This window comes from Aegilops tauschii, chromosome 4, assembly GCF_002575655.3.
Source record: "Aegilops tauschii subsp. strangulata cultivar AL8/78 chromosome 4, Aet v6.0, whole genome shotgun sequence".
Lineage (NCBI taxonomy): Eukaryota > Viridiplantae > Streptophyta > Magnoliopsida > Poales > Poaceae > Aegilops > Aegilops tauschii.
Window position 1 is genome coordinate 10,615,924 of NC_053038.3, and position 68,999 is coordinate 10,684,922.

A 68,999-nucleotide genomic window follows, 5' to 3' on the forward strand; every position below is an offset into this window, starting at 1 on the left:
TTGCCCTACCGATGTTTTTCCTTAAACTGGAAACTACAACTTAACTTGATAGGTGCCGCAGCATCTGTGTTTTCTAGTCATAGAACCTGTCCAAACATTGCAAGTTGTTTAACATGTTGGAATTATCTTAACCGCTTATTGACTGAAATCAGTTCCTTTTTAGGGCATCTCCAAAAAGAACACTCAAACCGCCCGCATACAGTCGGATCGTCTTCTTTAGGGTATTTTCAAAGCGGACTCTCAAACCGTCCGCATACGTCTGGATCGTGCGGTCCGCCAGACGTGTTATAACATCCTACACGAGCATGTATCGATCAGCCGAGCGGTCCGGACGTACTTTTTCCGGACAGCAGACATGTAGGACTCCGACTCCCAGCCCATCAAAAATCTCTCCCAGACACCACGCCTCCATCCTTCCATTTTCTCACGTTGCCTTTTTGTCTCTTGCCTTTGTCATCACTCCACCACCATTGCACACCCCTGTTGGTACTCGACGAGTCCGTCACCTCCAGCTGTACACCCGGGATCCAAGCCGATTCTTCTCTATTGTTGGGACGAGCCTTTCCTCCGACCACCACTCGGGTACCATCCGCTCCTACGCTGCTCACCATGCGCAGCAAGTGTCCGTTGAATTGGCCGAGCTAATTGTTTTGTCCCTTCTTCTTCTTTAAAGCAATGGATTCGGATACAGAGTACATATATGAGCATTATGTCGAGTCATGATATCTTGTGGGAGGTGAAGGCCTTCACCACACTTAAAAAGTTTGTTAAAAGACATCAACGAATCTGGCATCGAGCAACTCATGAGCAACCGAAGGAAAATCTGATCGAGCATTCATGGGCGGTTAAAGAGGGCAATAATATTTGAGTGTAATATTTGAACTTATTTAAGTACAACTACCGCTATATTTGAACATTTGAAATATAAGTCTTATGCTCCTACTCCCTCCGCTCCTAAATATAAGTATTTGTAGTGATTGCAATACGAACTACATACGGATATATATATATATATATATATATATATATATATATATATATATATATATATATATATATATATAGACATTATTTTAAAATGTAGATTCACTCATTTTGCTCCGTGTGTAGTCCGCATTGGAATCTTAAAAAATACTTATATTTAGGGACGGAGTGAGTATTTAGGAACAAAGGGAGTACGGAGTATATATCAATTAATGCGCTACAGTACAAGTTGAGAATGGAATAAAAGCACGCAGCAATCAATCAATCAATCCCGTGCTTATACAACCAACCATTCTTTTGTTCTCCATTTCCAGCTTCCTTTTGATGAGATCAGTACAAGGAAGGCTCAATGCTTCTCACTCTATTTTCTTTTTCCAGCGAAATCATCATCAATCATCAAAACAAAAATCCGAGAAATATGGCACAACCATACCATATTACTAGTACCATATACTAAATCACACACACAAACCCCTTTATTGTCGGCAAGCAAGCAGTTGATCATGGTGCAGCTGATGGGATGAAAATCCTGACAACGATCACTGTGGGTTGCAAATGAGGGCTCTGCCTTGGAAGCACGCGATGAAGACGGGAGGGATGTACCCCGTGATGCTGTTGTAGCAGGTCCAGGCGCTATCTCCAAGGCATCGCAGCAGCTGCTTGCTGATCTCTAGGCCGATGCAGTGCTCCTTGTTGGGCTCCTCCTTATCCTTGGCCAAGCATTCCCTGCCGGCGGCGAGGACGAAGCATGGCGTGAAGGTAGCCTCGTTGGTGACGGCATTCTCGGCGAAGCACCCGAGTGCGACGTTGGCGACGCAGGCCAGGTCTTCGTTGGACGTGCTTTATGCGACACACAGATTATCCTGTGTCAGTACTTATTTTCACGTGCCCTCTCTGAAATGAATGAATTGTAGAAAAGCAGGTACTGACCTTATGCCGACACACAGATTGTCCTGCGTCAGCAGCGCCGGCGCCGGCGCCGGTGTGGTGGAGCCGCCTGCTCCGCATATGAGCAGCACTAGGACAATGAGGGACTGCTTGATGATGGCCATCGGGCTTTGGTTTGTTTGGTTGGTTGAAGAGACTCACTTCCGCATCAGATGAGATGCGTAGATTTATACGAGCTGGGCAGGAGGCAGAGCGTAAAGTTTTAAATTTTCGTGATTGCGACACAAGCCCCAGCTAACAGTAAACAGAATCTCATAGCTAAGATTTCGGCGAAAGGGACACTAGAATAAGCAAGCACAAGGAGGACTTACTAGTTGCGCGCGAGCGTTCCGAGCATTGCTCGGTTTCCGACCGGAAAGCAGGTAACTCAACTTTCCTTATTTTTTTGACGGGGTCTCAACCTTCCTTTTAAGCAGATCTGTGTGACAGAAAAATTAAGGGACGCACCTAAAATCAGTTTTGGTGGCGAGATGAGGAGGATAATAAAAAGATGGATTGGCTCGCATGGTGGACACTTTGCTTCCCTAAAAGTGAGGGAGGTAAGGGCTTTAGAGATTTACATTTTTTTTAGCCTTCCAATGCTTGCCAAGCAATGTTCGAGATTGATACCTAATCCTGATTTGTTCTGCGCAAGAATTTTAAATGCCAAGTACCACCTTAACTATGATCTGCTACAATCTACCCCTAAGAAAGGTTCACCCTTCACGTGGCCACAATATCATGTTTTGTCTTTCATCCTTCAAGCGTGGATATATTTGGAGGATTGGTACAGGGGGAGAGGATCCTATAAAGTTCGGATTGGAAGGTTATTACGCCGAAAATGTTACATCCACGGGCTCCTACGAAGAGAATACTACATAAACTTACTAACTAACTAACTATGCCCCCCGATTTTCATGGGGTGGGCCCCTCCCTTCCCTTAACTCCAATCACATCTTCCAACGTTATTGATTTTTTATTACTCTTATTACCCATCCCACGAGGTTAAACGGTAGTTAGCGATCTAATCAATGCTACTATTATTGGTTTGTGGCACGAAGAGCTCACGAGTTTAATGAGTTTGGCCAAAAAAAGGAGAGGAGAGGAGAGGAGGAGATTGCTAATTTGGGCGCGGTAATCTCTCCTGGCCTCTCAACGCGCGGGTCGATGTATATATAGAGCTAATTAAGCTCCTTCAACCTCACACCGCACCACAATCTCTCCTCCTACGTAGTGTGCAAACCAACCAACGCAAGACAAGAGAAGCAGCAATGGCGGTGCAGCAGTGTACGGTGGCGCTCTTGGTGGCCGTCGCCCTCGTGGCGGGGCCAGCCATCTCGTATGCTGCCGAAGCTAGCTACGCCCCAGCCGGGCCACAGCCCAAGGCCATGACCGAGGAGCAGAAGCTAATTGAGAAGGCCAACAACGCCTTCAAGGCGGCCGTGGCGGCCGCAGCCGCAGCCCCTCCAATGGACAAGGGCAAGATATTCGCGAAGACCTTCACGCAGATCTTTGGCAGCTGGTCTCTTGAGGGGGTCACCGACACGTCCAGCACCAAAGCCATTTTCAACTCCAGGGTCGGCTTCACTCTGGCGTGGGCCTCACAGAAAGCCCAGGGTGCTACCCCAGAGGCCAAGTACGAATCCTTCGTGGCCATGTTCGGCAAGTCCCTTCGCATCATCACCGGCATCCTCGAGGTCCAAGCCGGCGAGGAAGTCAAGGGGCCGATCCCTGCTAGCGAGCTCAAGGCCATCGACCAGATCGACGCCGCCTTCAGCACTGCAGCCACCGCCGCCGAAGCTGCCCCCAAAAAGGACATGTCCACCGTCTTCGACTCCGCCTTCAGCAAGGCCATCAAGGAGACCACGGGCGGTGCATACGAGGGCTACAAGTTTGTCCCCGCCGTCGAGTCCGCCGTCAAGAAAAGCTACGCCACGTTTCTTCCCAGGAATCCCCACGACAAGCGCACGCTCATTGAGTCCTTCCTGAGCGACACCATCGTCTCCATGGCCGCCGTCGTCGCCCCCGCCCCTGCCACTCCCACCGCCACCGCCGCTGCCGGTGGCTACAAAGTCTGAGCTCACCGCATATACTGCACGTAGATATGCATATGCGTACGTGTGTATGTGACTGTGGCAGCCGGCGAGTTTGATCGACAATCAAAATCAATTATTGGTTTTTGTTTCATGCACCGGCGATCGATGACCTCTTAGTTAAGTACTCTCTCCGTTCGGAATTACTCGTCTAAGAAATGAATGTATCCAGATGTATTTTAGTTGTAGATACATTCATTTTTGTGACAAGTAATTCTGAACGGAGGGAGTACATGATAAGCATGGCCATCAGCTAGCATATTCCATTCATTTTCGTATATTACATTCTTGGCCATTCAGTTTTCACCAGCTATTGGAACACTAAATTGTAACCAACCATGCATGTAGAAGATGTCATAATACACATACTTTCTACTTACTGTATTTATATCTCTAAGCTGAGCTGCTTGATTTGTATTCTCTGACAACCTCATGCGTGCTCAAACTGATTCAGTTTAAAACAAGCAGCAGTCGGTTTTATATATATTGCTTTGCTACCATTTGGAATGGTGCAGGTGAAAAGCAAGCAATGCTTTCGTAAGCAAGATAGTGTCAACGAAGATTGCGTGTGTGTCTCTAGGTGTGCGACAGACGCTTTTTCATACTGTCTGATTACCTCATATCATAAGTACTCCCTCTATTCACTCTTATAAGACCTTGAAGACATTTCAGACCATCTGCAAAACAATCCATTTTGAGTTGTCTGAAATGACTTACAATAGTGAATGGAGGGAGTACAACATATTACTACCGGCAGTGCTAGTAAGAAAAAAATCCTAGAGATTTCAATCCTCCAAAATTTCTTCGCAAATCCTTTGAATCAAAGAAGCCATAACCCTTGTTTTCTTCCTATACATGTTATTTGATTCGTAGAGATGCAACCATAATGATTTTTTCTTAGGATTCATCGGTACTAGACGCCAGCGGAAAATTTTCATCCACTCCAACCCCATGTGAAGATTCCTATATGCTCGATCAACCATCCATGCAATCCTGTAGTACCGAAGATGGCATGATATCTTATTTCCGTATTTTCCCTATTCCTATGTTTTAAAAATCCCGCGAATCAGAGAACCTTGGTGGCAACAATGCAAATTGGTTTTTGTACCCGAAATATTACAACAAGTAATTTGTGAGAATTTGAAACAAGAATAATACAAATCCAACTCCGATCCATATCCTCCAAAAATAGTCTTCAATCACTCTTTATCTAAGATAGCCACATATTAAAGAGGAGGTGTTGGGGGTTTTTAGCTTGATGTCATATGCAAACACAAAAAGGAACCAACATAGCGAACTTAAAGGTAAGGTCAAGCACACTTTTTTAGATAAAAGGCGTAAGGAGCGCCCGGCTTTAAATGAATAAAGCCAACAAGGCCAACGTTGTTCAATATAACAAACCAAGTAAAGAATAAACAAAGATTACATGCCATCTCAAAAGGCAAAGGATGTTAAAACAAACTAGAGCCGAAAGGATCGAACACCGAAGACATCAGGCGGTTGTTTTTGTTGACCTAGTGTACTTATTTAATCTTGTTTTGCACCACACCAGCCACCTCGACATCCTTCCTCTTTTCCAAAAGACTCCAATACCCAAAAAACAATGACCATTTGATGTAATCAACAAGTTGATTTAGAAATTTACCCGTCGCAGTCAGTTTATTGTGGCTTCCAAAGAGCCCAGGCTACAGCCGCGGAGGAATGCCATGCAATTCTTTGGTGATGACTGTTGTGGGGTGGCGTGGCACACGGTAGGGGGGGGGGGGAGAGAAGGCGCTAGTGCCGACTAACATGCAAGAGTTGAGGGAGGAGGAGGGGAAGCGGTGGCAGTTTGACCGAGTGAGAAGAGTTGGGGCGAGGAGAGTTTTTTTAGGGTGGGTGAGGAGAGGGTTCCAGCATGGTCCCACCTATCTGAAGAGGCGGGTAGCTAGGCAGGCCCACATGGCTGTAGCACATCCAACAAAGAGGCTCCTAGATTGGAAAAGGGAATTTGGCGCTCATTGTGACAAAATGTTGGATAAATACATAAGGGTTACACATAAGCCAGCCCATGTGCAATTTTTCATTTGCTCATTTCTTTGGGCCTTTTTTCCTTCTTTTTTATTCTTTCTGTTATATTCACAGCATTTTCCTTACGGGTTTTAATGGGTTTTTTACTTTCATTTTTATTCATACTTTTTTCTTCAAATCATCTTTTTTAATAAATCATAAATATTTTACAAAGATTTTTAAAAATCATCAATATTTAGTAAATTATGAATTTCGTTCTAAAATTGATGAACATTTTTAAACTTCGTGATCATTTTATATTCATGCACATTTTAAATTCATCGAGAATATTTTTAATTCGTGAATATTAAATATCATGAAAATTATTTAAAAATTGGTGAACAATCTACATTCATGAATATCTTTAAAATTTGGTGAACATTTTTTAAATGTGTCATATTAGCCCATCACGCATGAAGAAGGTCGTTGCTCAAGAGGTAAGTGAGAATTGGTTATGCGCAGGATGGTGCCTCCACCACCGTCAGGATGGCGACTTCCATGGGCCGGGGACGGCTGGGTTGGAAGGTAGTGGGCCGGAGCCGGCAGCCCAAGGGACTGGGCCGGCAGCCCCCGGGCCGAAGGCGGGAGCTGTCAGGTCGACCGTGATGAAGATGGACTCCGAGTCGGGAGAGGGCTTGATGGAGGGCTTGTGCAGATGCTCGAGGGAGACGCCAGTTGGAATGGCTTGTGATGAAGATGGACTCCGAGTCGGGAGAGGGCTTGATGGAGGGCTTGTGCAGATGCTCGAGGGAGACGCCAGTTGGAATGGCTTGCCGGGTGGAGCGGATCTTGGCGAGCATATCCGCAGCCTCGTTGTCGGCTCGAGGGATGTGGTGGAACTCACAACCCTCGAAGTTGCCGCACATCTGCTGGACCAAGAAGCGGTAGCTGGCCGTGTTGGCGTCCCTGGCATCCCGATTGCAAGAGACCTGCTGCACCACCTGGTCCAAGTTGCAACAAAGGATGTGTCGGATGCCGATCTCCTTGGCCAACCATCCCGTGGACGAGGGTTTCGTATTCCGCCACGTTGTTGGACGCGGGGAAGTGAATCTGCAGCGCATACTGCAGCCGGTCATTCTTGGGGGAATTTAGGACACTGTCGGCTCCCAAGCCAGAGTGCATCTTCAAGTCGTCGAAGTGCATCCGCCACTGTGTCGAGTCGGGAGGCGGCGGTAAGTACTGGGTTTCCTCCAGTCGACGAGGAAATCAGCCAGCGCCTGGGATTTGACAGCCGTGCGAGGCTCGTAGAAAATCGTGTGGGCAGCCAGCTCGACGGCCCACATGGTGACCCTGCCGGTGGCGTCCCGGCGGCCGATGATCTCTCCGAGAGGAGCCATGCTCACCACGGTGTTGAGTGCTCCTAGAAGTACTGCTTCAGCTTGTTGGGGGCCACATACACACCGTAGCATATCTTCTAGTAGTGGGGGTAGTTTTGCTTGGAGAGGGAGAGCACCTCGCTCAGATAGTATGATAGTACACGGGTTGCTAGACCGGCTGCGCCTTGCCTCCTCCGGGCGCTCCACCACTAGCACCACGCTGACCACGCGGGTGGTGGCCGCAATGTACATTAGCATGGGCTCCTTCTCAGCCCGCGCGGCCAGGACAGGTGCGGTGGAGAGCATGCGCTTGAGGTCACAGAAGGCTTCGTCCGCCTGCGGGGTCCAGTCAAATGCGGTCGTCTTCTTCATCAGCTGGTATAGGGGCAAAGCCCTCTCGCCCAACCGGCTGAGAGAGGCCATGCAGTCGGTGAACTTCTGGGCTTCACGCAGTCAAGCTGGCTTGCGCACGCGCTCGATCGCCTTAATCTTCTCGGGGTTGGCCTCGATGCCACGCTCTGAGACAAGGAAACCAAGGAGCTGGCCAGGTGGCACGCCGAACACGTACTTCTCCGGGTTCAGGTTGATCTGGTACTCGCGCAGGTTGTCGAACGTCTCCTTGAGGTTGTCTAGGAGGGTGAGGTGATGCACTAGGGGAAAAAAGGGCTAGCCACAAATTTAGTTGGTGGCGCCTCATTTTCAATCCACGTCATCACTATTTTTTTAATAGTGGTGGCGTTGGCATATTTGGTACGTCACCACTATATCATTACTGGTGGCATGTCACTAAAAAGCTACGCCATTGCTTTTTTTTTGCGGGGTAAAAATCTACGCCATTGCTATTTGGATCCAACAGCCTACCGGGTCGCAAGTTAGTGATGACGTGTAACTTTTTGTCTAAGAGCAAATATGTTGCTATGGATGGTTGATTACAACTTGGAGGACCAATTTTTTTCTCTTCTGAAACACAAGATCAGTTTCTTATTGATTGTATTTGGCTGTATATCTCACTGGTGTTAAGGAGCACTATAGCTCTGGTCACCCAAGACATATGTGATTCTTTGTAAACCAATCGCAACTATAAACTATTTTTTTCCATTTTATTTTGTTTTTCTTAAATGTTGTGCAATTGGATCACTTCATGTATAATTGAACTTTCCATCTCCATTATGCTACAAGTGCAGACCCTCTACTAGTCATTTTTTTTGCTAGATATGTGTTGTTATGCTACAGAAAGGAAAAGCGACTTGGCTATGTGTTGGGGATTTATTTATTCCCAACCTTGCATAATACTCCCACCATAAAGAAATTTTTTTTTTGTGTATTGTTTACTGCGTTACGCTTATATATATATATATATATATATATATATATATATATATATATATATATATATATATATATATATATTTTACGGAGGGAGAATGTGTGTGGGAAATCATGGATTCCCTTATGTGTGTATATCTGTTTCCGACATAGGAGTGTTGGACCATTCATTATTTCCTGGATCTCCAAGAGAATCACATATGTGGGGCTGTTTCTTTTGTGAACCTAAGGACCAGCTTCTTTTGGCTGTTGGTGGTGCTGTTTCTTGTAGCCAAGCCAAGCCAAGCCATCGTGCGCCTGTTTCTTGTGTGAACCATTAATAAGCTAGCCAAGCCATGCATCGTGGGGCTGTTTCTTGTGTGAACCAAAATTCCAAGAATAGCTTGCATCGTCTATCTATCTATCTATAGAAAGGACCGGACCGGACCGGTCGACCTCAGTCTCCTCCATGTTCCTTTGCTCTAGTGAGCGAGCGAAACCTTTTTGCCCAAACCAGTTGAGCAATCCATGACTGACGCGGCCGTGTGACGTGCCAAGCATCCATCTTCATACCCCTGACTCGTATCAATGGCATGTGCTTTGTGCGCTCCATTTGATCTTAATTTGCCATCGTGGTCTTGCCCTCTTCACTGCTGGCCAATGCAGTGCACATGCATGGCGCTGGTATGATCCAGTCGAGAAGCGCAAGGACACTGACACCACCCACGGCCATCTTCGGTCCGCTGCTGGCTATTTCCTTGTGTTTTGCCCATCAGTTCATCCCGATCTTGTCTGCAGCCTCCGATCCCTGCCCTAGAGAACCTCGTCGACATACGCCGGCCTAGCCCTTTGATCTTCGAACCCCAAGTTTAATCTTGGATCTTGTTTTCTTTCAGTAGATTAGATGGGTTAGTTGGTTTTTTGATTAGATTATAGATTAATTACACTCATCTTTTGCTCGTTAGTTATACCATAATGAGATATATTCTCTTTGTGTTCCCATCGAGAATGATGAGGGTGTAAAAATCCTTGTTCCCAAATAGTTCCGGTTGAATCGAAACATGGATGTATGTTCTTGCCAAGGTCTGTGTTGCTCCCTTTTAGTTTTCGCACTTGCCCTACCGATGTTTTTCCTTAAACTGGAAACTACAACTTAAATTGATAGGTGCCGCAGCATCTGTGTTTTCTAGTCATAGAACCTGTCCAAACATTGCAAGTTGCTTAACATGTTGGAATTATCTTAACCGCTTATTGACTGAAATCAGTTCCTTTTTAGGGCATCTCCAAAAAGAACACTCAAACCGCCCGCATACAGTCGGATCGTCTTCTTTAGGGTATTTTCAAAGCGGACTCTCAAACCGTCCGCATACGTCTGGATCGTGCGGTCCGCCAGACGTGTTATAACATCCTACACTAGCATGTATCGATCAGCCGAGCGGTCCGGACGTACTTTTTCCGGACAGCAGACATGTAGGACTCCGACTCCCAGCCCATCAAAAATCTCTCCCAGACACCACGCCTCCATCCTTCCATTTTCTCACATTGCCTTTTTGTCTCTTGCCTTTGTCATCACTCCACCACCATTGCACACCCCTGTTGGTACTCGACGAGTCCGTCACCTCCAGCTGTACACCCGGGATCCAAGCCGATTCTTCTCTATTGTTGGGACGAGCCTTTCCTCCGACCACCACTCGGGTACCATCCGCTCCTACGCTGCTCACCATGCGCAGCAAGTGTCCGTTGAATTGGCCGAGCTAATTGTTTTGTCCCTTCTTCTTCTTTAAAGCAATGGATTCGGATACAGAGTACATATATGAGCATTATGTCGAGTCATGATATCTTGTGGGAGGTGAAGGCCTTCACCACACTTAAAAAGTTTGTTAAAAGACATCAACGAATCTGGCATCGAGCAACTCATGAGCAACCGAAGGAAAATCTGATCGAGCATTCATGGGCGGTTAAAGAGGGCAATAATATTTGAGTGTAATATTTGAACTTATTTAAGTACAACTACCGCTATATTTGAACATTTGAAATATAAGTCTTATGCTCCTACTCCCTCCGCTCCTAAATATAAGTATTTGTAGTGATTGCATATATATATATATATATATATATATATATATATATATATATATATATATATAGACATTATTTTAAAATGTAGATTCACTCATTTTGCTCCGTGTGTAGTCCGCATTGGAATCTTAAAAAATACTTATATTTAGGGACGGAGTGAGTATTTAGGAACAAAGGGAGTACGGAGTATATATCAATTAATGCGCTACAGTACAAGTTGAGAATGGAATAAAAGCACGCAGCAATCAATCAATCAATCCCGTGCTTATACAACCAACCATTCTTTTGTTCTCCATTTCCAGCTTCCTTTTGATGAGATCAGTACAAGGAAGGCTCAATGCTTCTCACTCTATTTTCTTTTTCCAGCGAAATCATCATCAATCATCAAAACAAAAATCCGAGAAATATGGCACAACCATACCATATTACTAGTACCATATACTAAATCACACACACAAACCCCTTTATTGTCGGCAAGCAAGCAGTTGATCATGGTGCAGCTGATGGGATGAAAATCCTGACAACGATCACTGTGGGTTGCAAATGAGGGCTCTGCCTTGGAAGCACGCGATGAAGACGGGAGGGATGTACCCCGTGATGCTGTTGTAGCAGGTCCAGGCGCTATCTCCAAGGCATCGCAGCAGCTGCTTGCTGATCTCTAGGCCGATGCAGTGCTCCTTGTTGGGCTCCTCCTTATCCTTGGCCAAGCATTCCCTGCCGGCGGCGAGGACGAAGCATGGCGTGAAGGTAGCCTCGTTGGTGACGGCATTCTCGGCGAAGCACCCGAGTGCGACGTTGGCGACGCAGGCCAGGTCTTCGTTGGACGTGCTTTATGCGACACACAGATTATCCTGTGTCAGTACTTATTTTCACGTGCCCTCTCTGAAATGAATGAATTGTAGAAAAGCAGGTACTGACCTTATGCCGACACACAGATTGTCCTGCGTCAGCAGCGCCGGCGCCGGCGCCGGTGTGGTGGAGCCGCCTGCTCCGCATATGAGCAGCACTAGGACAATGAGGGACTGCTTGATGATGGCCATCGGGCTTTGGTTTGTTTGGTTGGTTGAAGAGACTCACTTCCGCATCAGATGAGATGCGTAGATTTATACGAGCTGGGCAGGAGGCAGAGCGTAAAGTTTTAAATTTTCGTGATTGCGACACAAGCCCCAGCTAACAGTAAACAGAATCTCATAGCTAAGATTTCGGCGAAAGGGACACTAGAATAAGCAAGCACAAGGAGGACTTACTAGTTGCGCGCGAGCGTTCCGAGCATTGCTCGGTTTCCGACCGGAAAGCAGGTAACTCAACTTTCCTTATTTTTTTGACGGGGTCTCAACCTTCCTTTTAAGCAGATCTGTGTGACAGAAAAATTAAGGGACGCACCTAAAATCAGTTTTGGTGGCGAGATGAGGAGGATAATAAAAAGATGGATTGGCTCGCATGGTGGACACTTTGCTTCCCTAAAAGTGAGGGAGGTAAGGGCTTTAGAGATTTACATTTTTTTTAGCCTTCCAATGCTTGCCAAGCAATGTTCGAGATTGATACCTAATCCTGATTTGTTCTGCGCAAGAATTTTAAATGCCAAGTACCACCTTAACTATGATCTGCTACAATCTACCCCTAAGAAAGGTTCACCCTTCACGTGGCCACAATATCATGTTTTGTCTTTCATCCTTCAAGCGTGGATATATTTGGAGGATTGGTACAGGGGGAGAGGATCCTATAAAGTTCGGATTGGAAGGTTATTACGCCGAAAATGTTACATCCACGGGCTCCTACGAAGAGAATACTACATAAACTTACTAACTAACTAACTATGCCCCCCGATTTTCATGGGGTGGGCCCCTCCCTTCCCTTAACTCCAATCACATCTTCCAACGTTATTGATTTTTTATTACTCTTATTACCCATCCCACGAGGTTAAACGGTAGTTAGCGATCTAATCAATGCTACTATTATTGGTTTGTGGCACGAAGAGCTCACGAGTTTAATGAGTTTGGCCAAAAAAAGGAGAGGAGAGGAGAGGAGGAGATTGCTAATTTGGGCGCGGTAATCTCTCCTGGCCTCTCAACGCGCGGGTCGATGTATATATAGAGCTAATTAAGCTCCTTCAACCTCACACCGCACCACAATCTCTCCTCCTACGTAGTGTGCAAACCAACCAACGCAAGACAAGAGAAGCAGCAATGGCGGTGCAGCAGTGTACGGTGGCGCTCTTGGTGGCCGTCGCCCTCGTGGCGGGGCCAGCCATCTCGTACGCTGCCGAAGCTAGCTACGCCCCAGCCGGGCCACAGCCCAAGGCCATGACCGAGGAGCAGAAGCTAATTGAGAAGGCCAACAACGCCTTCAAGGCGGCCGTGGCGGCCGCAGCCGCAGCCCCTCCAATGGACAAGGGCAAGATATTCGCGAAGACCTTCACGCAGATCTTTGGCAGCTGGTCTCTTGAGGGGGTCACCGACACGTCCAGCACCAAAGCCATTTTCAACTCCAGGGTCGGCTTCACTCTGGCGTGGGCCTCACAGAAAGCCCAGGGTGCTACCCCAGAGGCCAAGTACGAATCCTTCGTGGCCATGTTCGGCAAGTCCCTTCGCATCATCACCGGCATCCTCGAGGTCCAAGCCGGCGAGGAAGTCAAGGGGCCGATCCCTGCTAGCGAGCTCAAGGCCATCGACCAGATCGACGCCGCCTTCAGCACTGCAGCCACCGCCGCCGAAGCTGCCCCCAAAAAGGACATGTCCACCGTCTTCGACTCCGCCTTCAGCAAGGCCATCAAGGAGACCACGGGCGGTGCATACGAGGGCTACAAGTTTGTCCCCGCCGTCGAGTCCGCCGTCAAGAAAAGCTACGCCACGTTTCTTCCCAGGAATCCCCACGACAAGCGCACGCTCATTGAGTCCTTCCTGAGCGACACCATCGTCTCCATGGCCGCCGTCGTCGCCCCCGCCCCTGCCACTCCCACCGCCACCGCCGCTGCCGGTGGCTACAAAGTCTGAGCTCACCGCATATACTGCACGTAGATATGCATATGCGTACGTGTGTATGTGACTGTGGCAGCCGGCGAGTTTGATCGACAATCAAAATCAATTATTGGTTTTTGTTTCATGCACCGGCGATCGATGACCTCTTAGTTAAGTACTCTCTCCGTTCGGAATTACTCGTCTAAGAAATGAATGTATCCAGATGTATTTTAGTTGTAGATACATTCATTTTTGTGACAAGTAATTCTGAACGGAGGGAGTACATGATAAGCATGGCCATCAGCTAGCATATTCCATTCATTTTCGTATATTACATTCTTGGCCATTCAGTTTTCACCAGCTATTGGAACACTAAATTGTAACCAACCATGCATGTAGAAGATGTCATAATACACATACTTTCTACTTACTGTATTTATATCTCTAAGCTGAGCTGCTTGATTTGTATTCTCTGACAACCTCATGCGTGCTCAAACTGATTCAGTTTAAAACAAGCAGCAGTCGGTTTTATATATATTGCTTTGCTACCATTTGGAATGGTGCAGGTGAAAAGCAAGCAATGCTTTCGTAAGCAAGATAGTGTCAACGAAGATTGCGTGTGTGTCTCTAGGTGTGCGACAGACGCTTTTTCATACTGTCTGATTACCTCATATCATAAGTACTCCCTCTATTCACTCTTATAAGACCTTGAAGACATTTCAGACCATCTGCAAAACAATCCATTTTGAGTTGTCTGAAATGACTTACAATAGTGAATGGAGGGAGTACAACATATTACTACCGGCAGTGCTAGTAAGAAAAAATCCTAGAGATTTCAATCCTCCAAAAATTTCTTCGCAAATCCTTTGAATCAAAGAAGCCATAACCCTAGTTTTCTTCCTATACATGTTATTTGATTCGTAGAGATGCAACCATAATGATTTTTTCTTAGGATTCATCTGTACTAGACGCCAGCGGAAAATTTTCATCCACTCCAACCCCATGTGAAGATTCCTATATGCTCGATCAAACATCCATGCAATCCTGTAGTACCGAAGATGGCATGATATCTTATTTCCGTATTTTCCCTATTCCTATGTTTTAAAAATCCCGCGAATCAGAGAACCTTGGTGGCAACAATGCAAATTGGTTTTTGTACCCGAAATATTACAACAAGTAATTTGTGAGAATTTGAAACAAGAATAATACAAATCCAACTCCGATCCATATCCTCCAAAAATAGTCTTCAATCACTCTTTATCTAAGATAGCCACATATTAAAGAGGAGGTGTAGGGGGTTTTTAGCTTGATGTCATATGCAAACACAAAAAGGAACCAACATAGCGAACTTAAAGGTAAGGTCAAGCACACTTTTTTAGATAAAAGGCGTAAGGAGCGCCCGGCTTTAAATGAATAAAGCCAACAAGGCCAACGTTGTTCAATATAACAAACCAAGTAAAGAATAAACAAAGATTACATGCCATCTCAAAAGGCAAAGGATGTTAAAACAAACTAGAGCCGAAAGGATCGAACACCGAAGACATCAGGCGGTTGTTTTTGTTGACCTAGTGTACTTATTTAATCTTGTTTTGCACCACACCAGCCACCTCGACATCCTTCCTCTTTTCCAAAAGACTCCAATACCCAAAAAACAATGACCATTTGATGTAATCAACAAGTTGATTTAGAAATTTACCCGTCGCAGTCAGTTTATTGTGGCTTCCAAAGAGCCCAGGCTACAGCCGCGGAGGAATGCCATGCAATTCTTTGGTGATGACTGTTGTGGGGTGGCGTGGCACACGGTAGGGGGGGGGGGGGAGAGAAGGCGCTAGTGCCGACTAACATGCAAGAGTTGAGGGAGGAGGAGGGGAAGCGGTGGCAGTTTGACCGAGTGAGAAGAGTTGGGGCGAGGAGAGTTTTTTTAGGGTGGGTGAGGAGAGGGTTCCAGCATGGTCCCACCTATCTGAAGAGGCGGGTAGCTAGGCAGGCCCACATGGCTGCAGCACATCCAACAAAGAGGCTCCTAGATTGGAAAAGGGAATTTGGCGCTCATTGTGACAAAATGTTGGATAAATACATAAGGGTTACACATAAGCCAGCCCATGTGCAATTTTTCATTTGCTCATTTCTTTGGGCCTTTTTTCCTTCTTTTTTATTCTTTCTGTTATATTCATAGCCTTTTCCTTACGGGTTTTAATGGGTTTTTTACTTTCATTTTTATTCATACTTTTTTCTTCAAATCATCTTTTTTAATAAATCATAAATATTTTACAAAGATTTTTAAAAATCATCAATATTTAGTAAATTATGAATTTCGTTCTAAAATTGATGAACATTTTTAAACTTCGTGATCATTTTATATTCATGCACATTTTAAATTCATCGAGAATATTTTTAATTCGTGAATATTAAATATCATGAAAATTATTTAAAAATTGGTGAACAATCTACATTCATGAATATCTTTAAAATTTGGTGAACATTTTTTAAATGTGTCATATTAGCCCATCACGCATGAAGAAGGTCGCCGCTCAAGAGGTAAGTGAGAATTGGTTATGCGCAGGATGGTGCCTCCACCACCGTCAGGATGGCGACTTCCATGGGCCGGGGACGGCTGGGTTGGAAGGTGGTGGGCCGGAGCCGGCAGCCCAAGGGACTGGGCCGGCAGCCCCCGGGCCGAAGGCGGGAGCTGTCAGGTCGACCGTGATGAAGATGGACTCCGAGTCGGGAGAGGGCTTGATGGAGGGCTTGTGCAGATGCTCGAGGGAGACGCCAGTTGGAATGGCTTGTGATGAAGATGGACTCCGAGTCGGGAGAGGGCTTGATGGAGGGCTTGTGCAGATGCTCGAGGGAGACGCCAGTTGGAATGGCTTGCCGGGTGGAGCGGATCTTGGCGAGCATATCCGCAGCCTCGTTGTCGGCTCGAGGGATGTGGTGGAACTCACAACCCTCGAAGTTGCCGCACATCTGCTGGACCAAGAAGCGGTAGCTGGCCGTGTTGGCGTCCCTGGCATCCCGATTGCAAGAGACCTGCTGCACCACCTGGTCCAAGTTGCAACAAAGGATGTGTCGGATGCCGATCTCCTTGGCCAACCATCCCGTGGACGAGGGTTTCGTATTCCGCCACGTTGTTGGACGCGGGGAAGTGAATCTGCAGCGCATACTGCAGCCGGTCATTCTTGGGGGAATTTAGGACAATGTCGGCTCCCAAGCCAGAGGGCATCTTCAAGTCGTCGAAGTGCATCCGCCACTGTGTCGAGTCGGGAGGCGGCGGTAAGTACTGGGTTTCCTCCAGTCGACGAGGAAATCAGCCAGCGCCTGGGATTTGACAGCCGTGCGAGGCTCGTAGAAAATCGTGTGGGCAGCCAGCTCGACGGCCCACATGGTGACCCTGCCGGTGGCGTCCCGGCGGCCGATGATCTCTCCGAGAGGAGCCATGCTCACCACGGTGTTGAGTGCTCCTAGAAGTACTGCTTCAGCTTGTTGGGGGCCACATACACACCGTAGCATATCTTCTAGTAGTGGGGGTAGTTTTGCTTGAAGAGGGAGAGCACCTCGCTCAGATAGTATGGTAGTACACGGGTTGCTAGACCGGCTGCGCCTTGCCTCCTCCGGGCGCTCCACCACTAGCACCACGCTGACCACGCGGGTGGTGGCCGCTGTACATTAGCATGGGCTCCTTCTCGGCCCGCGCGGCCAGGACAGGTGCGGTGGAGAGCATGCGCTTGAGGTCACAGAAGGCTTCGTCCGCCTGCGGGGTCCCGTCAAATGCGGTCGTCTTCTTCATCAGCTGGTACAGGGGCAAAGCCCTCTCGCCCAACCGGCTGAGAGAGGCCATGCAGTCGGTGAACTTCTGGGCTTCGCGCAGTCAAGCTGGCTTGCGCACGCGCTCGATCGCCTTAATCTTCTCGGGGTTGGCCTCGATGCCACGCTCTGAGACAAGGAAACCAAGGAGCTGGCCAGGTGGCACGCCGAACACGTACTTCTCCGGGTTCAGGTTGATCTGGTACTCGCGCAGGTTGTCGAACGTCTCCTTGAGGTTGTCTAGGAGGGTGAGGTGATGCACTAGGGGAAAAAAGGGCTAGCCACAAATTTAGTTGGTGGCGCCTCATTTTCAATTCACGTCATCACTATTTTTTTAATAGCGATGGCGTTGGCATATTTGGTACGTCACCACTATATCATTACTGGTGGCATGTCACTAAAAATCTACGCCATTGCTTTTTTTTGCGGGGTAAAAATCTACGCCATTGCTATTTGGATCCAACAGCCTACCGGGTCGCAAGTTAGTGATGACGTGTAACTTTTTGTCTAAGAGCAAATATGTTGCTATGGATGGTTGATTACAACTTGGAGGACCAATTTTTTTCTCTTCTGAAACACAAGATCAGTTTCTTATTGATTGTATTTGGCTGTATATCTCACTGGTGTTAAGGAGCACTATAGCTCTGGTCACCCAAGACATATGTGATTCTTTGTAAACCAATCGCAACTATAAACTATTTTTTTCCATTTTATTTTGTTTTTCTTAAATGTTGTGCAATTGGATCACTTCATGTATAATTGAACTTTCCATCTCCATTATGCTACAAGTGCAGACCCTCTACTAGTCATTTTTTTTGCTAGATATGTGTTGTTATGCTACAGAAAGGAAAAGCGACTTGGCTATGTGTTGGGGATTTATTTATTCCCAACCTTGCATAATACTCCCACCATAAAGAAATTTTTTTTTTGTGTATTGTTTACTGCGTTACGCTTATATATATATATATATATATATATATATATATATATATATATATATATATATATATATATATATATATATATATATATATATATATATTTTACGGAGGGAGAATGTGTGTGGGAAATCATGGATTCCCTTATGTGTGTATATCTGTTTCCGACATAGGAGTGTTGGACCATTCATTATTTCCTGGATCTCCAAGAGAATCACATATGTGGGGCTGTTTCTTTTGTGAACCTAAGGACCAGCTTCTTTTGGCTGTTGGTGGTGCTGTTTCTTGTAGCCAAGCCAAGCCAAGCCATCGTGCGCCTGTTTCTTGTGTGAACCATTAATAAGCTAGCCAAGCCATGCATCGTGGGGCTGTTTCTTGTGTGAACCAAAATTCCAAGAATAGCTTGCATCGTCTATCTATCTATCTATAGAAAGGACCGGACCGGACCAGTCGACCTCAGTCTCCTCCATGTTCCTTTGCTCTAGTGAGCGAGCGAAACCTTTTTGCCCAAACCAGTTGAGCAATCCATGACTGACGCGGCCGTGTGACGTGCCAAGCATCCATCTTCATACCCCTGACTCGTATCAATGGCATGTGCTTTGTGCGCTCCATTTGATCTTAATTTGCCATCGTGGTCTTGCCCTCTTCACTGCTGGCCAATGCAGTGCACATGCATGGCGCTGGTATGATCCAGTCGAGAAGCGCAAGGACACTGACACCACCCACGGCCATCTTCGGTCCGCTGCTGGCTATTTCCTTGTGTTTTGCCCATCAGTTCATCCCGATCTTGTCTGCAGCCTCCGATCCCTGCCCTAGAGAACCTCGTCGACATACGCCGGCCTAGCCCTTTGATCTTCGAACCCCAAGTTTAATCTTGGATCTTGTTTTCTTTCAGTAGATTAGATGGGTTAGTTGGTTTTTTGATTAGATTATAGATTAATTACACTCATCTTTTGCTCGTTAGTTATACCATAATGAGATATATTCTCTTTGTGTTCCCATCGAGAATGATGAGGGTGTAAAAATCCTTGTTCCCAAATAGTTCCGGTTGAATCGAAACATGGATGTATGTTCTTGCCAAGGTCTGTGTTGCTCCCTTTTAGTTTTCGCACTTGCCCTACCGATGTTTTTCCTTAAACTGGAAACTACAACTTAAATTGATAGGTGCCGCAGCATCTGTGTTTTCTAGTCATAGAACCTGTCCAAACATTGCAAGTTGCTTAACATGTTGGAATTATCTTAACCGCTTATTGACTGAAATCAGTTCCTTTTTAGGGCATCTCCAAAAAGAACACTCAAACCGCCCGCATACAGTCGGATCGTCTTCTTTAGGGTATTTTCAAAGCGGACTCTCAAACCGTCCGCATACGTCTGGATCGTGCGGTCCGCCAGACGTGTTATAACATCCTACACTAGCATGTATCGATCAGCCGAGCGGTCCGAACGTACTTTTTCCGGACAGCAGACATGTAGGACTCCGACTCCCAGCCCATCAAAAATCTCTCCCAGACACCACGCCTCCATCCTTCCATTTTCTCACATTGCCTTTTTGTCTCTTGCCTTTGTCATCACTCCACCACCATTGCACACCCCTGTTGGTACTCGACGAGTCCGTCACCTCCAGCTGTACACCCGGGATCCAAGCCGATTCTTCTCTATTGTTGGGACGAGCCTTTCCTCCGACCACCACTCGGGTACCATCCGCTCCTACGCTGCTCACCATGCGCAGCAAGTGTCCGTTGAATTGGCCGAGCTAATTGTTTTGTCCCTTCTTCTTCTTTAAAGCAATGGATTCGGATACAGAGTACATATATGAGCATTATGTCGAGTCATGATATCTTGTGGGAGGTGAAGGCCTTCACCACACTTAAAAAGTTTGTTAAAAGACATCAACGAATCTGGCATCGAGCAACTCATGAGCAACCGAAGGAAAATCTGATCGAGCATTCATGGGCGGTTAAAGAGGGCAATAATATTTGAGTGTAATATTTGAACTTATTTAAGTACAACTACCGCTATATTTGAACATTTGAAATATAAGTCTTATGCTCCTACTCCCTCCGCTCCTAAATATAAGTATTTGTAGTGATTGCATATATATATATATATATATATATATATATATATATATATATATATATATATATATATATATATATATATATATAGACATTATTTTAAAATGTAGATTCACTCATTTTGCTCCGTGTGTAGTCCGCATTGGAATCTTAAAAAATACTTATATTTAGGGACGGAGTGAGTATTTAGGAACAAAGGGAGTACGGAGTATATATCAATTAATGCGCTACAGTACAAGTTGAGAATGGAATAAAAGCACGCAGCAATCAATCAATCAATCCCGTGCTTATACAACCAACCATTCTTTTGTTCTCCATTTCCAGCTTCCTTTTGATGAGATCAGTACAAGGAAGGCTCAATGCTTCTCACTCTATTTTCTTTTTCCAGCGAAATCATCATCAATCATCAAAACAAAAATCCGAGAAATATGGCACAACCATACCATATTACTAGTACCATATACTAAATCACACACACAAACCCCTTTATTGTCGGCAAGCAAGCAGTTGATCATGGTGCAGCTGATGGGATGAAAATCCTGACAACGATCACTGTGGGTTGCAAATGAGGGCTCTGCCTTGGAAGCACGCGATGAAGACGGGAGGGATGTACCCCGTGATGCTGTTGTAGCAGGTCCAGGCGCTATCTCCAAGGCATCGCAGCAGCTGCTTGCTGATCTCTAGGCCGATGCAGTGCTCCTTGTTGGGCTCCTCCTTATCCTTGGCCAAGCATTCCCTGCCGGCGGCGAGGACGAAGCATGGCGTGAAGGTAGCCTCGTTGGTGACGGCATTCTCGGCGAAGCACCCGAGTGCGACGTTGGCGACGCAGGCCAGGTCTTCGTTGGACGTGCTTTATGCGACACACAGATTATCCTGTGTCAGTACTTATTTTCACGTGCCCTCTCTGAAATGAATGAATTGTAGAAAAGCAGGTACTGACCTTATGCCGACACACAGATTGTCCTGCGTCAGCAGCGCCGGCGCCGGCGCCGGTGTGGTGGAGCCGCCTGCTCCGCATATGAGCAGCACTAGGACAATGAGGGACTGCTTGATGATGGCCATCGGGCTTTGGTTTGTTTGGTTGGTTGAAGAGACTCACTTCCGCATCAGATGAGATGCGTAGATTTATACGAGCTGGGCAGGAGGCAGAGCGTAAAGTTTTAAATTTTCGTGATTGCGACACAAGCCCCAGCTAACAGTAAACAGAATCTCATAGCTAAGATTTCGGCGAAAGGGACACTAGAATAAGCAAGCACAAGGAGGACTTACTAGTTGCGCGCGAGCGTTCCGAGCATTGCTCGGTTTCCGACCGGAAAGCAGGTAACTCAACTTTCCTTATTTTTTTGACGGGGTCTCAACCTTCCTTTTAAGCAGATCTGTGTGACAGAAAAATTAAGGGACGCACCTAAAATCAGTTTTGGTGGCGAGATGAGGAGGATAATAAAAAGATGGATTGGCTCGCATGGTGGACACTTTGCTTCCCTAAAAGTGAGGGAGGTAAGGGCTTTAGAGATTTACATTTTTTTTAGCCTTCCAATGCTTGCCAAGCAATGTTCGAGATTGATACCTAATCCTGATTTGTTCTGCGCAAGAATTTTAAATGCCAAGTACCACCTTAACTATGATCTGCTACAATCTACCCCTAAGAAAGGTTCACCCTTCACGTGGCCACAATATCATGTTTTGTCTTTCATCCTTCAAGCGTGGATATATTTGGAGGATTGGTACAGGGGGAGAGGATCCTATAAAGTTCGGATTGGAAGGTTATTACGCCGAAAATGTTACATCCACGGGCTCCTACGAAGAGAATACTACATAAACTTACTAACTAACTAACTATGCCCCCCGATTTTCATGGGGTGGGCCCCTCCCTTCCCTTAACTCCAATCACATCTTCCAACGTTATTGATTTTTTATTACTCTTATTACCCATCCCACGAGGTTAAACGGTAGTTAGCGATCTAATCAATGCTACTATTATTGGTTTGTGGCACGAAGAGCTCACGAGTTTAATGAGTTTGGCCAAAAAAAGGAGAGGAGAGGAGAGGAGGAGATTGCTAATTTGGGCGCGGTAATCTCTCCTGGCCTCTCAACGCGCGGGTCGATGTATATATAGAGCTAATTAAGCTCCTTCAACCTCACACCGCACCACAATCTCTCCTCCTACGTAGTGTGCAAACCAACCAACGCAAGACAAGAGAAGCAGCAATGGCGGTGCAGCAGTGTACGGTGGCGCTCTTGGTGGCCGTCGCCCTCGTGGCGGGGCCAGCCATCTCGTACGCTGCCGAAGCTAGCTACGCCCCAGCCGGGCCACAGCCCAAGGCCATGACCGAGGAGCAGAAGCTAATTGAGAAGGCCAACAACGCCTTCAAGGCGGCCGTGGCGGCCGCAGCCGCAGCCCCTCCAATGGACAAGGGCAAGATATTCGCGAAGACCTTCACGCAGATCTTTGGCAGCTGGTCTCTTGAGGGGGTCACCGACACGTCCAGCACCAAAGCCATTTTCAACTCCAGGGTCGGCTTCACTCTGGCGTGGGCCTCACAGAAAGCCCAGGGTGCTACCCCAGAGGCCAAGTACGAATCCTTCGTGGCCATGTTCGGCAAGTCCCTTCGCATCATCACCGGCATCCTCGAGGTCCAAGCCGGCGAGGAAGTCAAGGGGCCGATCCCTGCTAGCGAGCTCAAGGCCATCGACCAGATCGACGCCGCCTTCAGCACTGCAGCCACCGCCGCCGAAGCTGCCCCCAAAAAGGACATGTCCACCGTCTTCGACTCCGCCTTCAGCAAGGCCATCAAGGAGACCACGGGCGGTGCATACGAGGGCTACAAGTTTGTCCCCGCCGTCGAGTCCGCCGTCAAGAAAAGCTACGCCACGTTTCTTCCCAGGAATCCCCACGACAAGCGCACGCTCATTGAGTCCTTCCTGAGCGACACCATCGTCTCCATGGCCGCCGTCGTCGCCCCCGCCCCTGCCACTCCCACCGCCACCGCCGCTGCCGGTGGCTACAAAGTCTGAGCTCACCGCATATACTGCACGTAGATATGCATATGCGTACGTGTGTATGTGACTGTGGCAGCCGGCGAGTTTGATCGACAATCAAAATCAATTATTGGTTTTTGTTTCATGCACCGGCGATCGATGACCTCTTAGTTAAGTACTCTCTCCGTTCGGAATTACTCGTCTAAGAAATGAATGTATCCAGATGTATTTTAGTTGTAGATACATTCATTTTTGTGACAAGTAATTCTGAACGGAGGGAGTACATGATAAGCATGGCCATCAGCTAGCATATTCCATTCATTTTCGTATATTACATTCTTGGCCATTCAGTTTTCACCAGCTATTGGAACACTAAATTGTAACCAACCATGCATGTAGAAGATGTCATAATACACATACTTTCTACTTACTGTATTTATATCTCTAAGCTGAGCTGCTTGATTTGTATTCTCTGACAACCTCATGCGTGCTCAAACTGATTCAGTTTAAAACAAGCAGCAGTCGGTTTTATATATATTGCTTTGCTACCATTTGGAATGGTGCAGGTGAAAAGCAAGCAATGCTTTCGTAAGCAAGATAGTGTCAACGAAGATTGCGTGTGTGTCTCTAGGTGTGCGACAGACGCTTTTTCATACTGTCTGATTACCTCATATCATAAGTACTCCCTCTATTCACTCTTATAAGACCTTGAAGACATTTCAGACCATCTGCAAAACAATCCATTTTGAGTTGTCTGAAATGACTTACAATAGTGAATGGAGGGAGTACAACATATTACTACCGGCAGTGCTAGTAAGAAAAAATCCTAGAGATTTCAATCCTCCAAAAATTTCTTCGCAAATCCTTTGAATCAAAGAAGCCATAACCCTAGTTTTCTTCCTATACATGTTATTTGATTCGTAGAGATGCAACCATAATGATTTTTTCTTAGGATTCATCTGTACTAGACGCCAGCGGAAAATTTTCATCCACTCCAACCCCATGTGAAGATTCCTATATGCTCGATCAAACATCCATGCAATCCTGTAGTACCGAAGATGGCATGATATCTTATTTCCGTATTTTCCCTATTCCTATGTTTTAAAAATCCCGCGAATCAGAGAACCTTGGTGGCAACAATGCAAATTGGTTTTTGTACCCGAAATATTACAACAAGTAATTTGTGAGAATTTGAAACAAGAATAATACAAATCCAACTCCGATCCATATCCTCCAAAAATAGTCTTCAATCACTCTTTATCTAAGATAGCCACATATTAAAGAGGAGGTGTAGGGGGTTTTTAGCTTGATGTCATATGCAAACACAAAAAGGAACCAACATAGCGAACTTAAAGGTAAGGTCAAGCACACTTTTTTAGATAAAAGGCGTAAGGAGCGCCCGGCTTTAAATGAATAAAGCCAACAAGGCCAACGTTGTTCAATATAACAAACCAAGTAAAGAATAAACAAAGATTACATGCCATCTCAAAAGGCAAAGGATGTTAAAACAAACTAGAGCCGAAAGGATCGAACACCGAAGACATCAGGCGGTTGTTTTTGTTGACCTAGTGTACTTATTTAATCTTGTTTTGCACCACACCAGCCACCTCGACATCCTTCCTCTTTTCCAAAAGACTCCAATACCCAAAAAACAATGACCATTTGATGTAATCAACAAGTTGATTTAGAAATTTACCCGTCGCAGTCAGTTTATTGTGGCTTCCAAAGAGCCCAGGCTACAGCCGCGGAGGAATGCCATGCAATTCTTTGGTGATGACTGTTGTGGGGTGGCGTGGCACACGGTAGGGGGGGGGAGAGAAGGCGCTAGTGCCGACTAACATGCAAGAGTTGAGGGAGGAGGAGGGGAAGCGGTGGCAGTTTGACCGAGTGAGAAGAGTTGGGGCGAGGAGAGTTTTTTTAGGGTGGGTGAGGAGAGGGTTCCAGCATGGTCCCACCTATCTGAAGAGGCGGGTAGCTAGGCAGGCCCACATGGCTGTAGCACATCCAACAAAGAGGCTCCTAGATTGGAAAAGGGAATTTGGCGCTCATTGTGACAAAATGTTGGATAAATACATAAGGGTTACACATAAGCCAGCCCATGTGCAATTTTTCATTTGCTCATTTCTTTGGGCCTTTTTTCCTTCTTTTTTATTCTTTCTGTTATATTCATAGCCTTTTCCTTACGGGTTTTAATGGGTTTTTTACTTTCATTTTTATTCATACTTTTTTCTTCAAATCATCTTTTTTAATAAATCATAAATATTTTACAAAGATTTTTAAAAATCATCAATATTTAGTAAATTATGAATTTCGTTCTAAAATTGATGAACATTTTTAAACTTCGTGATCATTTTATATTCATGCACATTTTAAATTCATCGAGAATATTTTTAATTCGTGAATATTAAATATCATGAAAATTATTTAAAAATTGGTGAACAATCTACATTCATGAATATCTTTAAAATTTGGTGAACATTTTTTAAATGTGTCATATTAGCCCATCACGCATGAAGAAGGTCGCCGCTCAAGAGGTAAGTGAGAATTGGTTATGCGCAGGATGGTGCCTCCACCACCGTCAGGATGGCGACTTCCATGGGCCGGGGACGGCTGGGTTGGAAGGTGGTGGGCCGGAGCCGGCAGCCCAAGGGACTGGGCCGGCAGCCCCCGGGCCGAAGGCGGGAGCTGTTAGGTCGACCGTGATGAAGATGGACTCCGAGTCGGGAGAGGGCTTGATGGAGGGCTTGTGCAGATGCTCGAGGGAGACGCCAGTTGGAATGGCTTGTGATGAAGATGGACTCCGAGTCGGGAGAGGGCTTGATGGAGGGCTTGTGCAGATGCTCGAGGGAGACGCCAGTTGGAATGGCTTGCCGGGTGGAGCGGATCTTGGCGAGCATATCCGCAGCCTCGTTGTCGGCTCGAGGGATGTGGTGGAACTCACAACCCTCGAAGTTGCCGCACATCTGCTGGACCAAGAAGCGGTAGCTGGCCGTGTTGGCGTCCCTGGCATCCCGATTGCAAGAGACCTGCTGCACCACCTGGTCCAAGTTGCAACAAAGGATGTGTCGGATGCCGATCTCCTTGGCCAACCATCCCGTGGACGAGGGTTTCGTATTCCGCCACGTTGTTGGACGCGGGGAAGTGAATCTGCAGCGCATACTGCAGCCGGTCATTCTTGGGGGAATTTAGGACAATGTCGGCTCCCAAGCCAGAGGGCATCTTCAAGTCGTCGAAGTGCATCCGCCACTGTGTCGAGTCGGGAGGCGGCGGTAAGTACTGGGTTTCCTCCAGTCGACGAGGAAATCAGCCAGCGCCTGGGATTTGACAGCCGTGCGAGGCTCGTAGAAAATCGTGTGGGCAGCCAGCTCGACGGCCCACATGGTGACCCTGCCGGTGGCGTCCCGGCGGCCGATGATCTCTCCGAGAGGAGCCATGCTCACCACGGTGTTGAGTGCTCCTAGAAGTACTGCTTCAGCTTGTTGGGGGTCACATACACACCGTAGCATATCTTCTAGTAGTGGGGGTAGTTTTGCTTGGAGAGGGAGAGCACCTCGCTCAGATAGTATGATAGTACACGGGTTGCTAGACCGGCTGCGCCTTGCCTCCTCCGGGCGCTCCACCACTAGCACCACGCTGACCACGCGGGTGGTGGCCGCAATGTACATTAGCATGGGCTCCTTCTCAGCCCGCGCGGCCAGGACAGGTGCGGTGGAGAGCATGCGCTTGAGGTCACAGAAGGCTTCGTCCGCCTGCGGGGTCCAGTCAAATGCGGTCGTCTTCTTCATCAGCTGGTATAGGGGCAAAGCCCTCTCGCCCAACCGGCTGAGAGAGGCCATGCAGTCGGTGAACTTCTGGGCTTCACGCAGTCAAGCTGGCTTGCGCACGCGCTCGATCGCCTTAATCTTCTCGGGGTTGGCCTCGATGCCACGCTCTGAGACAAGGAAACCAAGGAGCTGGCCAGGTGGCACGCCGAACACGTACTTCTCCGGGTTCAGGTTGATCTGGTACTCGCGCAGGTTGTCGAACGTCTCCTTGAGGTTGTCTAGGAGGGTGAGGTGATGCACTAGGGGAAAAAAGGGCTAGCCACAAATTTAGTTGGTGGCGCCTCATTTTCAATCCACGTCATCACTATTTTTTTAATAGTGGTGGCGTTGGCATATTTGGTACGTCACCACTATATCATTACTGGTGGCATGTCACTAAAAAGCTACGCCATTGCTTTTTTTTTGCGGGGTAAAAATCTACGCCATTGCTATTTGGATCCAACAGCCTACCGGGTCGCAAGTTAGTGATGACGTGTAACTTTTTGTCTAAGAGCAAATATGTTGCTATGGATGGTTGATTACAACTTGGAGGACCAATTTTTTTCTCTTCTGAAACACAAGATCAGTTTCTTATTGATTGTATTTGGCTGTATATCTCACTGGTGTTAAGGAGCACTATAGCTCTGGTCACCCAAGACATATGTGATTCTTTGTAAACCAATCGCAACTATAAACTATTTTTTTCCATTTTATTTTGTTTTTCTTAAATGTTGTGCAATTGGATCACTTCATGTATAATTGAACTTTCCATCTCCATTATGCTACAAGTGCAGACCCTCTACTAGTCATTTTTTTTGCTAGATATGTGTTGTTATGCTACAGAAAGGAAAAGCGACTTGGCTATGTGTTGGGGATTTATTTATTCCCAACCTTGCATAATACTCCCACCATAAAGAAATTTTTTTTTATTGTATTGTTTACTGCGTTACGCTTATATATATATATATATATATATATATATATATATATATATATATATTTTACGGAGGGAGAATGTGTGTGGGAAATCATGGATTCCCTTATGTGTGTATATCTGTTTCCGACATAGGAGTGTTGGACCATTCCTTATTTCCTGGATCTCCAAGAGAATCACATATGTGGGGCTGTTTCTTTTGTGAACCTAAGGACCAGCTTCTTTTGGCTGTTGGTGGTGCTGTTTCTTGTAGCCAAGCCAAGCCAAGCCATCGTGCGCCTGTTTCTTGTGTAAACCATTAATAAGCTAGCCAAGCCATGCATCGTGGGGCTGTTTCTTGTGTGAACCAAAATTCCAAGAATAGCTTGCATCGTCTATCTATCTATCTATAGAAAGGACCGGACCGGACCGGTCGACCTCAGTCTCCTCCATGTTCCTTTGCTCTAGTGAGCGAGCGAAACCTTTTTGCCCAAACCAGTTGAGCAATCCATGACTGACGCGGCCGTGTGACGTGCCAAGCATCCATCTTCATACCCCTGACTCGTATCAATGGCATGTGCTTTGTGCGCTCCATTTGATCTTAATTTGCCATCGTGGTCTTGCCCTCTTCACTGCTGGCCAATGCAGTGCACATGCATGGCGCTGGTATGATCCAGTCGAGAAGCGCAAGGACACTGACACCACCCACGGCCATCTTCGGTCCGCTGCTGGCTATTTCCTTGTGTTTTGCCCATCAGTTCATCCCGATCTTGTCTGCAGCCTCCGATCCCTGCCCTAGAGAACCTCGTCGACATACGCCGGCCTAGCCCTTTGATCTTCGAACCCCAAGTTTAATCTTGGATCTTGTTTTCTTTCAGTAGATTAGATGGGTTAGTTGGTTTTTTGATTAGATTATAGATTAATTACACTCATCTTTTGCTCGTTAGTTATACCATAATGAGATATATTCTCTTTGTGTTCCCATCGAGAATGATGAGGGTGTAAAAATCCTTGTTCCCAAATAGTTCCGGTTGAATCGAAACATGGATGTATGTTCTTGCCAAGGTCTGTGTTGCTCCCTTTTAGTTTTCGCACTTGCCCTACCGATGTTTTTCCTTAAACTGGAAACTACAACTTAAATTGATAGGTGCCGCAGCATCTGTGTTTTCTAGTCATAGAACCTGTCCAAACATTGCAAGTTGCTTAACATGTTGGAATTATCTTAACCGCTTATTGACTGAAATCAGTTCCTTTTTAGGGCATCTCCAAAAAGAACACTCAAACCGCCCGCATACAGTCGGATCGTCTTCTTTAGGGTATTTTCAAAGCGGACTCTCAAACCGTCCGCATACGTCTGGATCGTGCGGTCCGCCAGACGTGTTATAACATCCTACACTAGCATGTATCGATCAGCCGAGCGGTCCGGACGTACTTTTTCCGGACAGCAGACATGTAGGACTCCGACTCCCAGCCCATCAAAAATCTCTCCCAGACACCACGCCTCCATCCTTCCATTTTCTCACATTGCCTTTTTGTCTCTTGCCTTTGTCATCACTCCACCACCATTGCACACCCCTGTTGGTACTCGACGAGTCCGTCACCTCCAGCTGTACACCCGGGATCCAAGCCGATTCTTCTCTATTGTTGGGACGAGCCTTTCCTCCGACCACCACTCGGGTACCATCCGCTCCTACGCTGCTCACCATGCGCAGCAAGTGTCCGTTGAATTGGCCGAGCTAATTGTTTTGTCCCTTCTTCTTCTTTAAAGCAATGGATTCGGATACAGAGTACATATATGAGCATTATGTCGAGTCATGATATCTTGTGGGAGGTGAAGGCCTTCACCACACTTAAAAAGTTTGTTAAAAGACATCAACGAATCTGGCATCGAGCAACTCATGAGCAACCGAAGGAAAATCTGATCGAGCATTCATGGGCGGTTAAAGAGGGCAATAATATTTGAGTGTAATATTTGAACTTATTTAAGTACAACTACCGCTATATTTGAACATTTGAAATATAAGTCTTATGCTCCTACTCCCTCCGCTCCTAAATATAAGTATTTGTAGTGATTGCATATATATATATATATATATATATATATATATATATATATATATATATATATATAGACATTATTTTAAAATGTAGATTCACTCATTTTGCTCCGTGTGTAGTCCGCATTGGAATCTTAAAAAATACTTATATTTAGGGACGGAGTGAGTATTTAGGAACAAAGGGAGTACGGAGTATATATCAATTAATGCGCTACAGTACAAGTTGAGAATGGAATAAAAGCACGCAGCAATCAATCAATCAATCCCGTGCTTATACAACCAACCATTCTTTTGTTCTCCATTTCCAGCTTCCTTTTGATGAGATCAGTACAAGGAAGGCTCAATGCTTCTCACTCTATTTTCTTTTTCCAGCGAAATCATCATCAATCATCAAAACAAAAATCCGAGAAATATGGCACAACCATACCATATTACTAGTACCATATACTAAATCACACACACAAACCCCTTTATTGTCGGCAAGCAAGCAGTTGATCATGGTGCAGCTGATGGGATGAAAATCCTGACAACGATCACTGTGGGTTGCAAATGAGGGCTCTGCCTTGGAAGCACGCGATGAAGACGGGAGGGATGTACCCCGTGATGCTGTTGTAGCAGGTCCAGGCGCTATCTCCAAGGCATCGCAGCAGCTGCTTGCTGATCTCTAGGCCGATGCAGTGCTCCTTGTTGGGCTCCTCCTTATCCTTGGCCAAGCATTCCCTGCCGGCGGCGAGGACGAAGCATGGCGTGAAGGTAGCCTCGTTGGTGACGGCATTCTCGGCGAAGCACCCGAGTGCGACGTTGGCGACGCAGGCCAGGTCTTCGTTGGACGTGCTTTATGCGACACACAGATTATCCTGTGTCAGTACTTATTTTCACGTGCCCTCTCTGAAATGAATGAATTGTAGAAAAGCAGGTACTGACCTTATGCCGACACACAGATTGTCCTGCGTCAGCAGCGCCGGCGCCGGCGCCGGTGTGGTGGAGCCGCCTGCTCCGCATATGAGCAGCACTAGGACAATGAGGGACTGCTTGATGATGGCCATCGGGCTTTGGTTTGTTTGGTTGGTTGAAGAGACTCACTTCCGCATCAGATGAGATGCGTAGATTTATACGAGCTGGGCAGGAGGCAGAGCGTAAAGTTTTAAATTTTCGTGATTGCGACACAAGCCCCAGCTAACAGTAAACAGAATCTCATAGCTAAGATTTCGGCGAAAGGGACACTAGAATAAGCAAGCACAAGGAGGACTTACTAGTTGCGCGCGAGCGTTCCGAGCATTGCTCGGTTTCCGACCGGAAAGCAGGTAACTCAACTTTCCTTATTTTTTTGACGGGGTCTCAACCTTCCTTTTAAGCAGATCTGTGTGACAGAAAAATTAAGGGACGCACCTAAAATCAGTTTTGGTGGCGAGATGAGGAGGATAATAAAAAGATGGATTGGCTCGCATGGTGGACACTTTGCTTCCCTAAAAGTGAGGGAGGTAAGGGCTTTAGAGATTTACATTTTTTTTAGCCTTCCAATGCTTGCCAAGCAATGTTCGAGATTGATACCTAATCCTGATTTGTTCTGCGCAAGAATTTTAAATGCCAAGTACCACCTTAACTATGATCTGCTACAATCTACCCCTAAGAAAGGTTCACCCTTCACGTGGCCACAATATCATGTTTTGTCTTTCATCCTTCAAGCGTGGATATATTTGGAGGATTGGTACAGGGGGAGAGGATCCTATAAAGTTCGGATTGGAAGGTTATTACGCCGAAAATGTTACATCCACGGGCTCCTACGAAGAGAATACTACATAAACTTACTAACTAACTAACTATGCCCCCCGATTTTCATGGGGTGGGCCCCTCCCTTCCCTTTAACTCCAATCACATCTTCCAACGTTATTGATTTTTTATTACTCTTATTACCCATCCCACGAGGTTAAACGGTAGTTAGCGATCTAATCAATGCTACTATTATTGGTTTGTGGCACGAAGAGCTCACGAGTTTAATGAGTTTGGCCAAAAAAAGGAGAGGAGAGGAGAGGAGGAGATTGCTAATTTGGGCGCGGTAATCTCTCCTGGCCTCTCAACGCGCGGGTCGATGTATATATAGAGCTAATTAAGCTCCTTCAACCTCACACCGCACCACAATCTCTCCTCCTACGTAGTGTGCAAACCAACCAACGCAAGACAAGAGAAGCAGCAATGGCGGTGCAGCAGTGTACGGTGGCGCTCTTGGTGGCCGTCGCCCTCGTGGCGGGGCCAGCCATCTCGTACGCTGCCGAAGCTAGCTACGTCCCAGCCGGGCCACAGCCCAAGGCCATGACCGAGGAGCAGAAGCTAATTGAGAAGGCCAACAACGCCTTCAAGGCGGCCGTGGCGGCCGCAGCCGCAGCCCCTCCAATGGACAAGGGCAAGATATTCGCGAAGACCTTCACGCAGATCTTTGGCAGCTGGTCTCTTGAGGGGGTCACCGACACGTCCAGCACCAAAGCCATTTTCAACTCCAGGGTCGGCTTCACTCTGGCGTGGGCCTCACAGAAAGCCCAGGGTGCTACCCCAGAGGCCAAGTACGAATCCTTCGTGGCCATGTTCGGCAAGTCCCTTCGCATCATCACCGGCATCCTCGAGGTCCAAGCCGGCGAGGAAGTCAAGGGGCCGATCCCTGCTAGCGAGCTCAAGGCCATCGACCAGATCGACGCCGCCTTCAGCACTGCAGCCACCGCCGCCGAAGCTGCCCCCAAAAAGGACATGTCCACCGTCTTCGACTCCGCCTTCAGCAAGGCCATCAAGGAGACCACGGGCGGTGCATACGAGGGCTACAAGTTTGTCCCCGCCGTCGAGTCCGCCGTCAAGAAAAGCTACGCCACGTTTCTTCCCAGGAATCCCCACGACAAGCGCACGCTCATTGAGTCCTTCCTGAGCGACACCATCGTCTCCATGGCCGCCGTCGTCGCCCCCGCCCCTGCCACTCCCACCGCCACCGCCGCTGCCGGTGGCTACAAAGTCTGAGCTCACCGCATATACTGCACGTAGATATGCATATGCGTACGTGTGTATGTGACTCTGGCAGCCGGCGAGTTTGATCGACAATCAAAATCAATTATTGGTTTTTGTTTCATGCACCGGCGATCGATGACCTCTTAGTTAAGTACTCTCTCCGTTCGGAATTACTCGTCTAAGAAATGAATGTATCCAGATGTATTTTAGTTGTAGATACATTCATTTTTGTGACAAGTAATTCTGAACGGAGGGAGTACATGATAAGCATGGCCATCAGCTAGCATATTCCATTCATTTTCGTATATTACATTCTTGGCCATTCAGTTTTCACCAGCTATTGGAACACTAAATTGTAACCAACCATGCATGTAGAAGATGTCATAATACACATACTTTCTACTTACTGTATTTATATCTCTAAGCTGAGCTGCTTGATTTGTATTCTCTGACAACCTCATGCGTGCTCAAACTGATTCAGTTTAAAACAAGCAGCAGTCGGTTTTATATATATTGCTTTGCTACCATTTGGAATGGTGCAGGTGAAAAGCAAGCAATGCTTTCGTAAGCAAGATAGTGTCAACGAAGATTGCGTGTGTGTCTCTAGGTGTGCGACAGACGCTTTTTCATACTGTCTGATTACCTCATATCATAAGTACACCCTCTATTCACTCTTATAAGACCTTGAAGACATTTCAGACCATCTGCAAAACAATCCATTTTGAGTTGTCTGAAATGACTTACAATAGTGAATGGAGGGAGTACAACATATTACTACCGGCAGTGCTAGTAAGAAAAAAATCCTAGAGATTTCAATCCTCCAAAATTTCTTCGCAAATCCTTTGAATCAAAGAAGCCATAACCCTTGTTTTCTTCCTATACATGTTATTTGATTCGTAGAGATGCAACCATAATGATTTTTTCTTAGGATTCATCTGTACTAGACGCCAGCGGAAAATTTTCATCCACTCCAACCCCATGTGAAGATTCCTATATGCTCGATCAAACATCCATGCAATCCTGTAGTACCGAAGATGGCATGATATCTTATTTCCGTATTTTCCCTATTCCTATGTTTTAAAAATCCCGCGAATCAGAGAACCTTGGTGGCAACAATGCAAATTGGTTTTTGTACCCGAAATATTACAACAAGTAATTTGTGAGAATTTGAAACAAGAATAATACAAATCCAACTCCGATCCATATCCTCCAAAAATAGTCTTCAATCACTCTTTATCTAAGATAGCCACATATTAAAGAGGAGGTGTTGGGGGTTTTTAGCTTGATGTCATATGCAAACACAAAAAGGAACCAACATAGCGAACTTAAAGGTAAGGTCAAGCACACTTTTTTAGATAAAAGGCGTAAGGAGCGCCCGGCTTTAAATGAATAAAGCCAACAAGGCCAACGTTGTTCAATATAACAAACCAAGTAAAGAATAAACAAAGATTACATGCCATCTCAAAAGGCAAAGGATGTTAAAACAAACTAGAGCCGAAAGGATCGAACACCGAAGACATCAGGCGGTTGTTTTTGTTGACCTAGTGTACTTATTTAATCTTGTTTTGCACCACACCAGCCACCTCGACATCCTTCCTCTTTTCCAAAAGACTCCAATACCCAAAAAACAATGACCATTTGATGTAATCAACAAGTTGATTTAGAAATTTACCCGTCGCAGTCAGTTTATTGTGGCTTCCAAAGAGCCCAGGCTACAGCCGCGGAGGAATGCCATGCAATTCTTTGGTGATGACTGTTGTGGGGTGGCGTGGCACACGGTAGGGGGGGGGGGAGAGAAGGCGCTAGTGCCGACTAACATGCAAGAGTTGAGGGAGGAGGAGGGGAAGCGGTGGCAGTTTGACCGAGTGAGAAGAGTTGGGGCGAGGAGAGTTTTTTTAGGGTGGGTGAGGAGAGGGTTCCAGCATGGTCCCACCTATCTGAAGAGGCGGGTAGCTAGGCAGGCCCACATGGCTGTAGCACATCCAACAAAGAGGCTCCTAGATTGGAAAAGGGAATTTGGCGCTCATTGTGACAAAATGTTGGATAAATACATAAGGGTTACACATAAGCCAGCCCATGTGCAATTTTTCATTTGCTCATTTCTTTGGGCCTTTTTTCCTTCTTTTTTATTCTTTCTGTTATATTCACAGCCTTTTCCTTACGGGTTTTAATGGGTTTTTTTTACTTTCATTTTTATTCATACTTTTTTCTTCAAATCATCTTTTTTAATAAATCATAAATATTTTACAAAGATTTTTAAAAATCATCAATATTTAGTAAATTATGAATTTCGTTCTAAAATTGATGAACATTTTTAAACTTCGTGATCATTTTATATTCATGCACATTTTAAATTCATCGAGAATATTTTTAATTCGTGAATATTAAATATCATGAAAATTATTTAAAAATTGGTGAACAATCTACATTCATGAATATCTTTAAAATTTGGTGAACATTTTTTAAATGTGTCATATTAGCCCATCACGCATGAAGAAGGTCGCCGCTCAAGAGGTAAGTGAGAATTGGTTATGCGCAGGATGGTGCCTCCACCACCGTCAGGATGGCGACTTCCATGGGCCGGGGACGGCTGGGTTGGAAGGTGGTGGGCCGGAGCCGGCAGCCCAAGGGACTGGGCCGGCAGCCCCCGGGCCGAAGGCGGGAGCTGTCAGGTCGACCGTGATGAAGATGGACTCCGAGTCGGGAGAGGGCTTGATGGAGGGCTTGTGCAGATGCTCGAGGGAGACGCCAGTTGGAATGGCTTGTGATGAAGATGGACTCCGAGTCGGGAGAGGGCTTGATGGAGGGCTTGTGCAGATGCTCGAGGGAGACGCCAGTTGGAATGGCTTGCCGGGTGGAGCGGATCTTGGCGAGCATATCCGCAGCCTTGTTGTCGGCTCGAGGGATGTGGTGGAACTCACAACCCTCGAAGTTGCCGCACATCTGCTGGACCAAGAAGCGGTAGCTGGCCGTGTTGGCGTCCCTGGCATCCCGATTGCAAGAGACCTGCTGCACCACCTGGTCCAAGTTGCAACAAAGGATGTGTCGGATGCCGATCTCCTTGGCCAACCATCCCGTGGACGAGGGTTTCGTATTCCGCCACGTTGTTGGACGCGGGGAAGTGAATCTGCAGCGCATACTGCAGCCGGTCATTCTTGGGGGAATTTAGGACAATGTCGGCTCCCAAGCCAGAGTGCATCTTCAAGTCGTCGAAGTGCATCCGCCACTGTGTCGAGTCGGGAGGCGGCGGTAAGTACTGGGTTTCCTCCAGTCGACGAGGAAATCAGCCAGCGCCTGGGATTTGACAGCCGTGCGAGGCTCGTAGAAAATCGTGTGGGCAGCCAGCTCGACGGCCCACATGGTGACCCTGCCGGTGGCGTCCCGGCGGCCGATGATCTCTCCGAGAGGAGCCATGCTCACCACGGTGTTGAGTGCTCCTAGAAGTACTGCTTCAGCTTGTTGGGGGCCACATACACACCGTAGCATATCTTCTAGTAGTGGGGGTAGTTTTGCTTGGAGAGGGAGAGCACCTCGCTCAGATAGTATGATAGTACACGGGTTGCTAGACCGGCTGCGCCTTGCCTCCTCCGGGCGCTCCACCACTAGCACCACGCTGACCACGCGGGTGGTGGCCGCAATGTACATTAGCATGGGCTCCTTCTCAGCCCGCGCGGCCAGGACAGGTGCGGTGGAGAGCATGCGCTTGAGGTCACAGAAGGCTTCGTCCGCCTGCGGGGTCCAGTCAAATGCGGTCGTCTTCTTCATCAGCTGGTATAGGGGCAAAGCCCTCTCGCCCAACCGGCTGAGAGAGGCCATGCAGTCGGTGAACTTCTGGGCTTCACGCAGTCAAGCTGGCTTGCGCACGCGCTCGATCGCCTTAATCTTCTCGGGGTTGGCCTCGATGCCACGCTCTGAGACAAGGAAACCAAGGAGCTGGCCAGGTGGCACGCCGAACACGTACTTCTCCGGGTTCAGGTTGATCTGGTACTCGCGCAGGTTGTCGAACGTCTCCTTGAGGTTGTCTAGGAGGGTGAGGTGATGCACTAGGGGAAAAAAGGGCTAGCCACAAATTTAGTTGGTGGCGCCTCATTTTCAATCCACGTCATCACTATTTTTTTAATAGTGGTGGCGTTGGCATATTTGGTACGTCACCACTATATCATTACTGGTGGCATGTCACTAAAAAGCTACGCCATTGCTTTTTTTTTGCGGGGTAAAAATCTACGCCATTGCTATTTGGATCCAACAGCCTACCGGGTCGCAAGTTAGTGATGACGTGTAACTTTTTGTCTAAGAGCAAATATGTTGCTATGGATGGTTGATTACAACTTGGAGGACCAATTTTTTTCTCTTCTGAAACACAGGATCAGTTTCTTATTGATTGTATTTGGCTGTATATCTCACTGGTGTTAAGGAGCACTATAGCTCTGGTCACCCAAGACATATGTGATTCTTTGTAAACCAATCGCAACTATAAACTATTTTTTCCATTTTATTTTGTTTTTCTTAAATGTTGTGCAATTGGATCACTTCATGTATAATTGAACTTTCCATCTCCATTATGCTACAAGTGCAGACCCTCTACTAGTCATTTTTTTTGCTAGATATGTGTTGTTATGCTACAGAAAGGAAAAGCGACTTGGCTATGTGTTGGGGATTTATTTATTCCCAACCTTGCATAATACTCCCACCATAAAGAAATTTATTTTTTGTGTATTGTTTACTGCGTTACGCTTATATATATATATATATATTTTATTTTTTATTTTTTACGGAGGGAGAATGTGTGTGGGAAATCATGGATTCCCTTATGTGTGTATATCTGTTTCCGACATAGGAGTGTTGGACCATTCATTATTTCCTGGATCTCCAAGAGAATCACATATGTGGGGCTGTTTCTTTTGTGAACCTAAGGACCAGCTTCTTTTGGCTGTTGGTGGTGCTGTTTCTTGTAGCCAAGCCAAGCCAAGCCATCGTGCGCCTGTTTCTTGTGTGAACCATTAATAAGCTAGCCAAGCCATGCATCGTGGGGCTGTTTCTTGTGTGAACCAAAATTCCAAGAATAGCTTGCATCGTCTATCTATCTATCTATAGAAAGGACCGGACCGGACCGGTCGACCTCAGTCTCCTCCATGTTCCTTTGCTCTAGTGAGCGAGCGAAACCTTTTTGCCCAAACCAGTTGAGCAATCCATGACTGACGCGGCCGTGTGACGTGCCAAGCATCCATCTTCATACCCCTGACTCGTATCAATGGCATGTGCTTTGTGCGCTCCATTTGATCTTAATTTGCCATCGTGGTCTTGCCCTCTTCACTGCTGGCCAATGCAGTGCACATGCATGGCGCTGGTATGATCCAGTCGAGAAGCGCAAGGACACTGACACCACCCACGGCCATCTTGGGTCCGCTGCTGGCTATTTCCTTGTGTTTTGCCCATCAGTTCATCCCGATCTTGTCTGCAGCCTCCGATCCCTGCCCTAGAGAACCTCGTCGACATACGCCGGCCTAGCCCTTTGATCTTCGAACCCCAAGTTTAATCTTGGATCTTGTTTTCTTTCAGTAGATTAGATGGGTTAGTTGGTTTTTTGATTAGATTATAGATTAATTACACTCATCTTTTGCTCGTTAGTTATACCATAATGAGATATATTCTCTTTGTGTTCCCATCGAGAATGATGAGGGTGTAAAAATCCTTGTTCCCAAATAGTTCCGGTTGAATCGAAACATGGATGTATGTTCTTGCCAAGGTCTGTGTTGCTCCCTTTTAGTTTTTGCACTTGCCCTACCGATGTTTTTCCTTAAACTGGAAACTACAACTTAACTTGATAGGTGCCGCAGCATCTGTGTTTTCTAGTCATAGAACCTGTCCAAACATTACAAGTTGCTTAACATGTTGGAATTATCTTAACCGCTTATTGACTGAAATCAGTTCCTTTTTAGGGCATCTCCAAAAAGAACACTCAAACCGCCCGCATACAGTCGGATCGTCTTCTTTAGGGTATTTTCAAAGCGGACTCTCAAACCGTCCGCATACGTCTGGATCGTGCGGTCCGCCAGACGTGTTATAACATCCTACACGAGCATGTATCGATCAGCCGAGCGGTCCGGACGTACTTTTTCCGGACAGTAGACATGTAGGACTCCGACTCCCAGCCCATCAAAAATCTCTCCCAGACACCACGCCTCCATCCTTCCATTTTCTCACGTTGCCTTTTTGTCTCTTGCCTTTGTCATCACTCCACCACCATTGCACACCCCTGTTGGTACTCGACGAGTCCGTCACCTCCAGCTGTACACCCGGGATCCAAGCCGATTCTTCTCTATTGTTGGGACGAGCCTTTCCTCCGACCACCACTCGGGTACCATCCGCTCCTACGCTGCTCACCATGCGCAGCAAGTGTCCGTTGAATTGGCCGAGCTAATTGTTTTGTCCCTTCTTCTTCTTTAAAGCAATGGATTCGGATACAGAGTACATATATGAGCATTATGTCGAGTCATGATATCTTGTGGGAGGTGAAGGCCTTCACCACACTTAAAAAGTTTGTTAAAAGACATCAACGAATCTGGCATCGAGCAACTCATGAGCAACCGAAGGAAAATCTGATCGAGCATTCATGGGCGGTTAAAGAGGGCAATAATATTTGAGTGTAATATTTGAACTTATTTAAGTACAACTACCGCTATATTTGAACATTTGAAATATAAGTCTTATGCTCCTACTCCCTCCGCTCCTAAATATAAGTATTTGTAGTGATTGCATATATATATATATATATATATATATATATATATATATAGACATTATTTTAAAATGTAGATTCACTCATTTTGCTCCGTGTGTAGTCCGCATTGGAATCTTAAAAAATACTTATATTTAGGGACGGAGTGAGTATTTAGGAACAAAGGGAGTACGGAGTATATATCAATTAATGCGCTACAGTACAAGTTGAGAATGGAATAAAAGCACGCAGCAATCAATCAATCAATCCCGTGCTTATACAACCAACCATTCTTTTGTTCTCCATTTCCAGCTTCCTTTTGATGAGATCAGTACAAGGAAGGCTCAATGCTTCTCACTCTATTTTCTTTTTCCAGCGAAATCATCATCAATCATCAAAACAAAAATCCGAGAAATATGGCACAACCATACCATATTACTAGTACCATATACTAAATCACACACACAAACCCCTTTATTGTCGGCAAGCAAGCAGTTGATCATGGTGCAGCTGATGGGATGAAAATCCTGACAACGATCACTGTGGGTTGCAAATGAGGGCTCTGCCTTGGAAGCACGCGATGAAGACGGGAGGGATGTACCCCGTGATGCTGTTGTAGCAGGTCCAGGCGCTATCTCCAAGGCATCGCAGCAGCTGCTTGCTGATCTCTAGGCCGATGCAGTGCTCCTTGTTGGGCTCCTCCTTATCCTTGGCCAAGCATTCCCTGCCGGCGGCGAGGACGAAGCATGGCGTGAAGGTAGCCTCGTTGGTGACGGCATTCTCGGCGAAGCACCCGAGTGCGACGTTGGCGACGCAGGCCAGGTCTTCGTTGGACGTGCTTTATGCGACACACAGATTATCCTGTGTCAGTACTTATTTTCACGTGCCCTCTCTGAAATGAATGAATTGTAGAAAAGCAGGTACTGACCTTATGCCGACACACAGATTGTCCTGCGTCAGCAGCGCCGGCGCCGGCGCCGGTGTGGTGGAGCCGCCTGCTCCGCATATGAGCAGCACTAGGACAATGAGGGACTGCTTGATGATGGCCATCGGGCTTTGGTTTGTTTGGTTGGTTGAAGAGACTCACTTCCGCATCAGATGAGATGCGTAGATTTATACGAGCTGGGCAGGAGGCAGAGCGTAAAGTTTTAAATTTTCGTGATTGCGACACAAGCCCCAGCTAACAGTAAACAGAATCTCATAGCTAAGATTTCGGCGAAAGGGACACTAGAATAAGCAAGCACAAGGAGGACTTACTAGTTGCGCGCGAGCGTTCCGAGCATTGCTCGGTTTCCGACCGGAAAGCAGGTAACTCAACTTTCCTTATTTTTTTGACGGGGTCTCAACCTTCCTTTTAAGCAGATCTGTGTGACAGAAAAATTAAGGGACGCACCTAAAATCAGTTTTGGTGGCGAGATGAGGAGGATAATAAAAAGATGGATTGGCTCGCATGGTGGACACTTTGCTTCCCTAAAAGTGAGGGAGGTAAGGGCTTTAGAGATTTACATTTTTTTTAGCCTTCCAATGCTTGCCAAGCAATGTTCGAGATTGATACCTAATCCTGATTTGTTCTGCGCAAGAATTTTAAATGCCAAGTACCACCTTAACTATGATCTGCTACAATCTACCCCTAAGAAAGGTTCACCCTTCACGTGGCCACAATATCATGTTTTGTCTTTCATCCTTCAAGCGTGGATATATTTGGAGGATTGGTACAGGGGGAGAGGATCCTATAAAGTTCGGATTGGAAGGTTATTACGCCGAAAATGTTACATCCACGGGCTCCTACGAAGAGAATACTACATAAACTTACTAACTAACTAACTATGCCCCCCGATTTTCATGGGGTGGGCCCCTCCCTTCCCTTTAACTCCAATCACATCTTCCAACGTTATTGATTTTTTATTACTCTTATTACCCATCCCACGAGGTTAAACGGTAGTTAGCGATCTAATCAATGCTACTATTATTGGTTTGTGGCACGAAGAGCTCACGAGTTTAATGAGTTTGGCCAAAAAAAGGAGAGGAGAGGAGAGGAGGAGATTGCTAATTTGGGCGCGGTAATCTCTCCTGGCCTCTCAACGCGCGGGTCGATGTATATATAGAGCTAATTAAGCTCCTTCAACCTCACACCGCACCACAATCTCTCCTCCTACGTAGTGTGCAAACCAACCAACGCAAGACAAGAGAAGCAGCAATGGCGGTGCAGCAGTGTACGGTGGCGCTCTTGGTGGCCGTCGCCCTCGTGGCGGGGCCAGCCATCTCGTACGCTGCCGAAGCTAGCTACGCCCCAGCCGGGCCACAGCCCAAGGCCATGACCGAGGAGCAGAAGCTAATTGAGAAGGCCAACAACGCCTTCAAGGCGGCCGTGGCGGCCGCAGCCGCAGCCCCTCCAATGGACAAGGGCAAGATATTCGCGAAGACCTTCACGCAGATCTTTGGCAGCTGGTCTCTTGAGGGGGTCACCGACACGTCCAGCACCAAAGCCATTTTCAACTCCAGGGTCGGCTTCACTCTGGCGTGGGCCTCACAGAAAGCCCAGGGTGCTACCCCAGAGGCCAAGTACGAATCCTTCGTGGCCATGTTCGGCAAGTCCCTTCGCATCATCACCGGCATCCTCGAGGTCCAAGCCGGCGAGGAAGTCAAGGGGCCGATCCCTGCTAGCGAGCTCAAGGCCATCGACCAGATCGACGCCGCCTTCAGCACTGCAGCCACCGCCGCCGAAGCTGCCCCCAAAAAGGACATGTCCACCGTCTTCGACTCCGCCTTCAGCAAGGCCATCAAGGAGACCACGGGCGGTGCATACGAGGGCTACAAGTTTGTCCCCGCCGTCGAGTCCGCCGTCAAGAAAAGCTACGCCACGTTTCTTCCCAGGAATCCCCACGACAAGCGCACGCTCATTGAGTCCTTCCTGAGCGACACCATCGTCTCCATGGCCGCCGTCGTCGCCCCCGCCCCTGCCACTCCCACCGCCACCGCCGCTGCCGGTGGCTACAAAGTCTGAGCTCACCGCATATACTGCACGTAGATATGCATATGCGTACGTGTGTATGTGACTGTGGCAGCCGGCGAGTTTGATCGACAATCAAAATCAATTATTAGTTTTTGTTTCATACACCGGCGATCGATGACCTCTTAGTTAAGTACTCTCTCCGTTCGGAATTACTCGTCTAAGAAATGAATGTATCCAGATGTATTTTAGTTGTAGATACATTCATTTTTGTGACAAGTAATTCTGAACGGAGGGAGTACATGATAAGCATGGCCATCAGCTAGCATATTCCATTCATTTTCGTATATTACATTCTTGGCCATTCAGTTTTCACCAGCTATTGGAACACTAAATTGTAACCAACCATGCATGTAGAAGATGTCATAATACACATACTTTCTACTTACTGTATTTATATCTCTAAGCTGAGCTGCTTGATTTGTATTCTCTGACAACCTCATGCGTGCTCAAACTGATTCAGTTTAAAACAAGCAGCAGTCGGTTTTATATATATTGCTTTGCTACCATTTGGAATGGTGCAGGTGAAAAGCAAGCAATGCTTTCGTAAGCAAGATAGTGTCAACGAAGATTGCGTGTGTGTCTCTAGGTGTGCGACAGACGCTTTTTCATACTGTCTGATTACCTCGTATCATAAGTACCCCCTCTATTCACTCTTATAAGACCTTGAAGACATTTCAGACCATCTGCAAAACAATCCATTTTGAGTTGTCTGAAACGACTTACAAAAGTGAATGGAGGGAGTACAACATATTACTACCGGCAGTGCTAGTAAGAAAAAAATCCTAGAGATTTCAATCCTCCAAAATTTCTTCGCAAATCCTTTGAATCAAAGAAGCCATAACCCTTGTTTTCTTCCTATACATGTTATTTGATTCGTAGAGATGCAACCATAATGATTTTTTCTTAGGATTCATCTGTACTAGACGCCAGCGGAAAATTTTCATCCACTCCAACCCCATGTGAAGATTCCTATATGCTCGATCAAACATCCATGCAATCCTGTAGTACCGAAGATGGCATGATATCTTATTTCCGTATTTTCCCTATTCCTATGTTTTAAAAATCCCGCGAATCAGAGAACCCTGGTGGCAACAATGCAAATTGGTTTTTGTACCCGAAATATTACAACAAGTAATTTGTGAGAATTTGAAACAAGAATAATACAAATCCAACTCCGATCCATATCCTCCAAAAATAGTCTTCAATCACTCTTTATCTAAGATAGCCACATATTAAAGAGGAGGTGTTGGGGGTTTTTAGCTTGATGTCATATGCAAACACAAAAAGGAACCAACATAGCGAACTTAAAGGTAAGGTCAAGCACACTTTTTTAGATAAAAGGCGTAAGGAGCGCCCGGCTTTAAATGAATAAAGCCAACAAGGCCAACGTTGTTCAATATAACAAACCAAGTAAAGAATAAACAAAGATTACATGCCATCTCAAAAGGCAAAGGATGTTAAACCAAACTAGAGCGGAAAGGATCGAACACCGAAGACATCAGGCGGTTGTTTTTGTTGACCTAGTGTACTTATTTAATCTTGTTTTGCACCGCACCAGCCACCTCGACATCCTTCCTCTTTGGCAAAAGACTCCAATACCCAAAAAACAATGACCATTTGATGTAATCAACAGGTTGATTTAGAAATTTACCCGTCGCAGTCAGTTTATTGTGGCTTCCAAAGAGCCCAGGCTACAGCCGCGGAGGAATGCCATGCAATTCTTTGGTGATGACTGTTGTGGGGTGGCGTGGCACACGGTAGGGGGGGGGGGGGAGAAGGCGCTAGTGGCGACTAACATGCAAGAGTTGAGGGAGGAGGAGGGGAAGCGGTGGCAGTTTGACCGAGTGAGAAGAGTTGGGGCGAGGAGAGTTTTTTTAGGGTGGGTGAGGAGAGGGTTCCAGCATGTTCCCACCTATCTGAAGAGGTGGGTAGCTAGGCAGGCCCACATGGCTGTAGCACATCCAACAAAGAGGCTCCTAGATTGGAAAAGGGAATTTGGCGCTCATTGTGACAAAATGTTGGATAAATACATAAGGGGTACACAAAAGCCAGCCCATGTGCAATTTTTCATTTGCTCATTTCTTTGGGCCTTTTTTCCTTCTTTTTTATTCTTTCTGTTATATTCACAGCCTTTTCCTTACGGGTTTTAATGGGTTTTTTTACTTTCATTTTTATTCATATTTTTTTATTCACATCATCTTTTTTTAATAAATTCATAAATATTTTACAAAGGTTTTTAAAAATCATCAATATTTAGTAAATTATGAATTTCATTCTAAAATTGATGAACTAAACTTCGTGATCGTTTTATATTCATGCACATTTTAAATTCATCGACAATATTTTTAATTCGTGAATATTAAATATCATGAAAATTATTTAAAAATTGGTGAACAATTTACATTCATGAATATCTTTAAAATTTGGTGAACATTTTTGAAATGCATGAGCGTTTGTTAAAATATGAGACTTTTTTATAATTTTGTGAACATATATTAAAACATGCATACATTTTTTAGTTAGCTATTTTTTTCTAAAATATGAACGCCTTTCAGAACATTTGAACATTTTTATGTTGAAAATAATAATTTATCTTTATTCTGTAAAAAGGCAGTAGCTGAACTTTTGAGAGGAAAATCGAAGAGCAAAACTGAAGGAAGAAAATAAGCAGAAGAAAATTACTAGAGGAGCGCTCTAGACAACGCAACCCCGTAGAGGGCCAGCCAACCCGAGCACTATGTGCGTCAAACCGGCATTTCGAGCAAAGATCGTCAAATAAGGGATCCCCTCAGATTGCTCTGCATTCCTCTGCCTAGAGTATATTGCATGTGTTTTTTTTCTTGCAGGAATATAAATTATAAGGGTTTTCGAAAAAATTGACGGAACACATTCTTCATGCGTGATGGGGGAATATGACACATTAGCTTAGAAGATGCTAACAAACAGGGCTCGCCATCCAAGCTGTGCATTTTACCTTTAGAGACCTCCAAGATGTGCATGCATGCAGTCACTCGATCCTCTTCACTCAAGCCATGTATGGTGGGGCGCGATGACATCTTGAAAAAATGCACGTATTAGAGAGAACAAATTAACTACTGTCCCTGTCCCAAAATAAGTGAGTCATCTTTGTACTAACTTTGCACTAATATTAGTGGTAGGAAACCAGTTCGAGTTAATTGCATGTTTATATTACGTAGGAAATCAATTATGCGTTAATTATGTGATTAGCAATTGCTTTGGTACACCCCAAGTGGCGGAGACAGGGGCCAGCAGGGCCCCCCCCCCCCCCCCCACACACACACACATCATTCTGTTAAGCCCAAATATGCATATGCATGTTTATAGATAATTAATCGCTGCTAAAGTGGTCTATTCTAGGGGAGGGGGGGGGGGGGGTTGTACCGATGCGAAATTCATTTGGTAATATTATTTGCATGCTAAACATGTTGAGTGCTCACCACTAGAACAATCTATGCCATTGGATTGACATGGTTTGAGGGCCGAGATCAATTGGATCTGCTCATTTAGGAATTTTTATATATGATGATGATGATGATGATGATGATGATGATGATGATGATGATGATTATTATTGATGATTGATGATGATGGCGAAGAAGATTGATGATTGATGAAAATGAAAATGACGTCTAACCTCTGATTGGTTTGATGCAAAAAAATGACATTTCAATATTTTATAATTTTACCATCCTAACATAAAGTTATCAACTATTGGCAAGTATTGCCATTGCCAACACGTTGGCTAACAAATTTTGGTAGTGAATCAATTACGCTGGTCGTATTTGAGTCAACACACAAATGCACATCGCTGTGCGAAATAATCGCATGACATTTTCGGGTCACACATATGCTCGCACACAGCTATATACCCCTTTTTTCAAACCGAGAGAAAAAAGGGAAGACATCATATTGATTTCGCCCATTTATTTACAGTGTATATAAATATGCGTACACGATTGGTTGTTTACAACAGTTCATTGCGGCATAGCATCATCCCTATCTAGCTCTTCTGCTAGATTGTGTCACTGTTGATCATATTGGTAGTACTACCAACCATGGTATGGGTAGGTTTTGTTCATGATCAGCTCAATCAAAAGTATAAATTCATTCATGTGTAGATTTTATTCTGATCAGCTGTATATGTTATCTTGAAAACGGCAGGGACGTGTCTCCTTCTTCGTGCTCCTCCTCCTCCTTGTGTCAATGGTCGCAGTTAGATCACAGCGGAACACCGTAACCTTGACCTATGTATGATTCTGAATTCGTCATCATGTATGTATGTTGACCATCAGATTTAGATAGCTAATATTTTTCTTGTTTGCGCACCGAAACGCGTTCGAGGAGACATGGAAAATAGCCTCTTGCAGTCGTTGTCATCCGCGCACTGCAACAATCTACGGATGACCAACATACGTCTCAAGGACAGCACCGACAAGAACATGATCCTGTACGATTGCAGGCAGGTGCAGGTGCACAACGTCTCCATCACGTCGCCTAGCGACAGCCCCAACACCAATGGGATCAACATGGGCTCCTCCAACCATGTAAACATCTCGTCTTGCTCTATGCACACCGGTATGTACAGATCGACGACCCCCTCCTTCCTTCAGATAGTATATATTGCACTCTGTCTGGCCTCGAATATGCACCACCGATGAGTGAGTGCAGGTGATGATTGTGTGTCGATTCTATTGGGAACTACCGATGTTAACATCACTAACACCACCTGCGGGCCTGGCCATGGCATCAGGTATACATACATACATACATACATATAATATATTTTTTGCGGGTGTATTTTTTACCTTATTATCTATGTATGTACTATGTATTTTTATGTATGTAAGTGTGGGAAGCCTTAGAGGTGCTAGTGACGGCCCAGCGCTGGTGGAAAGAATTACAGTATCCAACTGTAGCTTCTTCAATAGGACGGCCGGTGTGAGGATCAAATCGTGGCAGGCAACATGCATCTACTAGTACGTACATGTGTTTAAAGATATTTACATGTGTTTAAAGATATTTACTGATGGTGGCATGCATACACATGCATGTTCCATATACATATCATACATAGGTTACCTACAAACCATATATAGTATAGGTGTATGTATATCCCCTAATACATATGGTATGATTTTATGAATGCGGGGAGGGCAAGGCAAAGCAACCGGATCCTTTTCACGCTAACCTCACAATGACTGCAGTCCGGTTGCCTATCGACATCGACCAGTTTTATTGCCCCCGGGGAAACTATCAAGAACGGGTGAGGGACCCGTCCCCACCACCACTTGATCAATGGTCGCCTTAGAGAAAGAAGAGAACAATGGTTGAAACTGAAAGAAACTCTATGAATTTTGCCTTTGCAGGATGCATGGTGGTGTGGCCACAACGAACGCTTGATTCATCGACATCCAGGGAAGGTCCTCAGAACGAGAGGCCATCAAGATCATGTGCAGAAAGAGCGTGCCGTGCCGCGGCATCTACCTTGAAAACGTCGACCTCTCTTGGGCCAACCACAGTGCCCCAACACAAGCTGTTGTTCAGAATGCCCATGGAAGCGTCACGGGCACGGTGAAGCCACAAACACAGCTCGCTGGGAATTGATCACAAGTCGTTAATGAACGCATACGACTAGGGAGCGGTGCTATGCTTGCCCTAGATGAGCGTCAGCAAGGCAGACTAGTGCTAAAATTATATTTGTTCAAATGATGGTTAACGCCATCTCATATCGTCATGCCTACATCTTCTCAATGTATTGTATGACCAACTAGTACTATAAGAGGTGCCGTCTATGGCAGCAATTCAGATTTTAGAGTGTCTCAGACGATTCCCATTCCAACGACCGTCCAAATACCATCGCCACTTTGCATTACTTTGTTTGCATGCATCCTTTGATATTACATGGATGGACCAAGGTAAGGCAATAGCCCACTTATGGTTATTACTAATACAAGACTATTGATTTTTTTACTAAGACATCGAACTATTTGTCATATCGATCACCATGACTGTGCAAATAAACAACTTTGTATATTTGTCATGTAAATGAAAAACGGCACGGCAAAGCGCGCATATGCTTCTAGTAACAATGAATCTCGTCAAACTGTGTATACATCGTACCAGCTCTAGACAGAGAGGATGATGGTAATGATGGGTTTCACCTCCTGCACTCCCTCGAACGATGCCTTACCAGGCTTTGTTGTTAATGTGAATTTTTTGCCAAGTGTAGCAATCAGTGGTCCAACATACAAAAAACAGATATACTGGTAAATGGGACTTAAATAGTAAACATTGCAGCTGTACCGACCAAAACCAGCTTATCTCATGCATACATCTGTACCACAAAGGTGATGTAATCCAATTAAGCTCCATGCACCTATAGTGAATAGGATTAAGTTAACAACATGTTCCAGAAACTAAAGGAGATGAGTTAGTTAGAGCATAAAAATAGGCATTGAACAATGATGCGAGGAATACCGCCGCATGTACGAAGCAAGAACGAAGTATACCTCCCAAAAGCACATCACGGCATAGGGTTTAGCGGAGTAACACTCATGTACTCAGTTGGCTTTTCAAGCTAGAGAAAATGCATCATATCCCTGAATATTCACACAAATTTGAGTATTGTGAAAAATCATGTGGGTTGTTGTAGCTGCATGGGCACACAGCCACTACTTTGCCTATATACATATTCATGGGGCTTCTACGACTATGCCTGTCTGCAGTTAATTTAGTGCGGATGCAGATTATAAAAATGTTAAATCCACCTGCAAGGTTAATACAATGCGGCAAAAACTGGAAATAGATTAGTATGATAGTACCATAGGCTCATATGGTCAGCTATTTGTCCCAATCATAAATCATATGGGTCTAGATAAACAATTTTTATGTTATATGTCTTCAAGAAGTACAGTTACATCGGCAGAGTAACAATACCTTACATACCTGTGATTTTTCTCTCAAATAAGTCATGGGAAAAGTTAGATTCAATATTCGTTTTCCAGGGCTGTCCTGAGATTCCAGAGGCCCTCGGCGAAACGAAAATCCGAGACGCCCAAAAGGTGAGTGGTCAAATAATACATTCATATCAAATACTACCTCTGTCCAATAATTTGAACTGCAAAAACATTTTATATTATGGGACGGAGGGAGTAATTTATAAGTATCACCTTATTTTTATAGGTTCTCATATTACCTTAAATAATGTGGCCGCCTAGTGGTCGAACATTTGAAATCTTGAAGTAAGATAGCGCCGCACATAGGCACAGTAATCCTGGAGCTTGGAGTTCAGGCGTCACACATAGGCTTGGTCGTGGTCGTAGGGTTTGAGTGAGCAATCTGTTTTCTGTAAAGATTTGTCACACAAAATATATCAAGATTTGATTGTCATAGGAATAATGATTCTGTCGCAACTGTACTTCGCATTTCTGTACCAGAAAAATATAGTCCAACAATAGCGCACACTTTCTACATACCTGCATAATGGTATCGAGGTTCAGTCAATTGTTTACCCAGCAATTCCAATTGTGATACTTTTAAAGCAAACTAAGTTCAAACAAGATATAAGTGCCTCCTGCGGTCCTGCCTCACCCTTTTTATTGGTTTTACTGTTACTCTGCCTAATCCTTCCCTGAAATTTCACATCAAGATTATGGATTATGGATTACATGGGCAACACATAACCGATTAGATTAAGATGCATTAATGAGAAACTGAGCATGGCTTATGAGATGAGAATTTGGGAAGGAAGGATGAGATCAAAGCATACAGTATTGGGGCCGGAGCAGAAGGGCTTGCATGAATCTGTCGACGAACTCGTCCCATGAACACCATCACTGCGGCGACGCTTGTCGGAAGCTAGGGCTCGGTAGGATAGTATAGATGCCCCCCTTGGAATTAGGGGTCGGGGTGGCCGCACCAATCGCCCTCGAGGACCTGGCCTGTTCGTGTCCATGGCCACCAGGACAGGAGGTGCTCGTGACCTTTGCCTTGTCTCACACAACCGTGAGGCGTGAGCTAGGGGTTTCCCCGTTGGGGAATTCAAGTAAATCACATGGCGAGGAGAGAAGAGGATGCGCTGCAGCAGTGAGGAGGATAAGAGGCGACGAGGACATACTTGAAAAGTGAGGGGAGCAGCGGGGATGGCGGCGGCAGCGGCGCTACAGGTTCGTCGCTCGAGTTGAGAGGGGCGGCCGCGCTACAGGTTCGTCTCCCGAGTCTAGAGGGGTGGCCGCTCAAGGACGGAAGGGGAGTCGACCCACGAACGGGAACCACGCAAAGGCTCTATTCTACCGCTTCCTGTTCGGCCGGTTCGTTTGGCCCAATCAACCAGAAACCAGCGATTTTTTTTCTCCCGGAGTAGCGTCCCCCAGGACAGTCGGCCCAGGAAACGGCAGACGTGGCGCCATCCTCAGATCTGACGGCCAGGAACGCCCAAATCACGAAAACGGACGGCTTTTCCTAAAAAAACGAAAACGGACGGCCGAAAACTTAAATCGCTGTGAGGGCAGGGGTTAGGTGCGGTTATACTGTCCTTAAATGCATGTAGCACGTATGTTTGTACTAGGCTCCACCTACTACAAACATCAAAAGGAGGTTTAAATACCTGTTTCCGATTGGGTCTGGCAGAGGTTCCTTCCTCCTTAGCTTTCTTGGATCCCTCCGCCTTGCATGCGAGACCGATACACTTGAAATGACACATCACAAAGATTTCTCTTTGTTGCTCAGTGGCCAACTTTGTAAGAAGGCTGGTTTCTACAAAGAGCTTGGTGCTAAAATCAAAGAGGTTATCCATCTTATTATAGAGAATATTGTCCTTGGATTCAAGATCTTTGCCCATCATCCAGTAAGAATCAATCCCCTGACCACTATTGTTGCACATGGTTTAGAGCTAGCATTTTGCTCGTCATACAATGGCATTTTGCTCAGAATGATTCTTTTTCCACAGCTAGGTTTATGTGGGACTTCGCCTACGAGCAACGTGGCGAGCAACCCGTACATGGTGTTTGGCCCGTCGTCGGAATCGGAATCACGCGAGACACTCTAAAATCTGAGTTGCTGCCATAGACAACACCTCTTATAGTATTAGTTGGTCATACAGTACATTGAGAAGATGTAGGCATGACGATATGAGATGGCGTTGACCATCATTTGAACAAATATAATTTTAGCTCTAGCCTGCCTTGCATGGCGCTCATGTAAGGTAAGCATAGCACCGCTCCCTAGTCGTATATGTCCATTGACGACTTGTGATCAATTGCCAGCGTACTGTGTTTGTGGCTTCACCATTCTCGTGACGCTTCCATTGGCATTCTGAACAAGAGCTTGTGTTGGGGCAATGTGGTTGGCCCAAGAGAGGTTGACGTTTTTGGGCTAGATGTCGTGGCACGGCACACTCTTGCTGCACATGATCTTGATGGTCTCTCGTTCTGAGGACGTCCCCTGGATGTCGACGAATCGCGGGTCCGTTATGGCCACACCACCATCTTGCAAAGGCAAAACCAATATATAGGGTTTCGTTCAGTTTCAGCATTTTTCCCCTTCTTTCTTTAAGGCAACCATTGATCAAGTGGTGGTGCGGACGGGATGCTTCACCCGTGGTGGACCGTTTCCTTGGGGGCAATAGAACTGGTCGATGTCGATAGGCAACCGGACAGCAGTCATTCTGAGTTTGGTGAAAAGGAATCCGGTGAAGATCTCCCTGCGAGGATGGAGGCGCCCGTTGGCTCTGGCGACGCCCCTGGCGATCCGGCGGCTCCGCCACCGCCCCAGCCCCCGTCCCCTGCCTCGCCCACGGCCTGCCTGCCGGTGCCCCCCTCGCCCGCCCCGCCGTCGACTCCCCCCGCTGGCACGGCGCGCGTCATCTGGGCGGACCTCGCCGATGCTGACGACGTCGCCGCGGGGCGCCCCGTCGCCTGTCGGGATCGCGTCCCCCCCCCCCCCCCAAAAGCCCCGGTCCGGCTACCTCGGTCCGACTCTGCCGGTGGCCTTACTCCCAGGGGTGGGAGTTCGGCCGCCCGCGGGGTCGATCGGCGCCGCCGCCGGCCGTCGGACGCGCCGTTGCCGATGGGGTCGAAAGGTGCCCCCTTGGGGTCTCGGGCTCCCCGCCGGAGTCGCCGCGCCGGTGGCTGGGATGTCGCTGGCCGCGCAGACCGCGGCGCCGCGCGCTCGTCCTGGAGGCCCACTACGCCGGCGTCGTCCTCCTCCGCTCCGGCCAGCTCGTCGCCGGCGCCCTCATCGGAGCTCTCGGCCGTTCTCTTCAGGCGATCTCCGTTTCACCCGTTCATCTCCTCCTTTGGCGCCGCCGTTTCCCTGTCCCCTGCTGGCCGGCGTGCCCCGGCCTGGCCGCGCCGCCCCTGTCCTGCCCCGGCGGCGGCCACCGCGGCGGCGCTCGGGGAAACCCTTGTGCCCCGCCTGGTTGCCCCGGGCCGGTCGTACCAGGCCGCGCTGGTCCTGGGCCGCCCCGTAGCCCACTCCGTTGGGCCCACCCCAGAGCCTTCGGCCGCTGGGCCGCTGGGTGGGGAGCGGGCCGTTGGCCGCTCCGTGGGCCGGCCTCCTGGCCTGGTTTCGCCCCGTTCGGCCTAGCATCACCCTTTGGTGGCAACTGGCCCGGCTCGGCGCTCCATCTGGCCCCCGATAGGGTTTCCTCGCTCCTCCCGTCCCACGCCTCCAGCGCCCCTCCCCGACGCGCCCCAGCCGCCCCTCTCGCCGACTCCAGCGGCCACCTCGCGCCCCCCCTCCCCCGCCGGCCATGCCCCGGGATTGGGGCGATGATGAGGCCCGCCCCAAGCGCCCCGCGGAAGACCGCCGGGATCCGCCTTGCTCCTCCCCTGACGGCCTCCGGCGGGAGGCGGACCTCAGGAACCAGCTCTCCTCCCGCCCGACCCGGCGCTCCCCCGCTCGAGACTCCCGCGACTCCCACCGATCCTCCCCCCGCCAGTCCCGTCGGTCCCTAGCGTGTGACGACCGCCGTTCCCGCTCGCCGGTGCGAAGGGCGTATCCTCGGGCGGATTCGCGTGACTGCGGCCGCTCGCCGGCTGGGGAGGCCCGGCTGTCCTCCCGTCAGCGATCCCCCTCCCCGTCGCGTCGGCGGGACAGATCGCCCTCCCCTCCGCGTCAACAGCCCCCCGCCTCCGACTCCACCGCCACAGCTGCCCGGCGCTACCAGCCCCCGCGCGCCCAAGCCGCATTCCCGCCATCAAACGGTGGCAATGGAAACCGGGGGTGTCAGGGCGCTAAGAAGAAGAAGAAGAAGAAGAAGGGTCCTCCTCGCCCCCCGGCCGCTGAGGGAGTCCTGGATTAGGGGGTATCCGGACAGCCGGACTATATACTTTGGCCGGACTGTTGGACCGTGAAGATACAAGACTCAAGACTTCGACACGTGTCCGGATGGGACTCTCCTTTGCGTGGAAGACAAGCTTGGCGATCCGGATGTTAGATCTCCTTGTTTGTAACCGACTCTGTGTAACCCTAGCCTCCTCCGGTGTCTATATAAACCGAAGGGTTTAGTCCGTAGAGGATAATCATAATCATCATAGGCTAGCTTCTAGGGTTTAACCTCTACGATCTCGTGGTAGATCAACTCTTGTAATACTCATATCATCAAGATCAATCAAGTAGGAAGTAGGGTTTTACCTCCACCGAGAGGGCCCGAACCTGGGTAAAACATCGTGTCCCCTGCCTCCTGTTATCATTAGCCTTAGATGCACAGATCAGGACCCCCTACCCGAGATCCGCCGGTTTTGACACCGACATTGGTGCTTTCATTGAGAGTTCCTCTGTGTCGTCGCAACAAGGCTTGATGGCTTATCTCATTGTCAAGGACAACATCACCTCTTGGGGAGCCCTGGCGGTAGGCCAAACTCTCCGACTAGGCGGCTTCGTCATGACCGCCCGATCGCCTGCCGCGCCGACGATGACTTCTCGGGTCATCAAAAACAGCCTCCACGTCAATTCGGAACTCGCCGAACAGATGGATCCAGTGGAGCTTTCCTCCCTTAATGAGCTCCTGGATCGCATCGCCGCTCTGGGAGTCGCTACAGACTATGATCGGATTGGGCTTAAACCCGACCAAAGGGATATTAAATCCCCACCAGTCACCCATGAGATAGCGGTAGTGGAAGAGCCACACTTGGATTATCCCTCTACTTTGAGGACGAACAATGTCCGGATTGCCGAGCTCTCTGAGCCGGATACCCGTTCGCGGGAGGACATGACCTAGACCCCGAACTTAGAATCGGGCAACGGGCCAGAAAAATTGGGCAACATCCCGGAGCCCGAGCTGCCAAGCCCGGAAGCTCCTCTGCCCCTGGGTGTTAGATCGGATCAGAATCCGGATTTAACTACGCCCACCCACCCAGACTTATGCCGTCTCTCCCATATCAGACAAGAGCCCCAAGAGACAGTACATCGCTACTGGGCCAGATTCCTCCTTGTGATAAACAAGGTCAAGGACTGTCGCGAGGAAGACGCAATCTCACTTTTCTGCAAAAATTGCACGAACAAAGGGATACTTAATGCTATAAGTCGCCGTGACATAGTACACTTTGCCGACTTAGCAGCCATAGTACAGAAGTACTGTGCGATTGAAAGCGCCTGGAAAACCCAAACAGACTTTTGGGATAATCCTGCTCTCACTAAACCCTTCGTCCGAGCTAAAAGGGCAAACTCTCGTAAGTTACCCGATCCAATTCCCAAAAAAACAAAAGCTCACTCCAGGACATGGAACCATATTGGAAGAATGGCTCAATGGGCCATGCAAAATTCACAGCACGCCGGATACCACGCCAACGCATAGCCTTAGAGCATGTTGGATACTCCGGCAGGTAGCAAAAAGCGGCGAGGATCTTCTTGTAAACCATAAAGCAGAGCAACATCCCGCCGAAGACGACAATGTGGTCCTGACAGTCTTCGAGACTTTCGCCTCAAATAATAGGCGCAAGCGAGCTCATCGAAATCTCGCTGAAATCTGCCACGTGGCAAAAATAAATCCGTGGAGCGACACTGCTATAACCTTCAGTGCCAGTGACGAACCTCAATTCCAGACAGTCCGAGGACCGGCCGCTTTGGTCCTTAGCCCAATCGTGGACGGCTTTTGGCTCACTAAAGTACTCATGGACGGCGGAAGCGGATTAAACCTGATCTATGAAGAAACGCTCAACAAGATGGAAATTGATAAAAGCCGCATTGAGCAAAGCGGCACGACCTTCAGAGGAATCATCCCAAGTCGGGAGGCACGGTGTGCGGGAAAAATCACACTCGATGTGGTATTCGGCACCCCGAAGAATTATATGTCCGAAGAAATCACGTTCCAAGTGGCCCCGTTCAGCAGCGGATACCACGCCCTTTTAGGGCGGGACGCATTCACGAGCTTTCAAGCTATACCCCATTACGGGTACATGAAGCTTAAAATGCTCGGACCAAATGGAATCATCACTCTAGCCAGTGATCCGGACGTCGCACCCCGCGCCGAAAATAAAACTGCCGCACTAGCCCTGGAAGCATTATCCGAAGCCCTAGCGGCCGAAGAACTAACAACGCTGCGCGCCACAGTGGACAGGGACGACGTGATACTCGACAAACGACCCAAGTCCACCTCATTCAAGCCTGCGGACGAGATAGTCAAATTCCAGGTCCACCCAATGGACCCCACAAAGACAGCTTCCATCGGGACACAGTTGAGCCCCACAATGGACGCCGCACTGCGAGACTTCCTACGCAAGAATTGGGACATTTTCGCCTGGCATCCTTCAGACATGCCGGGCATCCCACGCAGGCTGGCCGAACACAGCCTCAATATACTGAAAGGATACAAGCCAGTCAAACAGACTCTTCGGCGCTTCTCAGAGCCTAAACGGCAAGCCATGGGAGAAGAGCTAGCCAAGCTACTTGAGGCCGGATTCATCAGAGATATAAAACATCTGGATTGGCTGGCAAATATGGTAATGGTACCAAAGAAGGACAAATCCTGGCGCCTATGTGTCGATTTCAAAGACCTCAACAAAGCCTGCCCCAAGGATCCCTTCCCCCTCCCTCGCATTGACCAAATCATCGACGCCACTGCAGGACACGACTCACTATGTTTCCTCGACGCATACTCCGGATACCATCAAATAAAGATGGCGGAGTCCGACCAAGCCGCAACGGCCTATATAACGCCATATGGTCCCTTTTGTTTCAACACTATGCCTTTCGGGCTCAAAAATGCCGGCGCAACCTATCAACGTATGATTCAGACATGCCTGGAGAAGCAAATCGCCAAAACAGTGGAGGCGTATGTGGACGACGTGGTCATAAAAACAAGACACGTCGAAACTCTAATAGATGACTTGAGACTCATGTTCGACAACATCCGAACATACGACATCAAGATCAACCCGGAAAAATGTGTTTTCGGTGTACCCTCCGGGAAGCTGCTCGGCTTCATCGTTTCCAATCGAGGAATCGAAGCAAACCCGGCAAAAATCCGAGCTCTGTCGATGTTGGCTATCCCAACAGACCTCAAGCATATCCAGAAACTAACTGGATGCGTGGCGGCCTTAAGCCGCTTTATCTCCCGATTAGGAGAAAAGGCACTACCTCTTTACCGCCTTCTTCGACGCACCGAACACTTCGTGTGGACGAACGCGGCCGCGGCCGGACTGGATGAAATAAAGACCCTATTGGCCAACAATCCAGTCCTGACCGCGCCAAATACTGGCGAACCTATGCTATTTTACATAGCTGCAACACATCAAGTTGTAAGCGCAGTGCTCGTCGTCGAACGAGGAGCAGACGGACACAAGTTCCCGCTCCAAAAGCCGGTATATAACGTGTCCACTGTCCTCACCCCATGCAAATCCCGATACCCACACTATCAAAAGATAGCATACGCTGTCTTCATGGCATCCCGGAAGCTACGACACTACGTTCAAGAGTGTTCGATTATGGTGGCCTCCGAAGTACCACTCAACGACATAATAAACAACCGCGACGCCACGGGACGAATTGCTAAATGGGCTATCGAGCTCCTTCCGTTCGACATAACATACAAACCACGGCGGTGTCGGTGTACAAAAGTAGGGGCTCTCCTTTTGACCCCTTTACTTGTGCACGGGCAGTCGAAGCCGTGCGCCACGGCCAAACTTGGCAAGGCCAGGGAGGTGAACCGAGGTAATCCCAGAAGCAAAGCAACGCCAAGACCAAGGCCACAAAGGGCAGAGGGACAAAGCAGGTTTCCCCGGCAAGGTCCTTGCCGGGGGCGGCCTCCGCAGCCCCGGCAAGACCCTTGCCGGGGGAGCTCGCCCCAACACCAACAGAGCGAGCCACCCTTGAGCCCACGGTCTCCAACACTATCAATTGCGTTGGGCCAGGGCTCGGGAGGCACCTCCGTGGTGGTATGCAGATCTTTGTGAAGACAAGAATAACACTCTTGATCAGAAGAGTAAGATGCAACGAGCCTCGGCAAGATCCTTGCCGAGGGAATCCACAAGGCCCCCGGCAAGACCCTTGCCGGGGACGTCCACGACGCCACGGCAAGACCCTTGCCGGGGCCCCGGCAAGGCCCTTGCCGGGAGCATCTGCGAGGCCACAGCCAGGCCCGCGCCCGCCAAGCTTTCCACCACCGTTTTCATGCAGCTGCTAGCCCACCAGCCGGGTAGGCACCTGCGTGTCAACGAAGGGCTCCTTCGCCAACTCATCACGTGCTTACGTGGTGGCGTGCAGATCTTCTTGAAGGTTCCACCACCGCGCCACCTCAGCTGCCTGCCTGCCTACATGGCGCCGCATGCATCGCTGGCCGGGGCGCGTGTCGAAGCAAGGAGGAGCGGCGACGGACGGGACGGGCCTCACCCCCGTCCCCAGTAAAGCAACGGGACACCTAAGCTGCGCATTAAATGCGCTTTGTCCTGTAATGGCTAGCGATAAGCTCAGCCACAGTACTTCGATGCCACCTCCTGGTGCCACTGTGGCGATCCATTTGCCTATAAAAGGAGACCCAAGGCATCCAGGAGAAGGATTCAGACTCTTGGACAAGTTACGCTCCCTGTAGCTAGTTCGAGCTCCTCAAGAACTCAGATATACAACCACCAAAGCAGGACTAGGGTATTACGCGTCTGCGCGGCCCGAACCTGGGTAAACGACCCGTGTGTTTGCACTGACTGTTGATCCCGCTCTCCTCACCACTCCAGCACCCCGCAACCGTAGAAAGGGATCCCCCTGATCCCATAGGTGTCGTTTCTCACCGACATCTTTGGCGCGCCAGGTAGGGGACGCAGAGTAGTGAGCATCTGGTTCTACATCCAGTAACGCAGTTCTTCATCGCCATGGCTCCCAAGAAGAAGGCGACCACAGTGGTCGGCTAATCAGGAGCCAAGCGGACCGATCCGGTGCGAGCAAGCAGCGGACCGGTCGCGGACAGAACCCGGGCTGCAGCCCGTGAGCATCAGCATCGCCCTGGCGATCATGGCCTGGCAAGCGCCGTCGTTCGTACGTCGAATGACGAGCCGCGCGCCACCAGATCCCAAGACGGGGGCAGGCCCCACGCAGGCGGCGTGGGGCCCTCCAAGAACGTTGCTGTGCCGCCCACGGGCGGTGCAGCGACCTCCAAGACGCCTGTCCCGGCGCCCACAGCATGCTCTTCCCACGGTGCGCGCGACGAGCAGCGTCACCATGCTGACGACCCCGGACGCCGTCGTGGGAAGAGCCCTGCGCTTCATCCACAAGGCGAAGGAGGACTACGTGCCCACCGAAGCGCTGGCGGAAGTGTCACACAGCCGCTGGGCCGTGACGGAGCTCCTTCTAACAGAGTTAGAAGTCAGAGCGCCCCACGGTCCACGCAGCTTTCGCCACCACCCACACCAGCAGAAGCTTTGGCGCGCGTGCAGCTGCTCCTTGATTTCCCTCCTGCTGTGGAGAAGCTCGATGAGTGGAGAGCCACCGTCCGGAGCCTCGTTGCCATCGCCAACAAAGACGGTCCGCGACCAACGGAGCCCTCTGGTCGGCGCTCCGTCGAGCCACCGCACGCCGGTGGAGGAAAGATCGAGGGCGCCGCGGCCACGGTGCACTCTCCTCCTCCACGCCAACCGCCACGAGCGTCAGCCCATCATGACGACGCTTGTGATGATATCTCCATAGCGTCGTCCGACCCGCGGACCCGCCATGACCAGCGCCAAGTTCTTCGAGAGCGAGCTCACGAAGATGCTCGAACCACTATCGAGGGCCGGTGCGATACACGCCACCAGTCGGGCAAGTGGGCAGGGCCCGCCGTGGAACACCCGGCTCCGGGGAGCTCCGGCGGCTTGCCTTACGAGGTAGGTTGCCCGACCTTCACCCGTGAGCTGCGGCGCTTCCAATGGCCGTCCCACCGCACGTTCAAACCCGACGTCGGCGAGAAGTACAACGGCAAGACCCATCCGTCAGAGTTCCTCAGCATCTACACCATTGTGATGCAAGCTGCTGGAGCTCGTGACGACAAGGTGCTCACCAATTACTTCCCGTTGGCGCTGAAGCCCAACGTTATGTCTTGGTTGATGCACTTGCCGGTAGACTCCATTTCTTCTTGGTCGGACCTGTGTCATGAGTTCGTAGGTGCCTTCACTGGAGGCTACCAAGATCATGGCCAGGCAAGTGATTTGCACATCATTCCCCAGAAGGATGGAGAAACACTGCGCAAGTACATCCAGAGGTTCAGCCGGGTCCAGTACAACATCCCCGACGTTCACCCCGCCGCTGTGATTAGTGCGTTCCACCAGAACATGCGTAATCGCAAGATGCGCGAAGAATTGGCGATGAACAAGATCAGGGATGTGGCCGAACTTTATGTTCTGGCCGACAGGTGCGCCCGAGCTGAGGAGGGAAGGAAGTACCCCGGCGAAGACGCCAGCGCGGAAACCGACTCTACTGACGGAGACACCGCCGCCCCGACGAAGAAGGGCCGGCGTCGCAACAAGAAACGCAAGGGCAAGACCGTACTTGCCGTCGAGGAATCCGGCGACACCGGCGCCACCAAGAAAGCCAAGGCAGACGACCCCGGCAAGGAAATTGCCGGGTGTACCGCCTGCCGGGCCTTGGCGGCTGCCGACAAGCCAGGGGGCTCCGGCAAGAAGTATTGCAAGATCCCCCGCACCAAAGGCCACGACCTCCAGAACTGCCGACAAGTCGAGCTGCTTGCCGAGAAGCAGAAGGTTGAGTATGAAAGGCGGGACAAGGAGAAGGGTCAGGATGGTGCCGGAGGGCCTGACAAGAAGCGTGGCGGCCAGGAAGGTCGCCGCGGCAAGGATAGCCAACAAAAGATGCCCGCTCGGGGCCGCGATAAGAAGCAAGAAGATGATGATCACGATGAGGACGACGAGTCCGGTGAGCAAGAGTTCCAGAAGGCTATAGAGGCCATGTGCATCGACGGTGGTGCCTCGCTGCATACTTCTCACCGCCAGCTCAAACAGTGGGCGCGTGAGATTACAGCGGCAGAGCCCTCGCTCGACGCCCGGAAGCCCCTGAGATGGTCCAGCACGCCCTCATCTTTGACGCCGAGGATCACCCCGATCGCACGACTGCGATCGGGTGTTTGCCATTGTTGGTCTCACCAACGATACGCAACCTCAAGGTGAACAAGATGCTGGTTGACGGCGGGGCCGGTCTGAATTTGAGCTCACCTGTCGTGATCAAAAGGCTGCAAATTTCCGATGGAGACCTCGAAGAAACGGGCACGTTTCAAGGGGTCAATCCGGGAAGGAGCCAGCCGAAGGGAAAGTTCATATTGCCTGTGACGTTTGGGAGTGAGCTGAACTATAGGACGGAGAGGATTGTTTTCGTTGTAGCCGAGATCCCCTTGCCCTACAACGGGATTCTCGGCCGCCCGGCACTAGCCAAGTTCATCGCGGCTTCCCACTACGCCTACAACACGCTGAAGATGCCCGGGCCGATGAACATCATCACCGTCCCCTCCGACAAGAAAGGCGCGTTGATCTGCGCTGACCTACTCTACCGGGAAGCGGTTGCAGCAACTGCCGCCAGGGCACTTGCTCCTGCCACTGGAGCCCCGGGAGGAGAGAAGAAGACCGGCGAGACCTTTCGCGCCCACTCCGGCAAGAACACCTCTTCAGAGTGTTGTGCTACCGTCGAGGACGTGCCAGAGAGCTCCATCGGCAAGAGCAAGAAATCTAGAGCTACGCCACCAGAGACCAAGAAGGTGTCCATCAGGGAGGATGGCACGGGAGGGGCTTTCACCATAAGCTCCACCCTCAACAGCAAATAGGAAAGCGAGCTCGTCACTTTCCTGCGGGCGAATGTCGATGTGTTTGCATGGCAAGCCTCCAACATCCCCGGCGTTCCCAGGGAAGTGATTGAGCACCATCTTGCTGTCCGTCCTCATGCACGGCCCGTCAAGCAGAAGGTCAGGAAGCAAGCTCTGGAGAGGCAAGAGTTCATCACAGAGGAGATCAGAAAATTAGAAGCAGCAGGACTGGTGAGAGGAGTGCTCCATCCGACGTGGTTGGCCAATCCGGTAGTGGTGCGCAAGGCGAATGGGAAGTGGAGGCTTTGTATCGATTACACAGATATTAATAAGGCTTGTCCCAAGGACCCCTCCCCATTCCCCGCATCGACCAGATTGTCGACTCCACGGCCGGGTGTGATCTGCTGTCATTCCTCGACGCCTACTCAGGGTACCACCAGATCTTCATGACGAAGGAAGACGAGGAGAAGACAGCATTCATCACCCCATGTGGTACGTATTGCTTTTTACGGATGCCTTTCGGGTTGAAGAGTGCTGGCTCCACCTTTGCAAGAGCAGTCCAAATTGGTATTGAGCCCCAGCTCCATAGAAATATGGAAGCTTATATGGATGACATAGTGGTCAAAACCAAGGACAAAGCAACACTTGTGCAAGATCTGGAGGAGACGTTTGCAAACCTGCGCAAGATCAACCTCAAGCTGAACCCTGAGAAGTGTGTTTTCGGTGTCCCTTCCGGCAAGCTTCTCGGGTTCTTTGTGTCGCAGCGCGGGATTGAGGCGAACCCTGACAAGATCAAGGCCATCGAGCAAATTGAGGCACCCAAGCAGATTAAGGACGTGCGTCGGCTCACGGGCTGCGTTGCCGCCATGAGCAGATTCATCTCCAAGTCTGCAGAGCGTGCCCTTCCTTTTTTCAAGATTTTGAAGAAAGCGGGCCCAATGGAGTGGACCCCAGAAGCCGAGGCAACATTACAAGATTTGAAGAAATACCTCTCTTCTACCCCAGTGCTGGTTGCGCCTAAACCACAAGAACCGTTGCTGCTGTACCTAGCGCCAACGAATCAAGTGGTTAGCACCGCACTAGTGGCGCAAAGGGAGGTCAACGAAGAATCAGCAGCGGCGACAGAGCCAATGGATGACGAATCGGAACCCACCCCGGCAGGGCTCGGTCCCGGCAAGGCCGAGTCTCGGGCAGGGGTTGACGACAGAACGACAGGGCCCGCGCAACTAGGTGAAGTAGCGCTGGAGAAGAAGATGGTGCAGCACCCAGTCTACTTCGTCAGCTCCTTCTTGCGGGGGGCTAGGCCGAGGTACTCAGGCATGCAGAAGCTGCTCTTCGGCCTCCTTATGGCCTCGAGGAAGCTTCGCCGTTACTTCCAAGCGCACGAGATCACCGTGGTCACCCGCCTCCCATTGCAACGGATACTGCATAACCCAGATGCAACGGGGAGGATCGTGGAATGGGCCCTGGAGCTGTCGAGTTTTGGTTTAAAGTTCGAAAGCACCTCGACGATTTAGAGCAGAGTCTTGGCGGAGTTTGTTGCAGAATGGACCTCGACACCTGATGAAGAGGTATAGGAGACCACTCTCCCCGGCAAGGAAACAAGCCACAGCTAGATCATGTACTTTGACGGGGCCTTTTCGCCGCAAGGCGCCGGTGCTGGCGTACTGCTTGTCGCGCCCACCGAAGAGCACCTCAAGTATGTCATCCAGATGCACTTTTCCCGGGAGATGTCAACCAACAACACCGCCGAGTACGAGGATTTGCTTGCCGGTCTCAGGATTGCGGCAGACCTCGGGGTCAGAAAGCTCATCGTCAGGGGCGATTCACAGCTCGTCGTCAGACAGGTCAACAAAGATTACCAGAGTCCGTTGATGGAGGATTACGTTGATGAAGTGAGGAAACTGGAGGAGCGCTTTGACGGTATCCAAGCAGAGCATGTCCCAAGGGTGGAGAACGACATTGCCGACTACCTGTCAAAGTGTGCTGCCCTCAAGCTACCTGTGGAACCAGGTACTTTTGTGCTTCAGTTAACTCAACCATCCGTCGAACCATCAGCTGGGCTGAACAAGCGGAGGAAGCTAGGCCCCGGCAAGTACTTCCCCACCGAGCCCCCTGGAGCTGCTGGCGAAGATGTTGCCGTGGATGCCGATCCTGCCGCAGGACGACCGACTCCGGCAGGGCCCCAGGTCATGGCCGTAGAGACAGTCGCTCCCATGGCAGAAGAGATGCCTTTAGTCCTTGCCGTCGAGCCATAGGCTCCGGCATGGGCGCAGCACACCGTCCAATTCCTCCAAACAGGAGAGCTTCCTGAGGAGCTGGAAGAAGCCGAAAAAGTAGCCCGCCGATCTGCTCTGTACCAATTCATTGACTACGTCTTGTACAGAAGAAGGCCGAATGGGGTGAAATTGAGGTGCATCTCCCGAGAGGAAGGACTAGAGCTGCTGGCGGAGATACATGGAGGTATATGTGGCTCCCACATAGGGTCGAGAGCCCTTGCCGGCAAGGTTTCTTCTGGCCCACTGCCCTCTAGGATGCGACGGCGCTAGTAACCAAGTGTGAAGCGTGCCAATTCCATTCAAAGAAGCTTCATCAACCAGCGCAAGCCCTTCAAACCATTCCTCTTTTCTGGCCCTTCTCGGTCTGGGGGCTCGACATACTGGGCCCCTTCCCTCGTGCCATCGGGGGCTTTGAGTACTTGTACGTTGCAATCGACAAGTTCACAAAGTGGCCAGAAGTGGAAGCAGTGAGGAAGGTGACAGCGCAGTCAGCCATTAAGTTCTTCAAGGGACTAGTTTGCCGTTTTGGTGTACCCAATAGGGTTATCACCGATAACGGCACACAGTTCACAAGCCGCGCCTTCATGCAGTACATTGAGGATCTCGGCAGCAAGGTCTGTTTTGCCTCTGTGGCACATCCACGGAGCAATGGCCAAGCAGAGAGAGCAAATGCTGAAGTTCTGCGAGGCTTAAGGACGAAGACTTTTGACAGGCTGCGCAAAAGCGGGAGGCGCTGGATTGATGAGTTGCCGGCGGTTCTTTGGTCGATCAGGACGACGCCAAATCGAGCCACCGGCCAGACACCATTTGCCCTGGTCTACGGGGCAGAAGCAGTTATCCCCACGGAACTCATATACGGGTCACCTCGAGTGCTCGCTTATGATGAGCTTGAGCAAGAGCGATTGCGGCAAGATGACGCAACGTTCCTTGAGGAAGATCGTCTCCGGGCGGCTGTGAGAGCAGCACGCTACCAGCAAGCCTTGCGCCGCTACCATAGCCGCAAGGTTCATGCTCAGAGCTTTGAGGAAGACGACCTTGTTCTTCGGCACATTCAGTCGGCCAAGAATTCCAACAAGTTGATGCCGAAGTGGGAGGGCCCTTATTGGGTAACACGAGTCACCAGGCCTGGCGCAGTCCGCCTGGAGACTGAAGATGCCATTCCTGTGAGCAACTCCTGGAACATCGAGCATCTTCGCAAGTTTTACCCATAAGGCGCGGCTTGCCGGGCCTCCCGGCAAACCACCCTTTTGTACAAGCTTTGCCGGCAGGCATGTAACCCTTTGTGCAAAGCCAGGCGCAGACCCTGAGCGTAAATAAATGAAGCGCTGGCGCCCTAAGTTATAGCATGCATGCTAGGTCGAGTCTCTTCCTCGGTTAGGGTTGATAGTGCTTAGCAGCGGCTAACCCCTAGCTTAGAGGTCGAGTCCGCGTCTCTCTGTTCTTTCCTGTCCTCTTTGGTTTGCAGGGCACATGAGCACCTTTGCCGAGCTACGTGGAAGGAGGAGGACGGACCGACGTCCTAGCCCTGGCAAACCAAAGTTGCCGGGGGCTGCAAGCACAAGGATCCAACCACGACAAGCCAAAGGTTGCCGGGGGGCTGCAGATCCAGATAAGTCTTTCATCCTCTGCCATCCATTTCGATATGGAACTGGGATACATGAAGCTTCGTCTTACTTCTAGGCTACCGTGCTCCCTTTTTCCTATATCCAAGGTTTATCTCCTGGGTTCGGATTTGGTTGTAGCCGCGGCAGCCAGGAAATAGAACGAAGAGCCTAAACCCACTTCGTCCCTGCCTCCGCCAAGAGCGCGAGAATGGTCGAGCGAAGTGGAGGGACGGCAAGGCCTGTTGCCGGGCGAAAAACCTTTATCTTAATAGTAACAAGGATTCGCTCCTTGTCGTGGGTTTTTCCCCGCGAACGAAAAGCCCGGCAAACACCCTTTTTCATTAAAAAACATCCCATACAGGTACAGTTCGTACAGAATGAAAAACATGATCAAGGAGGATTACAAATCTTAAATTCTACTAATGCCCGCAGGCTTACAAGTTGAAAAAAGATAAGATGCCCATAATCCCTTTCTTGTCCCTCTCCTCAGGAGGCAAGTCAAGGAAGCGAAAAGGGGCAAAAGGGGCGCCTAGGCGAGCTACGGATGGCAGAAAACACCAAGAGAACGTCTCGGTGGCCAACCAAGGGCTGGCCGGTGATGACGGCGCCGGAGGAAGAGCTGGAAGACGAGGCGGCAGGACGGCAATACGCGACGAAGGCGTCGGTGCCCGCGTACTCCGACTTTGCGGCCTTGCCGCCCGCCCTCTTCCTCTTCCGCAGCCTCCCGACGCCTGCCGCCCAAGGAGACGGCCCCGAGAAGTTCGGGGAGCTGGCCCCTCCCCCGGCAAAACCTCGCCGAAGGAGCGGCCAGGTGCAGATGTTGCTGCTGCCGCGCCCGCCCAGGCACGGGGCGTCCGACGCTTAGCCGGACTCGTCCTCGTCCTCTGCCCCGCTGTCCTCCTCGTCACTCTCGCTCGAGGAGGAGCTTCCGTCATCAGAGTCTTCGTCGAAGGAGCTCTCCACACAGCACTTCAGGCGAGTCCCGAGATCTCCAAAGACCTTGACGGAGAGCAGGCCTCCCTCCATTAACTTGAAGTAGAGGACGAGCCCCGCCGTCAGGCTGTGGATGCGAGCAAACGTCTTCCATCCACGGCGGAGGTACATGACCCGAGGAGCCGGGAAGTCGACGTCGACCCGCGTGCCACCGTTCCCACAACCCCTCATGTGCAACCTGAGGGTCTGGGGCGGGTCACGCTCCATCTCCTGAGCGAATGGGGTGGGAAGACGAAGACGGCGGCGCGGAGGCCGGCGCAGCCTGACGAAGAATTCACGGGGATTGTCCCCGACGTGGCCCTCCACCGGAGGGAGGGCCGCTGGCGGAGGCGAGGTCGAGATGCCGCCCTGTCCTCCTCTTCCTCGAGCACCACGACCTCTGTGTGACACCCAAAATTTTATTTGGATTTTTTTAAAACTTTTCCTTGTTTTGAGGGAGGTGATTTGAACTTTCCTTCTAAAAGAACTCTCCCTCTCAACATATTTTCTTTTATGACTAGTGCTTCATTTTTTTGGATTCACTCAAAACTTGATTTTGGTCTTGGAGGTTTTCCTCTTTTATTTGGACTCAAACCAAAATGCTTTTCACTTGGGAAAAATGCCTTTTGAAAATCCCTTTGAAAATGCCCTATAGCTTTTGGAATGATCCTTTGCCACTTTCAAAAATTCCTCTTGCCATGACCCAAGGGTAAATCCACTCTCCTAAACCTCTCCTCACCTTTGGATCATGATTTACTTCAAATCCAGCAAGTTGAACCTCCCCATATGATTATTTTTCCATTTAAATCTTATCAAAACTATTTCTGTCTTCTATTCTAGCCCTTAGAGATTTACAAAGGAGCTACCATTTCTGTTTTGATTTTTGCCCCCAAACCAATTTCCCTTCCTAGTCCTTTGAACCCTCAACCAAGATCCATGAAGATCCACTGGTCTTCAGTTCAAATTTTTCAAACTACACTTGCTGCAAGTTTGGACTAGATTTGTCAAATTTGGTGAAATTCATTCAAATCCTTCTCCAAAAATTCTAAGAAAAATCAGGCAGCCTCTGGGTGCATTGAGTGGTCACCTCACCAAGTCCCAGCCCCAGGAAAAATTTTCTTCATGCCAAATCATTCTGTCGAACACCTGCAGAGCATTGTCAATGTCAAATTCAGAAATTCAGAGAACAGTTCAGTGATCTACTGTCGTTTTCTTCAGAAACGGTTGTCGATCTCGACAGTGCCGCGTTGGCGCCTTGCTCCCCGTCCCCTCCCCCTTGTCCCTGCACCGCACGAGCGCCTGGACGCTTGCGGACGTCGGCGACGAGCTGGAGGAGGTGCGCCGCCCCGTGACCGACGCCAGCGGCGGCTTTGCGGCCGCCAGAGAGAGGCGCGGCGCAGACGGTGCCACCCAGCGCCGCCCAAGCCACCGGAGATCGCCGCGTGGTCTTCCACTCCCCAGAACGCGCTGCCACTCTCGTCGTGAACCGCTGGGCGCGGAGCGCGCTCTCTGCCGCCGTCGTGCCCGTGCGGCCACCCCACCGTGGACCGGCGCCATTACGCCAAGACCGACCGGGATTAGCAGTGGAACGGCACCAGTGAACCTCCCTGATGCTGCCTGGCCACTCAAACTCCCTGCTCAACCACTGCCTCGCCGTAATCGCTCGCCGGAGATTTCCCGTTCACGGCCATCCCCTCGAATCGCCTATAAATAGAGGCCCCGAGCTCGAACTCGAACCCACACCACCTCTACACTCCACCTAGACCACACCAAGCCACTGGAAGAGCCCCAAGGAAGTCTCCTTCCTCAACTCCGGCCACCGCGACCCGCCACGGGATCTAGCTCGATTCGCTCCCGTGCGTGCACCTCTGCCTCCCATCTCTTGCCAGTAGCTCTCTAGTGCATCCCTCCT

The 68,999-nt window shown here is 48.7% G+C and overlaps 10 protein-coding genes and 1 pseudogene across 10 annotated transcripts; 6 read left to right on the forward strand and 5 right to left on the reverse strand.

Annotated features, from left to right (window-relative positions):
• Window positions 1-1,123: 1,123 nt before the first annotated feature.
• On the reverse strand, window positions 1,124-2,196 carry LOC109786522 (uncharacterized). The gene is made up of 2 exons (XM_020345098.4): window positions 1,915-2,196; window positions 1,124-1,824 (listed from the first exon to the last, which is right to left on the reverse strand). Exons 1-2 carry the CDS (start codon window positions 2,034-2,036, stop codon window positions 1,524-1,526), a joined length of 423 nt encoding a protein of 140 aa, XP_020200687.1. The 5' UTR covers window positions 2,037-2,196; the 3' UTR covers window positions 1,124-1,523.
• Window positions 2,197-2,575: 379 nt separating this feature from the next.
• On the forward strand, window positions 2,576-4,432 carry LOC109786517 (pollen allergen KBG 41-like). The gene has a single exon (XM_020345093.4). The coding sequence runs from the start codon at window positions 3,183-3,185 to the stop codon at window positions 3,987-3,989; it is 807 nt and encodes a 268-aa protein (XP_020200682.3). The 5' UTR covers window positions 2,576-3,182; the 3' UTR covers window positions 3,990-4,432.
• Window positions 4,433-10,880: 6,448 nt separating this feature from the next.
• Window positions 10,881-11,950, reverse strand: LOC120962364 (uncharacterized). Its single transcript, XM_040386149.3, has 2 exons — window positions 11,672-11,950; window positions 10,881-11,581 (listed from the first exon to the last, which is right to left on the reverse strand). The coding sequence occupies exons 1-2, from the start codon at window positions 11,791-11,793 to the stop codon at window positions 11,281-11,283; spliced, it is 423 nt and encodes a 140-aa protein (XP_040242083.1). The 5' UTR covers window positions 11,794-11,950; the 3' UTR covers window positions 10,881-11,280.
• Window positions 11,951-12,332: 382 nt separating this feature from the next.
• On the forward strand, window positions 12,333-14,189 carry LOC141021450 (pollen allergen KBG 41-like). Its single transcript, XM_073497315.1, has one exon. It carries the CDS (start codon window positions 12,940-12,942, stop codon window positions 13,744-13,746), a length of 807 nt encoding a protein of 268 aa, XP_073353416.1. The 5' UTR covers window positions 12,333-12,939; the 3' UTR covers window positions 13,747-14,189.
• Window positions 14,190-20,676: 6,487 nt separating this feature from the next.
• Window positions 20,677-21,749, reverse strand: LOC141021451 (uncharacterized). Its single transcript, XM_073497316.1, has 2 exons — window positions 21,471-21,749; window positions 20,677-21,380 (listed from the first exon to the last, which is right to left on the reverse strand). Exons 1-2 carry the CDS (start codon window positions 21,590-21,592, stop codon window positions 21,080-21,082), a joined length of 423 nt encoding a protein of 140 aa, XP_073353417.1. The 5' UTR covers window positions 21,593-21,749; the 3' UTR covers window positions 20,677-21,079.
• Window positions 21,750-22,131: 382 nt separating this feature from the next.
• Window positions 22,132-23,988, forward strand: LOC109786521 (pollen allergen KBG 41-like). Its single transcript, XM_040386150.3, has one exon. It carries the CDS (start codon window positions 22,739-22,741, stop codon window positions 23,543-23,545), a length of 807 nt encoding a protein of 268 aa, XP_040242084.1. The 5' UTR covers window positions 22,132-22,738; the 3' UTR covers window positions 23,546-23,988.
• Window positions 23,989-30,415: 6,427 nt separating this feature from the next.
• Window positions 30,416-31,485, reverse strand: LOC141021452 (uncharacterized). The gene is made up of 2 exons (XM_073497317.1): window positions 31,207-31,485; window positions 30,416-31,116 (listed from the first exon to the last, which is right to left on the reverse strand). The coding sequence occupies exons 1-2, from the start codon at window positions 31,326-31,328 to the stop codon at window positions 30,816-30,818; spliced, it is 423 nt and encodes a 140-aa protein (XP_073353418.1). The 5' UTR covers window positions 31,329-31,485; the 3' UTR covers window positions 30,416-30,815.
• Window positions 31,486-32,475: 990 nt separating this feature from the next.
• Window positions 32,476-33,725, forward strand: LOC141021453 (pollen allergen KBG 41-like). Its single transcript, XM_073497318.1, has one exon. It carries the CDS (start codon window positions 32,476-32,478, stop codon window positions 33,280-33,282), a length of 807 nt encoding a protein of 268 aa, XP_073353419.1. The 3' UTR covers window positions 33,283-33,725.
• A 6,400-nt stretch (window positions 33,726-40,125) lies between these two features.
• On the reverse strand, window positions 40,126-41,195 carry LOC141021454 (uncharacterized). Its single transcript, XM_073497319.1, has 2 exons — window positions 40,917-41,195; window positions 40,126-40,826 (listed from the first exon to the last, which is right to left on the reverse strand). Exons 1-2 carry the CDS (start codon window positions 41,036-41,038, stop codon window positions 40,526-40,528), a joined length of 423 nt encoding a protein of 140 aa, XP_073353420.1. The 5' UTR covers window positions 41,039-41,195; the 3' UTR covers window positions 40,126-40,525.
• Window positions 41,196-41,577: 382 nt separating this feature from the next.
• Window positions 41,578-43,404, forward strand: LOC141021455 (pollen allergen KBG 41-like). Its single transcript, XM_073497320.1, has one exon. The coding sequence runs from the start codon at window positions 42,186-42,188 to the stop codon at window positions 42,990-42,992; it is 807 nt and encodes a 268-aa protein (XP_073353421.1). The 5' UTR covers window positions 41,578-42,185; the 3' UTR covers window positions 42,993-43,404.
• Window positions 43,405-47,335: 3,931 nt separating this feature from the next.
• Window positions 47,336-48,626, forward strand: LOC109786527 (polygalacturonase QRT2-like; annotated as a pseudogene).
• Window positions 48,627-68,999: the final 20,373 nt, after the last annotated feature.

What these genes read in the sequence shown, in the direction of transcription:
- LOC109786522 (XM_020345098.4), bottom strand. Translation starts at nt 2,036, where the DNA reads ATGGCCATCATCAAGCAGTCCCTCATTGTCCTAGTGCTGCTCATATGC. An exon ending in AATCTGTGTGTCGGCATAAG is followed by an intron (nt 1,825 to 1,914) that starts GTCAGTACCTGC and finishes TGTCGCATAAAG; the next exon opens with CACGTCCAACGAAGACCTGG.
- LOC109786517 (XM_020345093.4), top strand. Translation starts at nt 3,183, where the DNA reads ATGGCGGTGCAGCAGTGTACGGTGGCGCTCTTGGTGGCCGTCGCCCTC.
- LOC120962364 (XM_040386149.3), bottom strand. Translation starts at nt 11,793, where the DNA reads ATGGCCATCATCAAGCAGTCCCTCATTGTCCTAGTGCTGCTCATATGC. An exon ending in AATCTGTGTGTCGGCATAAG is followed by an intron (nt 11,582 to 11,671) that starts GTCAGTACCTGC and finishes TGTCGCATAAAG; the next exon opens with CACGTCCAACGAAGACCTGG.
- LOC141021450 (XM_073497315.1), top strand. Translation starts at nt 12,940, where the DNA reads ATGGCGGTGCAGCAGTGTACGGTGGCGCTCTTGGTGGCCGTCGCCCTC.
- LOC141021451 (XM_073497316.1), bottom strand. Translation starts at nt 21,592, where the DNA reads ATGGCCATCATCAAGCAGTCCCTCATTGTCCTAGTGCTGCTCATATGC. An exon ending in AATCTGTGTGTCGGCATAAG is followed by an intron (nt 21,381 to 21,470) that starts GTCAGTACCTGC and finishes TGTCGCATAAAG; the next exon opens with CACGTCCAACGAAGACCTGG.
- LOC109786521 (XM_040386150.3), top strand. Translation starts at nt 22,739, where the DNA reads ATGGCGGTGCAGCAGTGTACGGTGGCGCTCTTGGTGGCCGTCGCCCTC.
- LOC141021452 (XM_073497317.1), bottom strand. Translation starts at nt 31,328, where the DNA reads ATGGCCATCATCAAGCAGTCCCTCATTGTCCTAGTGCTGCTCATATGC. An exon ending in AATCTGTGTGTCGGCATAAG is followed by an intron (nt 31,117 to 31,206) that starts GTCAGTACCTGC and finishes TGTCGCATAAAG; the next exon opens with CACGTCCAACGAAGACCTGG.
- LOC141021453 (XM_073497318.1), top strand. Translation starts at nt 32,476, where the DNA reads ATGGCGGTGCAGCAGTGTACGGTGGCGCTCTTGGTGGCCGTCGCCCTC.
- LOC141021454 (XM_073497319.1), bottom strand. Translation starts at nt 41,038, where the DNA reads ATGGCCATCATCAAGCAGTCCCTCATTGTCCTAGTGCTGCTCATATGC. An exon ending in AATCTGTGTGTCGGCATAAG is followed by an intron (nt 40,827 to 40,916) that starts GTCAGTACCTGC and finishes TGTCGCATAAAG; the next exon opens with CACGTCCAACGAAGACCTGG.
- LOC141021455 (XM_073497320.1), top strand. Translation starts at nt 42,186, where the DNA reads ATGGCGGTGCAGCAGTGTACGGTGGCGCTCTTGGTGGCCGTCGCCCTC.